The following is a 72,089-nucleotide window of genomic DNA, read 5'->3' on the forward strand; positions in this document are numbered from 1 at the left end:
GAGCCAATTGTGTGATAAACAGCAAAAGGTAATGTCTGCACTTGCTAAACTAAAACCAGGACAATTGTTTATCATTTAGTCCCAAACGTATGCCCTGTCCCTCAAAATATTTTGCAGGTTTTTAGTTCAGTTACATTGGAAAATGATATGTCAGATAACAGACTAAGGATGATTTAAAAAAAAAATCAGCATCCTTGGTGAAAGCTTGGAATGCATGGTAAAAGATTTGATTTTCTATTCATTCTGTGAATGACTCCTGCTAGGGAAAAATTTCAGTTTTATTTTAGAAGTTTACCTATTGCCTCCCTCTGGAGTTTGTATGGGCAAGTTGTACATGGTCTGTGGAGGGAATAGAATTGATGGTCAATGTAACCTTTTCTCATTTTACAATTCGTATAACTTGCTCTTCAGTTTATACCATCTCTCTACACAGAAATATGACAGCATTTTTGTGAAAAGCCTGCTGAGATCACAGAAAATGAGGGGTAATCAGTCCACATGCAGCATGATGAAACACTAATGGGATACAAGTTCAATTTCCTGTTAAGATTTTAACAGGAACCTAGACTGAGAAGTGTAAACAATTTTACAACACCAAGTTATAGTCCAGCAATAACTTGGTGTTGTAAAATTGTTTACAATTGTCAACCCCAGTCCATCACCGGCATCTCCACATCTAGACTGAGAAGAGTCGATGTTTACTCCACCTGCCTGGTGGAAACCAGGTGAAGGAGGGGCAGTTAAAATGGAGCTGGGGACTTACCGACTTTTAATTGCAGGTGGTAAGGAAACCTGTTCCAAGTCCGAGGGGTCCTCTTTAAATATGCAGATCGGGCTCCAATTAAATCATCTGCTATTTTAACCTGAGGCCTGAACGGGGGAACAGCGGTGGCTTGTCCAGCGGGCAAAACATGCCGGCGGGAACAGCAGCCGGGGGTAAGGAGAGTTGAGTTGAGTTGAGTTTTAAAACATTTTGTACAGGTTTCCTTGTGAGCCGGGAGCAGTATGAGAGCTTCTCCAGGCTGTACAAGGAAAGCTTGGGCCCCCGCCCCTGACCGGGATTACACTCCTGGAGCTCTTATCTTGTCCCCGGCGGTGGTCTCCTGCTTCCCGGTGACTTCCTGGCCTTTTTGATAGGGACGTCGGCCAGCAGCACGTTAACGGGGCCAATCAGCTGAACATTCCTCCTCCTGGGCGAGCACGGAGAGAATGTTTCCATAGAGAATAACAAAGTTCATCGGCATTTAATCCACTATTAGAAACAAGAGAGAGTCCAACATGAACATAGTTGGGGACTCCTTTCAGTAGACTCAGGTTTGGTTTATTACTTACAGCTGCAAAAGAAAAAGGGAATTGAATTTGGGGGAAAACCCCACAAACAGTAAAGTAAGGGGGCGGGGGGGGGGGGGGGAAGTTGGAGACCTTCTTGTGGGTCTGATCCTGGGCCTGGCCAAAAGAGTCACCCACAGGTCCAGGATGCGTGGGTCGCACGGGGAGGATCGGTCTGGCTCCCTGCTTCTCTGCAACCAGGTGGTCCTGGAGAGGGAGCATGCGGTGCCAGCCGGTACCCTCCAGACCTTCCGCGACCACTGGGCAAGGCAGGGTGTTAGTTGTTTAATAGACCAGGACAAGGAGACCCTGATTTAGATTTATGTTATGCCTCTTTCAGTTTTATTGGGCCTCAGGTTAGATTATTATATTTGTTGTGCCCTCCTAAAAGGGGGCACTTGTACTGTTCTCTGTCCGGTTACCCAGTGCCAGCCCTATTGGTCCAATTAAAGTAGGCTCCTCAGGCCAGTGGGCTGGATATGGATGTTCTAATCTTTGCCATTGAGCAATTCTTCAACATCGGAGAAATGGGGTTAGGCTAAGGTCAGGACTGCAACGGATTCTAACAGTTGCGAGCACTTCAACTACACATTTAAATTTCATACTAGGCACACGAGAACCATCGCAACCCACAGCGAGGTTCTGCATCAATACTCAATCAATTAGAGAACGATGAAAAGGATATTAAGCCGGCAACATAACTTCTAATTCCTTTTGATATTTAAAGTGACAATTCCCTATTTCAACATCATGAATAAATCGGGGTACGCGTTTTGCATAAAAGATTAGAGAGCTTCCATAAAACTCAAAATCACATTCACGAATAAGAAGAAACAGAAAACCATTTAAACCCATGAAGCATCAATGTCCAACAACGGTTACTATAGTTTTGGATTGGTGCCTGTAAAAGGTGTAGGACTCAGGAGTGCTGGTCCTAAGCTCAGCAATCGGTGAAGTAATAATTGAGGCTTGTATGGTGGTATTGTGTAAGCATGTTTCTAGAATATAAACATCTCTTCTGCTGAAAATACAATTACGAGCAAATCTTTGTCATAATTTGGATCCAATACAATTCAAATGGTAGACGTGGTTATCGAAGTAAGAGACGGAGGGTTGGAATTGTCCAATCTAAAGCAGGAGCAACCAAGTGAGTCACGGGGAAACAGTCACACGTGTGTGTTGTAGAGATGGAGAATTGGGGTAATTCTAATGCACCTACACGTGGAACTTGTTGGAGGTTTGACGTCTCTGCTGTTAGATGGAAACCTTTAATTATAAAACTGTATTCAGTTCCCTCTCATAACTTGGAAAATCCTGTGGACTCTCTACGTTTTGCTTTGAAAATTCAATGTTTTACTTATGTTGCACTTTCATAAAATTGTACAGTACAGAAGGAGACTAGTCGGCCCATTGAGCCAGTGCTGACTCTGCTATCCACTTATTCCTTTTCCTCGTAGTTTTTTTTCTTTTTCAGTTATTTATGCGCTTCCCTTTTAAAAACTATTATGGATTTTGCTGACGTAGGTGTTTCTGATGAGACATTCCATTCCTCCCACCCCTCAGTAATAAAAACCATCTCCTAACCTTCCCTTTGTTCTTTTAGGGACTATCTTAAACTTAATCCCTCTGGTTATTGACCAGTGGAAGTTGTTTTTCCCTATTTACCTGATCAAAACTGTAAATAATTTTGAACATCTCGATCAATTCTCTCCTTAACTGTCTGCTCTAATAAAAATGCTCCATTTTTTTCTAATCTCGCCTCACAACTGTAACCTCTTAACCCCTGCATCATCTTAGTGGCTCTCTTCTGCACCCTCTCCATAGCCTTGATTTCCTTTACATAGAATGTGCAGCACAGAAACGAGCCATTCGGCCCAACTGGTCCATGCTGGTGCTTGTGCTCCACAAGAGCTGCCTCCTACCCCTCTTCATCTGATCCTATCAGCGTAACCTTCTATTCCTTTCTCCCTCACGTGTTTATGTAGCTTCCCCATTAATGCATCTGTGCTATTTGCCTCAACTACTCCTTGTGGAGACGAGTTCCACATTCTAACCACTCTCTGGATAAAGAAGTTTCTCCTGAATTAACTATTGGATTTATTTGTTACTATCTTATATTTATGCCCCGAGTTTTGGACTCCTGACAAGCGGAAACATCTTCTCTACATCTACCCTATCAATCCCTTTCATAATCTTAAAGACCTCTAACAGATTACCTCTCAGCCTTCTCTTTTCTGGAGCAAAGAGCCTGTTCAATCTTTCCCGATAGGTGTAACCTCTCAGTTTGGGTATCATCCTTGTAAATCTGTTTTTGCACTTTCTCCAGTGCCTCTATATCCTTTTTATAATTATGCAAACCAGAACTGTGCACAGTACTCCAAGTGTTGTCTAACCAAGGTTCTATACATATTTAGTTATGTTTAACATAACTTCTCTGCTTTTCAATTCTATCCCTCTAGAATTGAACCCCAGTGCTTGGTTTGCTTTTGTATGGCATTGTTAACCTATGTCGCTACCTTTAGTGATTTGTGTACCTGTACCCCTAGATCCATTTGGTCCTCTACCTCATTTAGATTCTTATTTTCAAAGGCGTATGAGGCCTTTTTGTTCTTCCTAGCAAAATGCACCACCTCACACTTATCTATGTTGAAATCCAGTTGCTAATTACACATTCATCCTGCAAGTTTATTAATGTCATCTTGTATTTTGTCGCAGTCCTCCTCATTATTAACTATACCCCCCAATTTGGTGTCGTTTGCAAATTTTGAAATTGTACTTCCGATTCCCAAATTCAAATCGTTAATGTAAATGGTGAACAACAGTAGTCCCAGCACCAATCCTCGTGGAACACCACTTCCCACCTTTTGCCAGTCTGAGTAACTACCCCTAACCCCTACTGTCTGATTTTTGATATGTAGTGAGCTTGCTATTCATTTTGTTGCTTTGTTCCCTGACTCCACATGCCCTGACCTTAATTGTGAGTCTTCAATGTGGTGTCTTATCGAAGGCCATTTGAAAATCCAAATATGTATCTACTGCATTACCCTTGTCTACTCCTTCTGTTACTTCTTCAAAGAATTCAATAAGGTTGGTCAAACATGACCTTCCTTTTTCAAATCCATGCTGACTACTTTTTATTATATTTTCGATTTCTAGATGTTATTCTATTACATCTTTCAATAAATATTCCATTAACTTTCCTACCACCAACGTTAAGCTAACTGGTCTCTAGTCCCCTCGACTTGTTCTATCTCCCTTTTTTAAATGTAGGAATAATAATAGCTGTCCAACAGTCCTCTTGCACTATTCTCTTTTCTAATGAATTTTTATAAACCTATCTTTTCCCTAACTTCTTTTAATATGCACGGATGCAGTCCAACCGGACCAGGGGTTTTATTAGCTTATCAATTATCTCCCAGCTTTCTATCTTAAATGTCTTTTGCTTCTTCTAATGTCCTGCCCACTTTGTTAGTCTCCCTGGTAAATACTGAGGCAAAATAAATATTCAATATTTCTGCCATTTCGCTGTCACGACCTGTGAGTTTATCTTGTGCATCCCTCAGTGGCCATATCCCTATAGTGATCTTTCTTTTGTTATTTATGTGTCTGTAGAATACTTTACTATTTCTTTTAATATTCCTTGATAATTTAATTTCATAGTTCCTCTTTGCTTTCCTAATTTTTTTTTACTTCTTTCCTAACCTCTTATCATCCTGTCCTTTATTGTCTATGTACTTAGATTATGCCTTTTTCTTTAGTTTCAATATTATCTTTATCTCTTTATTTTTTCATGGTGTTTCATTATTGGCTCTCCATAGCCTGGATTTCCTTCCTAAAGTGTAGTGCCCAAACCTGGACACACTGGCTTAACCAGTGGTTTGTATAGGTTTAGCATTGCCTCTACTTTTGTACCTATGCCCCGTTTATAAAACCTAGGATTCTATAGGTTTTTTTTTACAACTTTGCCAACTTGTCCTCACACTTTTAAATGTTTATGTATCTGAATCTGTAAGTCTCACTGCTTTTAAAGTTGTACCATTTAGTGTATATTGATTGTGCATTTGACACAAAAATATGCTTGGAGTAAATTTTTCTATGGAGTGGAGGTATCGTTGTGATCCCTGACCTCATAAAATGAATGTTATATGGACTAAGCCTTATAATGATGAGTTAGATAACCTCTATTAGAAAACTTGTTTTCCACAATTGAGAGTTAAAGGCAAGCAGTACTGAAGAACAGCAGTAAATATAGGAACACGTGAGCTGATGACAGCATGTCATGAACAAAATAAGAAAGTGTTATTTATTGTTAATAATAATTAAAATTTTAATTCATCTTTGCCTCATACTTTAACCGAAGCAAATTGTGTAGCGCAACTGAAGCCCATCAGAGCATTGCTCTCATCATAATCTTTTACACATTGCCTCCAGTTCAGAAAGGCAAAAACTTGGTATTTGCCAGGTAAACCTCAAATCATAGATCCTTTAATCAGTTCAAGAGGTGATTCATTCGCAGCCTTTCTGATAAACAATGTTCACTGGCCAGTTCTGCTTGTTTGGCTAGCCTGCCAACACTACTAAAGTATTAGCTGAGACTTTTCTGTAGGAAGACCCAAGGTTAGAGCTCTCTGCTTTTTAAAAAATTTTCTTTTTCGCTGCCTGAAAGTTCCTGATCCTGACTCTGAAGATGTGATTAGCATTATTCTGGAACACCAGCTTTAAAATAACACTGAAGAACATTTGGATGGTGTGCCACCTATGGACTAGTGTCCTGCTGTTTGAATGGCAATAGCATTGGCAGATTGTCCAGTTTGCTCACGCACTTGGGAGCTTCCCTCCAGGGCACGAACAACAAAGAGGACAACGTACGCTCAAAAAAGGGCTACTGACTTATGGTTATTGAATAATCAGAATTTTGATAGTATTATGGGACTATTAGTATTTTCTGGTTCAAATTATGTAATTGTCTACATTTTCACAGAAATTATAAATTGGTGATCTTGAGCATGATGATGTGTTGGTTTATCTTTAAGGAAATGTTTTTTAAAAATAGCAGCAGCAGTCCAGGGTCTAGAGGAAGATGGTAGGGAAGATGTTGCAGGTAGATAGATGTGTTCAAGTATTGGGGAGGGAGGCAAGAAGAAAAGAATGATTTGGGTTTAGTAAGAAAGAAAGACTTGTATTTATATAGCGACTTTCACGATCTCGGAATGTCCTAAAAGGCTTCACAGCCAATTAAGTACTTTTGAAGTGTAGTCACTTTTGGTAGTATTGGGAGGTGGTCTAGTTGTTGAAGGGTGCAGTTGAAGTGTAGGAATATTTTATAATGGAGTACTGGGAGGGAGTTGTGGAGTGTATGAGTAGTGGGAAAGGATTCTGGGGCTTGATGGGATAGTGGTCTTGCAGTGTGAAAGAATGGGAATAGTGATGTGCTATTAGAGTACTGAGAGGGGGAGCCTGGTGGATGGGAACAATGGGAGGGGAGTTGCAGATGTTGCTGCTATGTGGCATGGCCACATCTGCAGCTGTGACCAGGACCTGGGTATAAACTGTTTAAAGTGCTTACTGGTAAAAATGCAGTGACATTTTAAAGAACTTCAAGCTGATTCCCAGGTCGTGGTCAAGAATGTGGCAATAGAAGGTGTGGAATGGGTAGAAAGGCGTGGACACTTGGAGTTGGTGATGAAAGCAGTGAGAGACTGGAGGGAGTGAGGGGAAAGCTCTGGAGAGCAGTGGGGTGAAGAGTAGAGAATTAAGGCTTCAACCCCTCAATTCCCTCCCTATACCAGAAGTTTTTTTAAAGAAAGAATGAACCTCTCCATGATTTTCTTGAATCTCTTGTTCATAACTCAAACCGTGCTCGCACTATACTATGATGTTTGCATTGGAGGCTTCGCCAATATATTATAAACATGACCGGGAGCGACTGCAGGCCTGTCATAAAGCATGAAGCAAGAAAACTGTGGAGAGATGGTGTAACTAGCTTAATTTGTGTTTTTCCCTTTCTCTCTTTCACCAGCCATTTCTCCTTTCTGGTCAGGAAGTCAATCTGGCTGCCAATCCAAGATGGAAGGTTGTTGATGCTGACATCCTCCTTCCATGTGCAAGTAATCACTTTTCAAATTGTGAGACAATGATGCCAAATATGTACCCATATATTTTTCATAAGCTTAGAGGCTAGTGAGATTAAATGCTGACCTGATTTACATCTGTAATGTGTGTGCTGGATGGAACAAAACCCCACATGGCAGAGTGGAAAGAGTCGGACTAGGTTAGGCTCCTGCCCTTCCCCGCTTTCTCCTCCCCCCCCCCCCCCCCCAGGCAAAACAAAATCCAAGGCTGATGCTGTTAATACAGAATTAAGAGTATCCTGTAACCTATGTCTGTACATATTGAGTATTAACCCATTTCATTACCAGATAAATATCTAATTGCTGTTTAAAAGAATGTCAGCTGCTTCTGCCATTCATTTGTTCATGTATATCCTTTATCCCATTGAAAAGGGAAATTGCTGTTGGGGACTATATTCTGTTAAACAGTTCTATATGATTTAAACTGTTAATTTTTGCTGTAATAGGTGAGTTCTTTCAAGACTGCTCCATGACCCTCAAGGAGCTTGCAGAACTTCCATTTTATGAGACGGATATTAAGGAATTGTTTGAAGGTGAGGTTTAAAAGGACTCCACTAATGTATGATTCAGCTGAACATTCGAATGTGTTTTTTTAAATAATTATGTTCAAAGTTAAAGGGGGTGATTTTAGGAGGCAATTGCGGGGGCGGGAGGGGGGGTTCCGAAAATCATGGAAATCCCATTCGGGTTCGGAAGCCGGCTCCAACCCACCGAGTTTCCCAGCGACCCACCTGAGAGTGCGTGGACGACCTGAAAACTGAAGTCGCGCCAGCAATTAAAGCCAGCGGGATGACAGTTAAAGAGCCAAATGTACCTCACTGAGGCTTGCCCACCGATTCTGATTCACGCCTGGTGAAAGCAGGCGCGAAGGACCAGATCGGGCAACAAGATACTAAATAAGTTAAATAAAAAAACACGAAATGAACCTAACTTTGCACCCTGCTCCGATGTCCGATGTCACCCGCTCCAATGTCCCCCTCTTCAACCCCCGATCTTCCTTTCCCCCTCCTCTCTCTCTCTCCTCGATCTTTCTCTCCTCGATCTTTCTCTCTCTCTCTCTCTTTCTCTCTCCCCGATCTTCCCCTCTCTCTCTCCCCGATCTTCCCCTCTCTCTCTCCCCGATCTTCCCCTCTCTCTCTCCCCGATCTTCCCCTCTCTCTCTCTCCCCGATCTTCCCCTCTCTCTCTCTTCCCGATCCCCTCTCTCTCTCTCCCCGATCTTCCCCTCTCTCCTCTCCCCGATCTTCCCCTCTCTCTCTCTCCCCGATCTTCCCCTCTCTCTCTCTCCCCGATCTTCCCCTCTCTCTCTCTCCCCGATCTTCCCTCTCTCTCTCTCCCGATCTTCCCTCTCTCTCTCTCCCCGATCTTCCCCTCTCTCTCTCTCCCCGATCTTCCCCTCTCTCTCTCCCCGATCTTCCCCTCTCTCTCTCCCCGATCTTCCCCTCTCTCTCTCCCCGATCTCCCCCTCTCTCTCTCCCCGATCTTCCCCTCTCTCTCTCCCCGATCTTCCCCTCTCTCTCTCCCCGATCTTCCCTCTCTCTCTCCCCGATCTTCCCCTCTCTCTCTCCCCGATCTTCCCCTCTCTCTCTCCCCGATCTTCCCCTCTCTCTCTCCCCGATCTTCCCCTCTCTCTCTCCCCGATCTTCCCCTCTCTCTCTCCCCGATCTTCCCCTCTCTCTCTCCCCGATCTTCCCCTCTCTCTCTCCCCGATCTTCCCCTCTCTCTCTCCCCGATCTTCCCTCTCTCTCTCCCCGATCTTCCCCTCTCTCTCTCCCCGATCTTCCCCTCTCTCTCTCCCGATCTTCCCCTCTCTCTCTCCCGATCTTCCCTCTCTCTCTCCCCGATCTCCCTCTCTCTCTCCCCGATCTTCCCTCTCTCTCTCCCGATCTTCCCCTCTCTCTCTCCCCGATCTTCCCCTCTCGCTCTCCCGATCTTCCCCTCTCGCTCTCCCCGATCTTCCCCTCTCGCTCTCCCCGATCTTCCCCTCTCGCTCTCCCCGATCTTCCCCTCTCTCTCTCCCCGATCTTCCCCTCTCTCTCTCCCCGATCTTCCCCTCTCTCTCTCCCGATCTTCCCTCTCTCTCTCCCGATCTTCCCCTCTCTCTCTCCCCGATCTTCCCCTCTCTCTCTCCCCGATCTTCCCCTCTCTCTCTCCCCGATCTTCCCCCTCTCTCTCTCCCGATCTTCCCCTCTCTCTCTCCCCGATCTTCCCTCTCTCTCTCCCCGATCTTCCCCTCTCTCTCTCCCCGATCTTCCCTCTCTCTCTCCCGATCTTCCCCTCTCTCTCTCCCCGATCTTCCCTCTCTCTCTCCCCGATCTTCCCTCTCTCTCTCCCCGATCTACCCCTCTCTCTCTCCCGATCTTTCTCTCTCTTTGCTCTCTCTCTTCTTCCTCTCTCTCTCTTCCCCTGCTCTCTCTCTCTCTTTGCCACTTCTCTCCCTCTCTCTCTTTGCCACTTCTCTCCTCTCTCTCTTTGCCACTTCTCTCCTCTCTCTCTTTGCCACTTCCCTCTCTCTCTCTTTGCCACTTCCCTCTCTCTCTCTTTGCCACTTCCCTCTCTCTCTCTTTGCCACTTCCCTCTCTCTCTCTTTGCCACTTCTCTCTCTCTCTCTCTTTGCCACTTCTCTCTCTCTCTCTTTGCCACTTCTCTCTCTCTCTCTCTCTTTGCCACTTCTCTCTCTCTCTCTCTTTGCCACTTCTCTCTCTCTCTCTTTGCCACTTCTCTCTCTCTCTCTCTTTGCCACTTCTCTCTCTCTCTCTCTTTGCCACTTCTCTCTCTCTCTCTCTTTGCCACTTCTCTCTCTCTCTCTTTGCCACTTCCCTCTCTCTCTCTTTGCCACTTCCTCTCTCTCTCTCTTGCCACTTCCCTCTCTCTCTCTTGCCACTTCCCTCTCTCTCTCTTTGCCACTTCCCTCTCTCTCTCTTTGCCACTTCCCTCTCTCTCTCTTTGCCACTTCCCTCTCTCTCTCTTTGCCACTTCCCTCTCTCTCTCTTTGCCACTTCCCTCTCTCTCTCTTTGCCACTTCCCGCTCTCTCTCTTTGCCACTTCCCCGCTCTCTCTCTTGCCAGTTTCCGCTCGCTTCTCTTTGCCACTTCGCTCGCTCTCTCTTTGCCACTTCGCTCGCTCTCTCTTTGCCACTTCGCTCGCTCTCTTCTTTGCCACTTCGCTCGCTCTCTCTTTGCCACTTCGCTCGCTCTCTCTTTGCCACTTCGCTCGCTCTCTCTTTGCCACTTCGCTCGCTCTCTCTTTGCCACTTCGCTCGCTCTCTCTTTGCCACTTCCCGCTCGCTCTCTTTGCCACTTCCCGCTCGCTCTCTTTGCCACTTCCCGCTCGCTCTCTTTGCCACTTCTCTCTCGCTCTCTCTCCTGCCCCCGTTGACAGGCTGGCTGCCGTCAGGAGCTGCAATCAGGCTAGCTGCTGGGTGCAAAACCCGAGAGGACATTAATCATCAGCAGTCACCATGCGATCGCGTCAGAAATGGTAAGTTTTGATCATGTGGGTTTGTCAGGCGCACTTTCACCCCCTCCACCCCCCCAGCTGCCCACCCTCCACCTTTGTAAAATCGAGCCTAAGGTGTTGTGCTGGAATCTGTAAAATGCTAGTTGACTTTTATAAAACTTTGATTTCTTTCAAAAGTTATGTGCAGAGTTTATTTGAATTGTGATTTTGTTTTGATTTTACACTTAGTTTATTGGAACCCTATGGCATCCAGATTAACTCGTGATTCATCTCATCGCTGTTTATGGGATTTTGCTGGTTCAGAATAGCTGTGTAATTTGCCTACATAATTGCTACGCTTGAAAAATAATTCACTGTGTAAAGTGCTTTTGAGATATTTCAATATGATGAGGCACTAATATAAATATAAGTGGATCATTTGACTCGAGAACCTCCCCAGTAAAATGCTTACACAATCTAAATAAAATCAGAATTCAAAATAATTTTACAAATTGTTTTAGAAATGTTGCTTGTGTTTGTGTTTTCCTTTTCCATTCTGAGAGAAGGTTAAAGAACAAAAAAAATGCTTTTAGGGAACAAACAAAAAATTCCAGAAATTGCGAGTGACTGTAGAATAAGAATATTTAAGTTGGGACTGGTTTAGTTGCAGTTTTAAGATGATTTCAAAAGATTGGTATATGTCTTTTGGTTGTGGCGATTCAAGTAGGGCTTTTATCTTGCTCACTCCCATTTTGCTATAATTACCATAAAATATTTGTTTTTCTTCATATGTGGTTGGTGCAGTTAGTCAGTAATGAGCAGTCAGGTCAATGTAGGAAACTAAGTCTTGCTGCAGATTGTGATTTAAGACCGGAAGGCACATGACTTCCTTTGACAGATAATGCAGTATTGAGGGTTTTTCCAGCAGGATATTTCTGCTGAATAAAATAATCCTGTATGTTATTACAACACATTGATTTTTTTTTTTGTCCCTGATATGGCATTAAGCAGAAATGACGATAATTGGTTTCATTGTGTTTGGTGAATTAAGGGTAAACAAAATGTCGAACCATTTATAAACGTTGCTTGGAAATTTAAATTATTATTTTAGAGTGGAAGATTGGTCAGATAAAGCAATCTTCATAATTTGCTTTCATTTAGTTCATGACCAAACGAGCGCACGGAGAAGACGCAAAACTCGACGTCCAAAACGAAAATATAACCTGACCCAAGAAATGGGAGAAAAATGTCTTGCAGCTGGGGAACGAAGACGGGAGCCACCAAACTATTTTGTATCAATTCCTGTGACAAATCAGCAGGTATAACTGAGCAGTTAAAGATTTACGCTTGTGTCGAATCTGTTTTTGGAGTTTGGAATTTGTTCAGTGTTTGAAGCCACAGGTCTGTTGCGCAGTTTATACAACACTTCTGTAGCAGTCGGCAGAAACCTGGAACTGCCTTATGGTTTCTGTGGATGACCTTAATTACTTTTACTTTTTTGGACAATACAATAAATTCCTTCACTTTTCTCCCTCTAGGGTCACACATTAACTGGCAGTGAAAGTCTAGTGATATGTTCTTGGCTGAGTGCAGACTACAAGCCTGTCCTGTGGACAAACTCTTTCCCTTTGCTTTCTCCCATGCAGTGTACCCTTTTTTCTCATATCAGCAATACAGCTGAGATTAGGAATTCACGGTATGGGGGCTGTAATTAGGGTCTCACCATTCTGTTGCAGCCAAGTTCACTTATTTTAATGATTGAAAATGTAGGCCACATTTTTCACCCGATGTTGGAGCACTTCTCCAATCGAGTGGGACTTCTGTCTGTGCCACAGATGCCCCTGGTTTAAGACCGGTTCCAGAGCCCTTTTACATAAGGGAGGCAGGCTCCCTGACCTCTGCCGGGGAGTTGGGCCAGTAAGGGGTGGAGAGTTGCTGCAGCAATCTGGGGGTCTGCTGCAATGACCGAAAGTAGCCTGATTTAAAAAAAAATTCTGGCCCTTTTAAGATAAAGAAAAATTGGTTTAATTAATGGTGCCTATGCATGGCCATGACCTGAGAGTGCTTGCACAAGCCCCTCCAATTATTGTCCTGAGGCCTCCTTTGCTTCAGAGGCCTTCTCTGAACACTGGAGGCAGGGATCTAATGGGCACCTCCTCCTTTCGGTGTTCCAAGAGTGCATATGTCAAGAAACACAGTGGAATCCGTGCTCCCCTCCTTTGCAAATATTTATCATGCATCTGCCCACATATGGATGGGTGCAGCTCCCCTGTTGGGGCCAGCCAACATAAAACCCCAAGGGGATAGGGACACAGCAAAGTCCATCAAAGTTGCTTTCTGCCTCTGCCTCTGCCCACTCCAGATCCACTGAAAAATCAGGAAGGAACACATAGGCTATAAACTTTAACACTAAGAAAATAACATTGCTTTATTTTAGAAGTAAATATAAATTATTTGAGTAACTTCCACATGGCTGAGTTAACTTGGTGACTATCTAAAATTGTAAAATATCTGCCACTTTTGCTTGAATATAGTGCACTGAAGTTCACTTAACTGATGAGGATGGCATCTATTTGACAATGAAGTGTAGTTAATCTTAAACTCCTTCTGTTTCTCCAGGAACACTAAGTACAGAGAGAGCTGTCATCATTGGACAGATCCTAAGTATGCGATTCAGCACTATACCTGAGGCATTGTTTCATGCCAAAGACAAATGGTTAAAAACAGCAAGGTGTGTCCATCATGTAGGCAAGAAGTCCTGTAATCTGAGTTCTTTGTCCTGTTACTGCTGATACAGTAGCTGAGTCACTAATTTTGTTCCATTATCAACAACCAAGTCATGGGCATGCGAGGGAGGAGGAGGTGAGGATTTGCGGGGTACGAAACCCGGAAGGGAAGTAGGTGGATTGACGGACTGGCTGAGGCACTACACATCCGAGATATTGGGGGGAGGGGGGGCACGGTAGGAAGAGAAAGAGAGCGAACTCATCGGCCATGGGAGAGAGATGGGGGGGGTGGTGCAGGTCACATTGGAGAGACATCGCACATTGAAGGGGGGGGTGACATCAGAGAGACATCGGACATTGGGGGAGGGGGTGCAGATGACATCGGTTTTAAGGTATGTTTATTTATTTTTTACAATGGAAAATGTAATTTTATTTAGTCTATTTTTCATTGCTCCGGCCCTCCCCACCTGGTTTCACCAGACGTGAATCGGAAGCCATGGGAAAGCCACCCAGGTAATGTAAAATCTTTTTAAGTGTCCAATATGCAAAAAATAAACTACCTTAAGTACCTCAATGAGGTACATTTGCCCCTTTAATTATCAGCCGGACGGATTTAATTGCTGGTGGGACTTCTGGCTTCCTGATCGGCGCGCGCACCCAGATGCTTCTGGGTCGTACGCGTTTTTCGGCGGGTTGGAGCCGGGATTCCCTCCCGCTCCATAAAAATGCTATTTTGTTTGCTCCCCCCACCCCGAACCCACCCAGACTTGGCAGTTAAAATCCTGCCCCATATCTTACAAAAAAATTACAAAGTGATATTGATAGATTAGGTGAATGGGCAAAACTGTGGCAAATGGAATTCAATGTAGACAAATGTGAGGTCATCCACTTTGGATCAAAAAAGGATAGAACAGGGTACTTTCTAAATGGTAAAAAGTTAAAAACAGTGGATGTCCAAAGGGACTTAGGGGTTCAGGTACATAGATCATTGAAGTGTCATGAACAGGTGCAGAAAATAATCAATAAGGCTAATGGAATGCTGGCCTTTATATCTAGAGGACTGGAGTACAAGGGGGCAGAAGTTATGCTGCAGCTGTACAAAACCCTGGTTAGACCACACCTGGAGTACTGTGAGCAGTTCTGGGCACCGCACCTTCGGAAGGACATATTGGCCTTGGAGGGAGTGCAGCGTAGGTTTACTAGAATGATACCCGGACTTCAAGGATTAAGTTACGAGGAGAGATTACACAAATTGGGGTTCTATTCTCTAGAGTTTCGAAGGTTATGGGGTGATCTGATCGAAGTTTATAAGATATTAAGGGGAACAGATAGGGTGGATAGAGAGAAACTATTTCCGCTGGTTGGGGATTCTAGGAGTAGGGGCACAGTCTAAAAATTAGAGCCAGACCTTTCAAGAGCGAGATTAGAAAACATTTCTACACACAAAGGGTGGTAGAAGTTTGGAACTCTCCTCCGCAAAAGGCAATTGATACTAGCTCAATTGCTAAATTTAAATGTGAGATAGATAGCTTTTTTGGCAACCAAAGGTATTAAGGGATATGGGCCATAGGCAGGTATATGGAGTTAGATCACAGATCAGCCATGATCTTATCAAATGGCGGAGCAGGCACGAGGGGCTCTAGAAAAATGGGTTTACGAAAACCCTCCAGTGCCTGCAGTCATACTTGGCACAGAGGAAGATGGTTGTGGTTGCACAGTTAAATAGGCATATTGACGAAAAGTTCCTGTTGGCTTGAATTCATACTTGCGGCTCTTGTAAGGTTGCCATCTCTGGTTGGATGTATCCCTGGAGGTTTCACCACATGACCAACCACCTCCGCGCTCCCGCCATTGGTCACCCAACACATACATTCTTGCAGCGTACTGCCTTCCCAGGTCAATTGGAAAGCAAACAGACTCTTAATTACCCGATGGGATGATTGTTGGCTCTCAGTTGAACAGCCTTTTTATCCCATCTCCAATATTTGTATAACTAATAAATGTTCAAAGAAAATGAAAAAATCACGCATTTTTTTTAATGTCCCTATGATTTTTCTCCTGGGTTGCTCGTAGCAGGGTCCCAGAGATTAATCTTCAATTTCTGGAGACTCCAGGTCAATCCTGGAGGGTTGGCAACCCTAGGTTCTTGTATTGCTTGTATATGGGTATTACATCCATTGCACTATCTGTGGACAAGTACCCCAACCCCTGTGCTTGCTGACCTACATTGGTTCCCCATCCGGCAATGCCTCGATTTTAAAACTCTCATTCTTTTCAAATCCCTCCATGCCCCTCCCTATCTCTGTAACCCCCTCCAGCCCTACAACTCTCCGAGATCTCGGCGCTCCTCCAATTCTGGCCTCTTGCGCATCACCGATTTTCATCTCTCCACCATTGGCAGCTGTGCTTTCAGCTCTGGAATTTCCTCCCTAAACCTCTCCATCTCTCTCTCTCTCTTCTTTCTTTAAGATGCTCCTTTAAACCTATCTTTTTGACCAAGCTTTTAGCCACTTGTCCTAATATCTCCTTATGTGGCATGGTGTCAAATTTGTTTGCTAACGCTCCTGTGAAGTGCCTTGGGATGTTTTACTACGTTAAAGGTGCTATATAAATGCAAGTTGTTGTTTGTTTGTTGAAGTCGTGCTTCCTAACTGCTGCTTTGAGTCCACTTGATTTTCTATGGGCACTCTATAAATAGGTGTTTACCTGAAGTAATGGTGACGAAGTCTGGTAAACACAAGTAATGTTTTCTAGCAAAGGTATGGAAATGCATTAGTAATAATGTAGTAATAAACTCTGGGGAAGAGCCAACTCGAGTTCTATGTAAACGTCTGCATTTCAATAGTCGTAGAAGTGTCTGTGTAAACTAACAATCTGATGTGTAGTTCTGATGTTCACTCAACTATGCCATTTAAGACCTGTTTAAACAGAAAACTATTTGCATCACCTGAGCTTGAGATATTGTAATTACAGCAGTGGATGAGGTGGAACTACCTTGGCTGTTCTATGTGCTTTATATTACAAATGTTCCCCATGTAGCAAGAAAAAGGGGCAGACATAACATCATTTTAAACGCTGAAATATACAAAAATAAATCTCTATCAAACAGCTAATGCATAGGGTGAAGGAGGTAAGCTAAAAGTATCAATTATTCATTCAAAATTCAATTCTAAACCAGCTTTAGAAATCAAACTGGATTGTGAAGCATCATTTCTGTACTTTAAATCTCCCTTTTTAAAGTTAAGATCGCATATTTTGGTAAGTTAATTTTTAGCATACATCTCTGCATTATAGAGTACATTACACTTTGGACTATTGTTGTATACGTGAGTTGCATTTACTAATGTCTTGCTGCATTTAATCACAACTGGCATGTCTTCTGTTCATGTACAACTAACTATATCCTGGGATGGGTTGTTAACATTGCAGCTATGTATTTTTGACTACTGGATATGGAAATAGCTTGCTTCTAAATCATAGTATCATAGTTGGTACAGTACAGGAGGAAGCCATTCGGCCCATTGTGCCTGTGCTGGCTCTTTGAAAGAGCTATCCATTTAGTCCCATTCTCCTGCTCTTTCCCCACAGCCCTGTAAATTTTTTCCATTCAAGTATTTATCCAATTTCTTTTTGAAAGTTACTATTGAACATGCTTCCACCACCCTTTCAGGCAGTGCATTCCAGGTCATTACAACTCGCTGCATAAAAAAAATGCTTCCTCATGTCGCCTCTGGCTCTTTTGCCGATCAACTTAAATCTGTATCCTCTGGTTGTCGATCCTTCTGCCACTGGAAACAGTTTCTCCTTATTTACTCTGTCAAAACGGTTCATGATTTTGAACACCTCTATCAAATCTCCCCTTAACCTTCTCTGTTCTAAGGAGAACAACCCCAGCATCTTCAGTCTCTCCACATAACTGAAGTCCCTCATTCTAGTAAATCTTTTCTGTACCTTCTAAGGCCTTGACATCCTTCCTAAAGTGTGGTGCCCAGAATTGAACACAATACTCCAGCTGAGGCCTAACCAGCGTTTTATAAAGGTTTAGCATTATTGTACTGAATATTTAGATTTTTCTGCAATGAAGTAACATATTTACAGCCATGATAGATCTCAAATGACCATGCAATCACCTAATAATATTAATGCTTGTAACCTTCAGCTGAAACCTGGTGAGCAGAGTTATTTCTGTAGAGAGACTAGAGAAGCTGGGATTGTTCTCCTTTGAGCAGAGAAGGTTAAGGAGAGATTTAATAGAGGTGTTCAAAATTATGAATGTTTTTGACAGAGTAAATAAGGAGAAACTGTTTCTACTGACAGGAGGGTCGGTAACCAGAGGAGACAGATTTAACGTAATTGGCAAAAGACCCAGAGGGGAGATGAGGAGAATTTTTTTTTACACAGCGAATTGTTATGATCTGGAATGCCTGAAAGGATGGTGGAAGCAGATTCAATGGTAACTTTCAAAATGGAATTGGATAAATACTTGAAAAGGAATAAAATTGCCGAGCTATGAGGGAAGAGCAGGGGAGTGAGACTAATTGGATAGCTCTTTCAAAGAGCCGGCACAGGCACGATGGGCCGAATGACCTCCTTCTATGCTGTACAATTCTATGATTCTGGCAACATTTAGGTTTTGCCTTTTTTGATGCCTACTGATAATGTAACGGTCCTGGATAATATACTGGATTGGAGATTGCACGGGTGTCAGTAAGCAAGGGATCTTGCATGCAAGTAGTAATTATGAAGACTGATGCCTGAAGAGTCAGATTTGGTACTTGTGCATAGCAGGGTCATGAGTTCCCTGTAAATTAAATATGCAATCCATCACTTGTTCATTGTTGCAAAAAATTGCTTACGTATTTAGTTACAAATTTGCTTGGATTAATTAGGAAATGTAAGGATGCGATTCAGTCACCTCATACCCAGTATAGGCGTTCAAACATGGAAGTTTATTTAAACAGTGATTAATTGTTTAATTCAAAGGACCAGTGTAAAAGTTGTATCTAATTTCTGTATGCAAACCAGTGTGAGATGAACTTTTAATTTCTCCAGGTTAAATGCTATTTTCCCTTTTTAACACAGATCTTGGACAAAATTGAGGATGTCCAGGAGCTAGTGGTGACTAAAGAACCCAAATTGCTTCCTGCTGTGATTCCTGTAGGAAGGATGCATTTGACCATCGTTGTTGCTCACCTAAATACACCAGCTGAAGTAGAGAAGTAAGTGATATGACCTGGTGTGGTGGAGTTCATGGGCACTTAGAATTAAGAGGGGGGAAAAAACTATCAGGAGATCTGTTATATTTGGATGTTTTAGAATAATTACTAAAGGTCTAGGATACTCACTTCACTATCATTTTTTTTTACCCAACTGAACCATACAAACCCACTAAGTATAACTAGTTAAAACTGACAACTACTATGGTTTTAAAATTGCAATCTATTTTGTAATTGTATCCCTATCACTGTTACTAATTATATCATTTTTAATGTTTTTCTGATATTGGTTGCTCTGCCCCTTATGTTAATGAGGCTGACTCTCAGTTGCATGTAAACCAATGTGAGAAAAAATGTACTCTTTCCAACACTGAATTGAAAAGGAGAGGCTACCCAAAAATGCATGATATAAACTGGTATTTATCATGTCCCCTGCTTGTTAGTATTTGTAAACATTACCTCTTCTAAATGTATACAATTGTATTCTATTGATTTTGTTTTTATTCATGTGATGTGGGCGTTGTTGGCAAGGCCAGCATTTATTGCCCATTCCTAATTGCCCTTGAGAAGGTGGTGGTGAGCCACCTTCTTGAACCGCTGCAGTCCATGTGGTGAAGGTTCTCCCACAGTGCTGTTAGGTAGGGAGTTCCAGGATTTTGACCCAGTGACAATGAAGGAACGGTGATATATTTCCAAGTCAGGATGGTGTGTGACTTGGAGGGGAATATGCAGATGGTGGTGATCCCTGCACCTGCTGCCCTTGTCCTCCTTAGTGGTAGCGGTCACGGGTTTGGGAGGTGCTGTCGAAGAAGCCTTGGCGAGTTGCTGTAGTGCATCCTGTAGATGTTACACACTAGAGCCACGGTGCACCAGTGGTGGAGCGAGTGAATGTTTAAGGTGGTGGATGGGGTGCCAATCAAGCAGGCTGCTTTGTCCTGGATGGTGTTGAGCTCCTTGAGTGTTGTTGGAGCTGCACTCATCCAGGCAAGTGGAGAGTATTCTATCACACTCCTGACTTGTGCCTTGTAGATGATGGAAAAGCTTTGGGAGTCAGGAGAAGAGTCACTCGCTGCAGAATACCCAGCCTCTGACTTGCTCTTGTAGCCACAGTATTTATGTAGCTGGTCCAGTTAAGTTTCTGGTCAATGGTAACCCCCAGGATGTTGATGTTGGGGGATTCGACGATGGTAATGCCGTTGAATGTCAAGGTGAGCTGGTTAGACTCTCTCTTCTTGGAGATGATCATTGCCTGGCACTTGTCTGGCGCGAATGTTACTTGCCACTTATCAGCCCAAGCCTGGATGTTGTCGAGGACTTGCTGCATGTGGGCACGGACTGCTTCATTATCTGAGGGGTTGCGAATGGAACCGAACACTGTGCAATCATCAGCGAACACCCCCATTTCTGACCTTATGATGGAGGGAAAGTCATTAATGAAGCACCTGAAGATGGTTGGGCCTAGGACACTGCCCTGAAGAACTCCTGCAGCAATGTCCTGGGACTGAGATGATTGGCCTCCAACAACCACTACCATCTTCCTTTTATGTTAGATATGACTCCAGCCACTGGAGAGTTTTCCCCCTGATTCCCATTGACTTCAATTTTACTAGGGCTCCTTGATGCCACACTCGGGGAAAAAATGCTGCCTTGATGTCAAGGGCAGTCACTCTCACCTCACCTTGGAATTCAGCTCTTTTGTCCACGTTTGGACCAAGGCTGTAATGAGGTCTGGAGCCGAGTGGTCCTGGCGGAACCCAAATTGAGCATCAGTGAGCAGGTTATTGGTGAGTAAGTGCTGCTTGATAGCACTGTTGATTGTTAATCTTTAAGAGCCCCTTTCTTTTCCAAGAGTTTATATTTTCATTTATTTCACCCACAAATGATTTAACCTGTGCTTTGTGACATTGAAGAAGGCACCTAATAAATCTTGTCTCATTTTGATTCCTGAAAGAATATGAAGTACACAGTTCTGGCATTGAAGGATGATCATGGCTTTAGATTAAAGATTTTAAAAATGCTGTCTAGAAAAGGATACTCTTCATTTGATTGGAAACCTACTGACCAAAAATGAAGAACTACAGGTCCCAAATAAATACAAGTGGGTTGAAATTATGCTGTAAAACAATGACCAATGATTTATTAACCTGTTCACTACTAACATTGCATTAGCACAATTTCAACTCAAAAGTCTGCTATAAATGCAATTAATCTATATTTTTTAGTGATTTGAAAATCAAATTTAAGAGAGTGCCTTTGTGAACTGGGGAAGGAATTCGCTGTTTAAACTAACCCAATGATTTAGCTGGAACTTTGCTTTATGTTGCAACAGTTCAGTGTTTTGTTTTAACACAGTTCAAAGTCTTTCCATTTTGAAAGGTGACTCAATCCTTTTTAGTCTTTAACAAATTTTATCAAGTGTCAAAGTCAAGCAACACTGATGTTTTACAATGAAGACTGAAAACAATAAATATCTTTTTGTTTTAATTGGTTACTAATTCATTTAGAACGCTCAACTTACATGAAAGGTAAAGTCACTCATTTCCCCTTTATTGCTACCCTCCAATCTTCCTCCCTCATTACCAGAGCTGCTGGAAAGTTGCAGAAGGTTGCAACTAAAATTTTCTTTCAACCCTCCCTCCCCGCCTTTCTTGTGGAGATATGTATTGGAAGGAAGAATGAGGAGAGGCAATATAAATGAAATGGTACAATTTTAAATGGGGTGCAGGAACAGAGACCTGGGGGTTCACATACACAAATCTTTGAAGGTGGCAGGACAAGTTGATGCGGCTGTTAAAGTATATGGGATCCTTAGCTTTAAAAATAGAGGCATGGAATACAAAAGCAAGTAAGTTATGCTAAACCTTTATAGAACATTGGTTAGGCCTCAGCTGAAATATTGGGCCTGATTTTAGCAGGCCTGCGGGTTTCCGGCGGGTTGGGTTTCGGGTGCGTGGCCTCCGCGCCCGGTGAAATTAGTGGGTTGCCCGCGCGATCATAGCAGGCAATGCACTAATTGGAATCACTTACCTGCTCCTCCGGGGTCCGCGCTGCTTGTCTGCGCATCGGGCGGGCTGCGCATGTGCAGTACGATCGGTCATTTGGAGGCTCTCTAGTTAAAGGGGCAGTCCTCCACTGACAGATGCTGCAACCAATGGAACAAATTACAGCATGGAGCAGCCCAGGGGGAAGGCTGCTCCCAGTTTAATGATGCCTCACCCCAGGTATCATCAGATGGGGTGAGGAGGAGGGGGAGGACAGAGATCTTCCACCCGGCAGGCGGGAGGAAGCGGCCTGCCTCTGCCACCAAGAAGGCCTGGCTCGAGGTGGCAGAGGGGGTCACCTGCACCACCAACATATCGCCCAACTGCATACAGTGCAGGAGGCGCTCCAATGACCGCAGTAGGTCAGCCACAGTGAGAAGACGTAGTATTTCCCCTACACTCCGTCTGCCACAACACTGCCCCCACCCCACATCTCCTTCGGCACCGCCAACACTACTCTGTCACATCACCCCTCATACCCACTCAAACCCCATCCTCATCTTACCTGCACCTACTCACCTCGCCAGTACTCACCCCGCCACTAACACGCAACCCAATCCTCATACAATCTCATGGCTCTATCCCATACTCACCCTCTCGTGCATCTCCCTCACGGCCAGCCTCACTCAACCTGCCACCACCTGTGCTGCAGCCACAGGGCATGCATCGCATATGTGCAGTAGGCAGCGTACGGCAAACGTGTCGTGAGCATGAAGGGGATGCACAAGGGTGTCTGAGGGTTTGCCATGGGTGTTACCTATATTGAATTTCAGAGCAACAAACATCACACATTATATTGGCACCACCACTGCCATGTCTCCGCGAATCCTGTCTGTTGTGTCCAATAATGCCCGCTCCTGGGTATCACTATGAGGACCCACCACTGATGCCACCCATTGTGTTACTGCAGAGTAGGTGCAGGTGTATTTGCAGGGCTCTTCCGCGCAGACGACTGAGAGACATCGGCGGTGTACCCGGCTGCACCCTGGAAGGATGCAGAGGAGAAGTTGTGGAGGGCAGTGGTGACTTTGGCAGCGACAGGTAAGCAGATGGTGCTGGGGCCAGCCAGGAGCAGCTTGGCATGAAAGAGCCTGCAGATCTCCACGACTACATGTCGAGTGAATCTGCGCCTCCGTGTGCACTGCTGCTCGGAGAGGTCCGGGGAGCTGCGCCTCGGTCTGTGGACCCTGTGGCGAGGGTAGTGCCCTCTGCGACGCGTCTCTCTCTGCGGTAGCCCTCCCTCCTGCTGTACAGGTGGATGTGTCACAGCACTCTGTTGTGGAGCTCCACGTGTCAGAGGTGGATGGCGAGGCTGGTGATGCTGTTCGCCCTCCGAGGGGGTCATGACTGCAGCTACGGCGGCCCCCATCCGCAATATGTACATCTGAGGGGGTCCGCAAGGTAGGCACATGTCTCCGGACCCCGGGGTGAGTGTGCAGGGTGGTGACTTTGACCGTCCGGAGGGGGGTGGTGGAGGCCACACTTTGTCCCAAGTGACAGAGCGGCCTCCTGCAATGGGTGAGGGTCCCCCCCACCTGTCAAATGGACCTTTGCAGCTGCCACAGGCTGACGGCTGCAACACGTCCAGTTCAACTAGGACGGTTTCCCCCAGTGTGTGAAACAGTCCCATGTTTCCCCAAAATCACACACAGTCCCTTAATCAGGTCAGTTAATGACCTGAACAAGCGAAATAAATAACCTCAAGTGGCATCCCGCTGGCTTTAATTGCCTGCGGGATTCCCACCAGCGGGGGCCACGCACGCACCCCCGCACGTCATCGGGGAACCCGGAAGTGGGCGGGATCGTGGCGCGATCCGGTCACGTGACTGGATATCGGGATTTTCGGGGCCCCCCCGCTGGAAACCCACAGGAAACCCGACGGTAAAATCGAGCCCATTGTGTCCAATTCTGTGCACCACACTTTAGAAAGGATGCCAAGGCCTTGGAGTGGGTGATGGGGGATTTACTAGAATGGTACTGGGGTGAGGGACTTCAGTCATTTGGAAACTAGAGGTGCTGGGATTGTTTTCCTTAAAGCAGAGAAAGTTAAGGGGAGATTTAAGATAACTGACAAAAGAACCAAAGCAGCAAGTTATGATCTGGAATGCACTAACTGAAAGGATGGTGGAAGCAGATTCAATAGTAACTTTCGAAAGGGAATTGGATATACATTGCATGAGTATGAGGAAACAGCAGGGGAGTGGGACGAATTGGCTAGCTCCTTCAAAGAGCTGGCACAGGCATGATGGGCTGAATGGCCTCCTTCTGTGCTGTAAGAGTCTATGATTCTATGATGTTCTCTTCTAAATCTGATGAATTATTTGAAAAGTCTACTTTTCCAGTAGCCTTTGTTAAGGCAGAGTGTTTGTAGATGGGCATGGTCCCTTTGTTTTTTTACTCAAATTTCCTACCTTCCCTCCCCTCCACCCCATTTTATAATTGCTTTATATGGTTTCCCCCATACCTCCCCTTCAGAGACATGCTTCTTTTTCTTCCTATCCATCCAATTCAGAGGTACTTCTCCCCTTTCCCCATTAACAGATCCACTCTTTCTGCCTCTTATCTCCCCAATTAACAGAAGCATTCTCTTCCTCCTCATCCCATCCCAATTCACAGAATTGTTGTTCTTCCTCTTTCTTCTCTCCTTTCACCCCCCTCCTAGCTATGAAGGTAATATATTTTTCCCTCTGATTTGCTCCTCCCTGCCACTTGTGCATCTTAACTGATGCTGCTTTACTCAGTGTGGTGAGGATGGGATCTAGTGTTGTTACATACTGTGAGCAGGAACTCTAAATGCCATGATTAGTTTGTAGCATCAGGAACTCTTGTCTGCAATAATGAGATTCGGATATGCTGCTACAAGCGGCAACATTGGATCCCCCGAGCAAAGCACTAGCAGTATCAGGCAAGTGTTGGAAATGGTTGTGAGGGCAGAATGGGGAGCAGAGGATGACTATTTTCTTGGGGTGGTGGGTGGCAAGAGAGGAAAAGCACATAGGATTTTGCAGCTGTCCTGCTCATGATCACGCAGGTACAGGCTGGATTAGATGGTTTTCTCGTCTGAATATGAACCATGGTCTACCATTTTAAAGCAGCCTTGGTATATGGTGCTGTGATAGTAGAATCCCTTGTTTTATTTAACATTACAGAATTATCTTTTTAAGGTGAAGCAGTGGATGGGGCAGAAGGGGAGGGGTGGGTGAGGTGCTTCTGTTAGTACTTTCAAATGAAGCTGTGTATGTGCATGCTTATATATTCATTCCCATTGTTGGAATCTACAAAGGACTGAAAAAAGTATTTGTATGGTTGATACTTTAGAGTGTTTAATAGAAATCAGTCACCAATCAGATAATGATCTGTGCAGTTGCTGCAAGAGTTGGAATGTCAGAGTACAGTTGACCTTTCCACGGAAGTCTTGTTCCAAATGATTGGATTAATGAATGTAGTACATAAACTATACCCTAGGCAGATATTGCCTGTTAGTGTACTGTTGATTCATGTTGTATTTGTTATCCAGTACTGCTTATTTTTAAACCTTTGTCTGGCTCTTCGTTAATGGGTCTTGGCCTTAAGGCAGTCCAATCAAATTTCTTTCCCACCCCATTCCCATACTTTATAACTAAAATGGAAGTAATTATGCTGAATAAGAGCAGCAAGGAGCAGCTAAACTTAATTTTAGTCCCTCCTGCTTATTATAGACTATTCTTGAGTGTAATTCTTAATGAACAATATTTAAATTCATTAGCAGAGTTGCATATCAGTTTATATTCTCATTTGCATGATGTATATCAGCTGTTATAGAATCACACAAATTTGGTGGCCTATAACGTTATTTCTGCCTTGATTCATTCTAATTTTGAGGTGTTTAGTAATGTATGGCCTTGATTCTTTGCCTGAACCCAACCACTGGCACAAGTATGCCCTTCAGTCACAATATTCGAGCTGAGGTTAATAGTGTGCCTGTCCTTGGGTGCACTGCAGTTGACCTGAGGATTGTATTTCCCTCGCTGGCCACTGTCTCGGATTGAACCGGACTGTCCGCAACCTATACGTCCTATTTGACCCCGGGCTAAGCTTCTGATGCCATATCCTTTCCATCACAAAGAACGCCTACTTCCACCTTATAACATCGCCTGTCTCAGCCCATCTGCTGCTGAACCCCTCGTCCATGCCTTTGTCACCTCCAGGCTCAACTATTCTCATTTAATGCACTTTGAAATATTAGGAAATATCCAACCTACTAACGCAAAAGATCAGTCCATTTAATCTGCCCTTCCAATCCTGCCGTCAGGTTCCTTGCTGTGATTCTACAATTAATAGTCCTGAATCTTATTTGCTAACGGGAATTCATTCAATCCATTTTTTAAAAAACTTTTCATGATATTCTGCTGTACCACCCTTCCTGGTAATCCGTTCTACCTACTACTTTATAAATCTGGGCAATATTTTTCTTTTGACACTAGTCCCTGAATCTTGTGCCCAACAAAAGAATTTTCCTGGATTTAATTTCGCCACACCCCTCAAGACTGCTATTTGGACAGTAGTCCTAGGATAGATTATCTTTCTTCATAACCCAGTCCTCTTGAGTCCAGGAATCTGCCACCTATCCTGGTACGAGTATGCTGGTTCAGTCAGGGGCGCAGACTTTTCTCCACCGTTCCCAAAAAAAAAGTTAGCTTAAATTCTTCATTACAATTATTCATTCTTGAGCACGAACCTGAGGAGAGAGATGGTGGGAAATTGTGATTTGAAGGTCCTGATCCTGCATGTTGCTATGGTTCTGCATTGTACATAATAAAAGATATGCAAGCTGCTAAGGCGTGTGTTGCCTTTAAATGGGACTGAAAATCAGCCATGCAGCTCAAAATTTTATAATTATTAAAGGTAGTTTAATGTTTTTAGGGATGTTCAATTTTTGTTTAGGTGGATATTTGAGAGCGGTAAGGAGCAGTTTGTGTAAACTATTGGAGACTGTGGTGAGGGAAGAAAGCACTTTTAAAAAAATAGGCTATTAAAATGTACAAATAATAAGCTTATTTTTCTAAGGTGTGCATTTATAGCATACATCTCCTCTGCAGTAGTGGAGTCAGAAATGTATCCGCAAGTGAAACTGATCATTGTTCTGTTTCTCATTTCCCAGAGCTGTGTCAGCACTACAACAGTGTAAAAGCAAAGTGGATGCCATCCTCGAGGGACAACCCCTAAATCTGCTATTCCAGGGAATCGGACAATTTAAAGGCCAGGTTCTGTTTGCAAAACTGTCAGAAGATACGAGTGAGAAAGTAACATCTACCCTGAGAGCAGTGGCTGGTCAGTACAAGATTCACAGACTAATTTAATTGTTTTTGTCTTGAACCCTATTTCATAAAGCTATTTGCATAATAACAAATTGTATAATTACGTAACATAAGTAAGAGGCTGTAAACTTGAGTACTGCACATTTCTATAAGCCTTTCATGAAAGTAGGCATGTGATTGAAGCTGAGGTTTAGATATCCCAATATTTGTATAGCTTGTGCAAGCAGAATTAGCTTCTGTAAACCACTAAAGAGGTTGTATGTATCCTTCCCTTTTGGCTCTCATTAGCAAAATAAATTGGATACTTCTTCCCTTAATCACTATTAGCTGGAAGTGATTCCCTCTTTCCAACAATACCAAAGAGCTAGTAGGACTTTTACCCACTGAATGCCTGCTCATAGCTCATGTGATTTAATTATAGGAAAAGGTGCATTGCAATCTGGATCTGAATACCAAGTATCTTCCTTGGAGCAAGAGTGCTACCACTCCAGGGACTGGAACACATAAACTAGGCTGACACATGAGTGCAGTACTGGGGGAGTGCTGCACCATCTGAAGTGCTGTCTTTCAGATGAGACATTAAACCGCGGCCCTGTCTGTCCCCTCGGACGCAAAAGATCCCACAGCACTATTTCGAAGAAGAGCAGGGAGTTCTTCCCGGTGTCCTGGCCAATATTTATCCCTCAACCAACAACACTAAATCAGATTATCTGGTCGTTATCACATTGTTATTTGTGGGAGCTTGCTGTGTGCAATTGGCTGCTGTGTTTCCTACATTACAGCAGTGACTACACTTTTAAAAAGTACTTCATTGGCTGTAAAGTGCTTTGGGACGCCCTGAGGTCATGAAAGACGCTACATAAATGCAAGTGTAATTTTTCTCTTTTTTTCCTTACTTGTATCTAATCTGCCTGTGTAATTGTAGCCAAAAGAACAAATTGCAATATTGTTTCTTTTCGGCCTTTCCCTTCCACCTCTGCTTTCTTTTCCATTTTATTGTGTAGGTTTTAACTTTTTTTTTCTTTGTCATCTTAAACTTTCACAAATTATCTTACCTCCCCCCCGCCCTCCAATTCTGTGATGCAACATTCCTGAGCCAAGAGAGCAGAAAGTCTGTACCCAGGCCTCAGTTCAGCTCCATCTTTAGCTGGTCACTATGGATGGATGAAAGTGGTATGGGCTAACTTTTTACTCCACTGGAGAAGCTGTGTAAATTTCAAATCTAGCAAGAAAAGTAAAATTTTCTCCCATTGCCCCTCCTTGCTGCGATACCGATACACAGGAAATAGACGCCTTCTGGTACCATCATGTGAACCTTGGGGGTGAAAGTGCTGGCAGGCTATTTGGTTAAGGGGGCATCGCAGCCGAATCTGATCCTATCTTTTCGCGCACGCACACGTGCATGAATGTATGCACACATGCTCACACTTCCAGATGGAGATAAGGAACAGGAGACCTGGCTTTTTTTCTTTCACCCTTTCCTTTCCACAGTCTCCCAAAGAAGGGGTGCTGAGGCTAATTTTATCTTGCTACAGCTCTGACTGAGATCAGTCCAATTAGCACAGACCAGGGATCAAACCTGGCACCTTTCTGGTCTGCATGATTCAACAACTCACTGAGCTTTTTTAAAAAAAAAATTAGAATTAAAGAAGAAAATTTGTAGTACTTTTCTATTCTCCCAAGTATACCTCCTTTTCATCTAAAACTATTATGGCCCTTTAGATTGCTGAATTACTTCAAATACAAGGAGCTCTAATGCTGGAATTCCTTTTGTGTTCAATTTTACCAACCAATGCTAATTTATATATTTGCTTTGTCTACTCCTGGTATTATCCTAGTAACTCTGTTGTACTTTTTCACGCTATTTTATTCCTTCTTAGTGAGGGGGGCAGAATTACACATGCAATTCAGATGTGGCCTAAGCATCATTTTGTACAGAACATGATTACTTTTTTGCTTTTGTATTCAATCTTAATATAAACCTCCAATATCCCATTTAGTTTCTGCAAATTCTCCTAGACTATTTATGTCCAGCTATCGTCATCTTCGGTGTTCTTAGCAATTTACTGCTCCTTCCACTTTAGTATCCTAAGTAAACTTTGATACCCACTTCCTTGTCTAAATCAAAATTGTGCATATTGTATATTAAATTTGATATCTTTTTAAAAATTCATTCATAGGATGTGGGCATCGCTGGCAAGACCAGCATTTATTGCCCATCCCTAATTGCCCTTGAGAAGGTGGTGGTGAGCCGCCGCCTTGAACCGCTGCAGTCCGTGTGGTGAAGGTTCTCCCACAGTGCTGTTAAGTAGGGAGTTCAACGATTTTGACCCAGTGACGATGAAGGAAGGGCAATATATTTCCAAGTCGGGATGCTGTGTGACATGGAGGGGAACGTGCAGGTGGTGTTCCCATGTGCCTGCTGCCCTTGTCCTTCTAGTGGTAGAGGTCGCAGGTTTGGGAGGTGCTGTCGAAGAAGCCTTGGCGAGTTGCTGCAGTACATCCTATAGATGGTACACACTGCAGCCACGGTGCACTGGTGGGGGAGGGAGTAAAAGTTTAAGGTGGTGGATGGGGTGCCAATCAAGCGGGTTGCTTTATTCTGGATGGTGTCGAGCTTCTTGAGTGTTGTTGAAGCTGCACCAGAGAATATTCCATCACACTCCTGACTTGTGCCTTTATAGATGGTGGAAAGGCTTTGGGGAGTCAGGAAGTGAGCCACTCGCCGCAGAATACCCAGCCTCTGACCTGCTCTTGTAGCCGCAGTATTTATGTGGCTGGTCCAGTTAAGTTTCTGGTCAGTTGGTGACCCCCAGGATGTTGATGGTGGGGGATTTGGCGATGGTAATGCCGTTGAATGTCAAGGGGAGGTGATTAGACTCTCTCTTGTTAGAGATGGTCATTGCCTGGCACTTGTCTGGCTCGAATGTTACTTGCCACTTATCAGCCCAAGCTTGGATGTTTTCCAGGTCTTGTTGCATACGGGCATGGACTGCTTCATTATCTGAGGGTTGCGAATGGAACTGAACACTGTGCAATCATCAGCGACCATGCCCACTTGTGACCTTATGATGGAGGGAAGGTCATTGATGAAGCAGCTGAAGATGGTTGGGCCTAGGACACTGCCGTGAGGAACTCCTGCAGCAATGTCCTGGGATTGAGATGATTGGCCTCCAACAATCACTACCATCTTCCTTTGTGCTAGGTATGACTCTAGCCACTGGAGAGTTTTCCCCGATTCCCATTGACTTCAATTTTACTAGGGCTCCTTGATGCCACACTCTGTCAAATGCTGCCTTGATGTCAAGGGTAGTCACTCTCACCTCACCTCTGGAATTCAGCTCTTTTGTCCATGTTTGGACCAAGGCTGTAATGAGGTCTGGAGGCGAGTGGTCCTGGCAGAACTCAAACTGAGCATCGGTGAGCAAGTGCTCCTTGATAGCATTGTCGACAACACCTTCCATCACTTTGCTGATGTTTGAGAGTCGACTGATGGGGCGGTAATTGGCTGGATTGGATTTGTCCTGCTTTTTGTGGATAGGACATACCTGGGCAATTTTCCACATTGTCGGGTAGATGCTAATGTTGTAGCTGTACAGGAACAGCTTGGCTAGAGGCGTGGCTAGTTCTGGAGCACAAGTCTTCGGCACCACAGCCGGGATGTTGTCGGGGCCCATAGCCTTTGCTGTATCCAGTGCACTCAGCCGTTTCTTGATATCACGTGGAGTGAATCGAATTGGCCGAAGACTGGCTTCTGTGATGGTGGGGATATCGGGAGGAGGCCGAGATGGATCATCCACTCGGCACTTCTGGCTGAAGATGGTTGCAAACGCTTCAACCTTGTCTTTTGCAATCAGGTGCTGGACTCTGCCATCATTGAGGATGGGGATGTTCACGGGGCTGCCTCCTCCTTCCGTTAGTTATTTAATTGTCCACCACCATTCATGACTGGATGTGGCAGGACTGCAGTGTTTTGATCTGACCTGTTGGTTGTGGAATCGCTTAGCTCTGTCTATAGCATGTTGCTTCCACTGTTTAGCATGCATGTAGTTCTGTGTTGTAGCTTCACCAGGTTGGCACCTCATTTTTAGGTACACATGTGCTGCTCCTGGAATGCTCTTCTACACTCCTCATTGAACCAGGGTTGATTTCCTGGCTTGATGGTAATGGTAGAGTTAAGTATATGCCGGGCCATGAGGTTACAGACTGTGATAGAATACATTTCTGCTGCTGCTGATGGCCCACAGCACCTCGTGGATGCCCAGTTTTGAGCTGCTAGGTCTGTTCTGAATCTATCCCATTTAGCACTGTGGTAGTGCCACACAACACGATGGACGGTGTCCTCGGTGTGAAGACGGGACTTCGTCTCCATAAGGACAGTGCGGTCATCACTCCTACCAATACTGTCATGGACAGATGCATCTACGACAGGTAGATTGGTGAGGACGAGGTCAAGTAGGTTTTTCCCTTGTGTTGGTTCTCTCACCACCTGCTGCAGGCCCAGTCTGGCAGCTATGTACTTCAGGACTCGATCAGTTGTGGTGCTACCAAGCCACTCTTGGTGATGGACATTGAAGTCCCCCACCCAGAGTACATTTGTGCCCTTGATACCCTCGGTGCTTCCTCCAAGTGATGCTTAACATGGAGGAGGACTGATTCAACAGCTGAGGGAGGGCGGTAGGTGGTAATCAGCAGGAGGTTTCCTTGCCCATGTTTGACCTGATGCCATGAGATTTCATGGGGTCCGGAGTCAATGTTGAGGACTCCCAGGACTACTCCCTCCTGACTGTATATCACTGTGCTGCCACCTCTGGTGGATCTGTCCTGCCCATGGGACAGGACATACCCAGGGATGGTGATGGAGGAGACTGGGACGTTGGCTGAAAGGTATGATTCTGTAAGTATGGCTATGTCAGGCTGTTGCTTGACTAGTCTGTGGGACAGCTCTCCCAATCTTGGCACAAGTCCCCAGATATTAGTGAGGAGGACTTTGCAAGGTCGACTGGGCTTGGTTTGCCTTTGTCGTGCCCGGTGCCTAGTGGTCCGATGCCAGGTGGTCTGTCTGGTTTTATTCTTATTATGACTTTCTGTAACTGGATTGTACAACTGAGCGGCTTGCTGAAATGAGGGCAGTTAAGAAGCAACCACATTGTTGTGGGTCTGGAGTCACATATAGGCCAGACCGGGTAAGGACGGCAGGTTTCCTTTCCTAAAGGACATTAGTGAACCAGATGAGTTTTTAACGACAATCCGGTAATTTCATGGTCACAATTACTGATACAGCAAAGGCTATGGGCCCCGACAACATCCTGGCCGTAGTGCTGAAGCCTTGTGCTCCAGAACTAGCCGCACCTCTAGCCAAACTGTTCCAGTATAGCTACAACACTGGCATCTACCCGACAAAGTGGAAAATTGCCCAGGTATGTCCTGTCCACAAAAGCAGGACAAATCCAATCCGGCCAATCTGCCCCATCAGTCTACTCTCAATCATCAGCAAAGTGATGGAAGGTGGTGCTATCAAGGGGCACTTGCTCACCAATAACCTGCTCACCGATGCTCAGTTTGGGTCCTGCCAGGACCACTCGGCTCCAGACCTCATTACAGCCTTGGTCTAAACATGGGCAAAAGAGCTGAATTCCAGAGGTGAGGTGAGAGTGACTGCCCTTGACATCAAGGCTGCATTTGACCGAGTGTAGCATCAAGGAACCCTAGTAAAATTGAAGCCAATGGGAATCGGGGAAAACTCTCCAGTGGTAGTTGGAGGCCAATCATCTCAGCCCCAGGATATTGCTGCAGGAGTTCCTCAGGGCAGTGTCCTAGGCCCCACCATCTTCAGCTGCTTCATCAATGACCTTCCCTCCATCATAAGGTTCGCTGATGATTGCACAGTGTTCAGTTCCATTCGCAACCCCTCAGATAATGAAGCAGTCCATGCCCGAATGCAGCAAAACTTGGACAACATCCAGGCTTGGGCTGATAAGTGGTAAGTAGCATTCGTGCCAGACAAGTGCCAGGCAATGACCATCTCCAACAAGAGAGAGTCTAACCACCTCCCCTTGACATTTAACATCCTGGGGGTCACCATTGACCAGAAACTTAACTGGAGCAGCCACATAAATACTGTGGCAACAAGAGTCGGTCAGAGGCTGGGTATTTTACGGCGAGTGACTCCCCAAAGCCTTTCCACCATCTATAAGGCACAAGTCAGGAGTGTGATGGAATATTCTCCACTTGCCTGGATGAGTGCAGCTCCAACAACATTCGAGAAGCTTGACACCATCCAGGACAAAGCAGACCACTTCATTGACACTACTTTTTATTCCAGATTTTATTTAATTAACTGAATTTAAATTCCCCAGCTGACGTGGCAGGATTTGAAGTCATGTCTCCAGATGATTAGTCCAGGCCTCTGGATTACTAGTCCAGTAACATAACCACTATGCTACCGTACCCTATGTGAGAGACCTGTTTCATTGAGAATTTTCATCATAACTTTTCCCCTATGGGCAAACCCATTACACTACTTGTAGTACCAGTTACATCTTGCATGTCATACACGCAACTAACTTGGCATCCCACACATCAGGAACAATTGTACTGGTAGGTTTTAAATAGTACTTCTTTCTCTCTAAAATGAAAAGCTACTGTAAAATATTGAAATAATAGATAATTGTCTGCATCTGCAGACACGAGCCTTTGAAACATTCTCCAAACTCTAATTCATTGAGCTCTGTTGGCTCTCAGCAGTTTGACAAGCCGCTGCCGGGTGCAGCTGTCTCACGTATTGAATTACACATCCAGTCCCAGCAAATGTCTTTCTGACAACCAAAACACTGCTCTCTATCTGCCTTTTGACAGAATCTGTTGAGACATCATTTCGAGAGTTGGGTGTGAATATTGAAGACAGCAACGAGTTCAAGCCCCATGCAACCTTTCTGAAGCTCTCCAAAGCACCTATGCTTCGCCGCAAGGTAATAAATAGTTTTATGGTTTCCTGCACTAATTTACGTATAGGTAATTTTCCAAACTTCAGACACAAGACTTTGGCCTCGATATTTGTGGGCAGGTGGGGAGGGAGCAGGGAACGTGGTTGCAGGACCTCATTACCATTTTTTAATTCTTAGTTTCCAGATTGATAGGCTGGCCGGCTGCCAGGCGGGAAAGCCTGTGGTAGAAGGCTGCAGCAGGGGACCGTTGGGAGTGGTCCCTGGCAATCAGGAAAGATTGAGGGGCAGAAGGTGGGGGTCGGACCAGCAATTGGGAGGGAGGGATCATGGAGCAGAAAGGGGGGTTGGACTGGCAATCGAGAGAGGTCTGTGGTGGGGGTGAGCGGGGGGTGGTGGTGGTGGCAGGTCGCAGCTTGAAACTGTGGGGGGGGTTGGCCGATTTGCGGCAGCATGGAGAGGCTGTGATCGGCTGAAGATTTGCTTGAGGGGCTGGGGGGAGCACTCCTGCTCCTCCTGGTTCACGAACAGTGCTATAAAAAGCACTTACCTGCTTGATGTGGCTGCTCCCGTCTCCATTTAGCTGCCGGGTTTCCTGAGCCCTGAAAAACCCACCCAGCCAGTGTTTAGTTTATATCAGGCTCCCAACTGCACTGTGGGAGCTTGATTTAAATAGTATGAGAGCGGGACACAGTCACGCCACACCATAAAAATGGCAGCAGGCGGGTATGCGGCGGGTTGGGGGTCACGCTTTGTGATTTTTAGTTATTAACCACCAACCGCACCCCCCCCCCCCGGCCATGTAGGGGGGTTAATATCGATCCCTTTGTGTCCGATATGAACCTTAAATCATAAGTTGTACTTGCTTGCTCATCCCTCTGGTGAAATTAGATAGTGACCAACCACTGGTCCTTGGTATTAGTGTATATGGGCAAGCCCAATAATTAAAGAAAGTCTAAGATGTGTGTGTCCTTTTTTTAATTCAATTTCACATTTACTTCCTGCTATACAGAACTCTTATTGATACCTGCTTTACTCAATCTCACTGTTGTGTGATAAATGTCCTATATTTTGTAACTAATATCCTCATTCCACTCTGCACATAACCTTTCATCTGCTGTGGAAAGAATATGTGTAGGGTGAAGGAGAACCTGCTTTAGTGCAACATTTGCAGTAGCATTAGAAAATACCCTAGGAGCAAGTTGTCCAAGTGTTCTCTTAGCTACAGGTCAAAGATGCCCTGATGAAACTTGTAGATACTATGAGAAAAAAGAAGGTATTCATAATGTTTCACAAAAAAAAGCTAGACTGGGCAGGATGGATGCAATGGAAGAGATTTTATTATAATTCTACGGTTTGCTGTTGGGGGTCTCTGAATCAACACCAGTGTGACATTTTCCTTGAAGTAGATTCCTCTTGAAGCTGTGCTGATGCATCGTTTGATTTGTTGAGATTATCTGCATTTAACCGATTGGAACCGGACGGAATCATATCTTGTAATATAACAGTGCCAGAGATGTGCAAAGATCTAGTTTTAGTGTTTCTGCCTTTTAACATTAAACTTTTACTTTGCTACAGATCATCTGACTCAATTTAAAAGTTTAAATCTAATTATTATTTCCTGTGAAGTAGTTTTAAATAGTTTTAGAAATTGTAGCAAAGTGTTAGTCCATTTTTTTTTCAAATTTTGACTTGCATGTTTTGTCTTTTTTTATTTAAACACTACCATCTAGTGGCGAATCTGTAAACCACAATTAAGATATCTGTATTAGCCGCCTTGTTTCTAAGTGCCCAGTCCAATATATTTTTAGTATTTGCACCTCAGTAGTTGGGAAGTTCTCCACTAGAATGCTTTTGCCTGTAGCTGATATTGCATCATATGAAAGGTGTCTCATGGTCACTGTAGTCTCCTGGAATTTATTTTGATCGCCTTTTGGAGGGTCAGAGAGGAATTTCTCTTTTTCTCCACCCCCCCCCTCCCCCCTTTAATTGGCCTAGGGACTTATTTGAAAAAATACATTGCTTCTCCCAGGAGAATGTGTGGTTGCTGGTGGGTAGGGGAGGGGTGGTGTTGGGGATTATGATGCTCAATTGCACCACGACTATGGGACAGGGTCGATGGACCAGCTGGTCTTTTCCAGTTCATCATTTTGTACGTTCGTATATCCCCATTACCTTATTCTCTGCTATTTGCTACAGCAAATTTTGAAAAACTACCCAGAGTCTTCCCGCAATCTTTATTTGATTACCATATAAATCAAAAATGTGTGCATGAAATTTGGGCACATGTCCCACAATATCTTCCTACATTTGTGCTTCTCTGCAGAAATTGCTCTTATTTTTGGTGTGCTAATGTTTGACATTCAGTATTTCAATATTACAGTGTTGGCAAATCTTTCAGAAGATTTATTTATAGTCTATAACATTTGACTAGACAGATTTAATTGGGACTGGAGCCTTTTTCTGCTGAAGTATGCAATTTTGTTCAAAAACAATTTAATATCCATTGTGGTCAGAGTTTCAAAAGATAAATCTCAACAACCAGTTCAACTTCTTATCCCCTACATTTTTAAAATAGAAGTTTATCCGGCTGTACATAAATGCAATATCTTGTACAACTTGTGGTAAATGGCACCCGAAAAATAAACCTAAAGCAGGGGATGGGAAAACTGAGAAGAGCAGATTAAATGTGTCTCAACCAAGTTATCAAAGAAAACTTTGTCATTCTCTGTCTTTAAACAGAAAAACTTAGCTGTCAAGGTGTCTCTGGTCACTCTCAGTTTTCCATTGTGTTTTACATCAGGTAGGAAAAGGAAAGATTTTTTATATTATTCGTTCATGGGATGTGGGCGTCGCTGGCGAGGCCAGCATTTATTGCCCATCCCTAATTGCCCTTGAGAAGGTGGTGGTGAGCCGCCTTCTTGAACCGCTGCAGTCCGTGTGGTGAAGGTTCTCCCACAGTGCTGTTAGGGAGTTCTAGGATTTTGACCCAGCGACAATGAAGAAACGGCGATATATTTCCAAGTCGGGATGGTGTGACTTGGAGGGGAACGTGCAGATGGTGGTGTTCCCATGTGCCTGCTGCTCTTGTCCTTCTAGGTGGTAGAGGTCGCGGGTTTGGGAGGTGCTGTCGAAGAAGCCTTGGCGAGTTGCTGCAGTGCATCCTGTGGACGGTACACACTGCAACCACTGTGCGTCGGTGGTGAAGGGAGTGAATGTTTAGGGTGGTGGATGAGGTGCCAATCAAGCGGGCTGCTTTGTCCTGGATGGTTTCGAGCTTCTTGAGTGTTTTTGGAGCTGCACTCATCCAGGCAAGTGGAGAGTATTCCATCACACTCCTGATTTGTGCCTTGTAAATGGTGGAAAGGCTTTGGGGAGTCAGGAAGTGAGTCACTTGCTGCAGAATACCCAGCCTCTGACCTGCTCTTGTAGCCACAGTATTTATGTGGCTGGTCCAGTTAAGTTTCTGATCAATGGTGACCCCCAGGATGGTGGGGGATTCGGCAATGGTAATGCCGTTGAATGTCAAGGGGAGGTGGTTAGACTCTCTCTTGTTGGAGATGGTCATTGCCTGGCACTTGTCTGGCGTGAATATTACTTGCCACTTATCAGCACAAGCCTGGATGTTGTCCAGGTCTCGCTGCATGCAGGCACGGACTGCTTCATTATCTGAGGGGTTGCGAATGGAATTGAACACTGTGCAATCATCAGTGAACATCCCCATTTCTGACCTTATGATGGAAGGTAGGTCATTGATGAAGCAGCTGAAGATGGTTGGGCTTAGGACACTGCCCTGAGGAACTCCTGCAACAATGTCCTGGGGCTGAGATGATTGGCTTCCAACAACCACTACCATCTTCCTTTGTGCTAGGTATGACTCCAGCCACTGGAGAGTTTTCCCTCTGATTCCCATTGACTTCAATTTTACAAGGGCTCCTTGGTGCCACGCTCGGTCAAATGCTGCCTTGATGTCAAGGGCAGTCACTCTCACCTCACCTCTGGAATTCAGCTCTTTTGCCCATGTTTGGACCAAGGCTGTAATGAGGTCTGGTGCCGAGTGGTCCTGGCAGAACCCAAACTGAGCATCGGTGAACAGGTTATTGGTGAGTAAGTGCTGCTTGATAGCACTGTTGACGACACCTTCCATCACTTTGCTGATGATTGAGAGTACACTGATGGGGCGGTAATTGGCCGGATTGGATTTGTGCTGCTTTTTGTCGACAGGATATACCTGGGCAATTTTCCACATTGTCGGGTAGATGCTAGTGTTGTTGCTTTACTGGCACAGTTTGGCTAGAGGCGCGGCTAGTTCTGGAGCACAAGTCTTCAGCACTACAGCGGGGATGTTGTCGGGGTCCATAGCCTTTGCTGCATCCAGTGCACTCAGCTGTTTCTTGATATCACTTGGAGATGGACTAATCTAAATTAAATATCCTACAAAGCTTATGTGATAGAGGAAGAAGGAAGACAGGAAGCTATAATCACCTTTTCACATTTCTGGCTGTATTCATCTACATCATATCCTTGTAGCAGATATTTATATGTGAGCTTACTTCGACGAGCAATTCAAAGTTCCCGTTACTGTTCAAGTCTGGCCCAAAGGTCTCCTTGAGCAGATAAGTATACTTTCCCTGTGAACTAAAATGAAACGCTTATGTGCAAAGTAATCTGGGGTAGTAGTCTGCCAGGGGACCAATGAACCCTTTTCTCTGAGGCACGCACTGGACATAGTATGAATTATCCCTTCACCTTCTTAATCCCGCTGCCTGAAGGCGGTTCTTGCAGACTGTATATCTTGGGCTACGAACTGTGAATCTGGTTTGCTAACTAAAATTAGCATAATCAAAAGTTAAAATGTCTCCAGTTCTGGCCATTCTCTGTAGTGTTAGACTTTTACTTTGGACCAATGTTCGTGACATTAAGTTTATGTGTGAAGTTCGATATTCACTGAGTGTTTCATTAGCCCCAGCTCATTAACTGTCTGGCAAAGCAGAGATTGACTGAAGAAACCTTGCTACCAGGCTCCCAATTATAACCTCTCTTTTCTCTGAAGTCTGAACTGGAACAAAGGAATATAACACAAAGGTAAATTTCCCAATTATGCAACACTGTCAATCAAAGAGGTGTCTAAAAGCCCAGAAACTGCCTGACTGGATTTCTTGGCATGATAGCCTGCTTCAGTGAGTGCCAGCTCCCAGATGAAAGACCAGTCGGTCGTGATCTTTTTTTGTCCAATCCAATTTGTCTGGATCAGGCAGCCCTCTTCAGAGTGATATTAACACAAGATGTCTTTCTTTGTGCAGAGAAAAGCACAGCCTTCCGAATGTAAAGGGGGGGGGGGGGGCATTTTAAACTTGTCACAACACTACCAATCTACAAATTCCCATAAATATGAAAAATATTTTTTGTTTTAAATAACAGAACTCTGATTTTTCAGTCCCTACTTGCACTTTCTTAAACTAATCCAGATAGGATGTGGCAAGTGAATGCATTATCAGAACGAGGTGATGAATGAAGGGCATTCATTTCTTCCAGAACCAAGATGGAATTTGTAATCTAATGTTTAAGAACAAGAATGTTCAAGCTGTGGCCCGAGGCTTATGCCTGCACCTTTGGCTGAGAAAAAGTGTGGCAGGGAGACCTGAACCCGAGCCTGATCAGTATTGAGAAGATAAAAATATTTACCCTAAAATGCAATATATCAGTTGTACTTTATGAAGGTTTTTAATACTGGTGAAACTACTTATGCATTTGGAAAGAACAATGCTTTGCTGACTGGGGAGTACAAGTCACAAGATTTTCTGGTAATAAAGACTGTTCATCTTAACACGAGGGCTCCCAATTTAAATATTTTTGAAATCTTTCTCTTTGCCAAAAAAACAGCCTGCATAACTTGATTTTTCACCTAACTATCCTTCTCCGCACCAGTTAAAGTGGAATGCTGCCCAATTAATCTCCAATTCCTAACATTACTGCATCAGACTAACATGTTTACTGATTTTATTGGTAGAATTGGGAAGAAGCTGTTGCTTTTTGCAATGCCTTCTGGGATGATCGCTGTCTTGCACTCCATAGCTCCATCTCAAAAATTTCCACAGATTTGCTTCCCCATTTAACAAACAGGACAGGTAATGGTTTGACATTTTAAGACAAACAGATTCTCTTTAAAATTAGTATGGTCTTTTGCCTGTTCAAGGAGAGTGTTTCTGTTAAAGGAAATTGGGGGAAAGAGGAATGGAAATTGGGGACCAAGACTAAAAGTGCCAGTAGAAATACCAATGTTTAATGTGCAAAACAAATTTAAAACTTGTGCTAAAACATATGGGTTGGCACTGAATATTAATGCACTGAATTGATGCAGCTAACAGTTATATTGCCCTCCGGTCATCATCTGAACAATGTGGAGTAAGGAGATTCTGCGGCTGGCACCTCTCAGCAGAGGAAAATTAAAATCAGGAGAGTTGTGCTTAAGAAGCCTGTGGTGTATCCTGATGGCTAGGTCTAAGCATATCAGAGGCAGCTGGGAGCAGGCAATGTGTCTATCCTTCAACCACAGGCCAGGAAAATGAAAGAGATTAAAATGACAAGAAAAAAAGAGAAATTTACCAAAACATACTCTCCTATGAAATAAACACTATTATGTTGTGGTAGAGACATGGGTTTACTGTTCTGATTCTTCATGCACTGAGACCGCTGTAGAATCAGCTGAAATTTTTGGTTCACAACAGATGTAGCTGATGTGCTACTAATATAGTGTCTTTGTGCCAGGCACCTCCCTTCAGATTTCCTTCCAAAACCTCAGACCATGATTAATGTGAAATCTGTAAATTTACATAGTATAATAACCTGACTTTTCACATTTACCTGTTACGTTAAATTATATATTTATAAATTCAACAACAACTTGCATTAAAACTACACCTTTTAATGTAGAAAAATGTCTCAAGTCACTTCACATGAGTGTAATCAAACAAAAAGGATCTCGAGCCAAGGAAGGTGCTATTAGGAGGGGTTGGTCAAGGAGGTGGAACTTAAGGATGGAGGTGGAGGGGTTTAGGGAGGGAATAACAGAGCATTGGGCCTAGGCGGCTGGAGGCATAGCCGCCAATGGTGGTGCAAAGGGAGAGGAATACACAAGAGAACAGTCAGAGGAACACAAGAATTTAGGAGGAGGGGTTGTAAGGCTGGAGGAGGCTACAGAAATAGAGAAAGGTGAAACCATGAAGGGATTTAAACATTCAAGATGAGAATTTTAAATTTCAGGCATTGGGAGACCAGGGGCTAATGTAGGTCAGCGAAGATGGGGATGAAGGATGAGCAAGACTTGATGTGGATAGAATATGGCAGCAGAGTTTTGGATGAAGTTTACAAGAGGATGAGAGGCCTGACAATAAAGTATAGGAATCGTCGAAGACTGGAGGTGACATTTATAGAATCTTACAGCACAGGAGGCGGCTATTCCCCCATCGTGCCTGTGCCGGTTCTTTGAAAGAGCTGTCCAATTAGTCCCACTCCTCTGCTCTTTCCCCATTGTTCTACAGATTTTTCCTTTCAAGTATTTATCCAATTCCCTTTTGAAAGTTACTATTGAATCTGCCTCCAACACCATTTCTGGCATGGATGAGGGTTTCTGCAGCAGAGGGGCTAAGTCAGGATGGAGACTGGCGATGTTAGAGGTGGAAGTAGGCAGACTTTGTGATGGAGAGGATATGAGGTCAGAATCTCAGCTCAGGGTCGAAATAGGATGCTGAGATTGCGAACTGTCTGAGACAGTGGCCGGGGAGGGGGATGTATTTGATGACAAGGGTACGGAGTTTTTGGCGGGGGCCAAGGACAATGGGTTGATCTTTCCAGTGTTGTACAGAAGGAAATTGTAGCTCATCCAAGACTAGATAGCTGATGAGCAACCCGTTAGCAGAGGCAGTGGAGAGGTCAAGAGAGATGGGTGTCGTGACCCCACGTCTGAGGGTACCGTCGCCAAGGGGCAGCTATTTGTTGCAGAAGAGGAGAGGTCCAACAATAGATCCTTGGGGCACTCCAGATATAATAGTGCCGGGACGGGAAGAGAAGCCATTGCTGGAGATACTCTGGCTACCATCAGATAGGTAAGAATGATATCAAGTAGGGGCAATCCCATTCAGCTGGACAATGGAGGCGAGGTGGTGGAGCAGGATGATATGCTTGACCATCTCAAAGGCTGAAGAGAGGATGAGGCGGGATAATGCACTATGGCCACAGTCACAGTGGATGTCACTTGTCACTTTGGTCAGGGCTGTTTAGTGCTGTGGCAGGAACGGGAAGCAGATGGGAGAGATTCAAACAAGGGGCCCGATATTGGCAGTGGGGGGGTCGACTGGGCGCGTGGGTAATGCGCCCTGTGAATTTGGGGTGCTCCGCACGCGATCGCAGCCTAATTGATGGTACTTACACGTACTTCTGGGTTTCCTGTTCCAGACCTGCGCAGCGGGCGCACTGCGCACCCGCATCACAGGCTGTCAGCAGGAGGAGCCCTATTTAAAGGGGCAGTCCTCCAATGCTCCTCCTGCAGCAAAGAACCAATTTTGGAGCGTGGAGCAGGCCAGAGGCAAGGCTGCTCCAAGGTTCTCTGACTCCTCACTCCAGGTGCTGCTCGATGGGGGGAGGAGGACGAGGGAAATTCTGTTCCCATCTGATGGGAAGAGGTGGCCTCCCTCTGCCACCAAGAAGGCCTGGTTGGAGGTGGCCGAGGAGGTCAGCAGCAGTGGCAATGTGTGCCGAATCTGGGTCCAGTGCAGGAAGCGCTTTAATGACCTAACCAAGTCAGCCAAAGTGAATATACTTTCGCATTCTCCCACACTCCATCTTCCACATCACCTCCACCACCACACAACTCTTTCTGCACTGCCACCACAATGCTCTCGCATCACTCCTCACATCCACTCAACTATCATCCTCACCTTGCCTGCACTTATTCACCGCCCCAGTTTCCATTCGAACACTACCACGCAACCCAATCCTCATACAATCTCATGGCTATGTCTCTCACACACCCTCCTATGCATCTCCCTCACGTTCACCCCCACCCACACCAATGCATGCAGCGGGTCACCATGCAACCATCACTCAACCACGCCTCTCTGTGTTTTGCCTTGATAGGAGAAGAGATGCCAGAATGCCTGGGAGAGGGCAAGGACCGGAGGGGGCCCGCCACACCAGGTGATCTTAATGGACGCAGAGCAGCAGGCATTGAAAGTAAGCCTGACGCCAAGACTGGGAGTGCACAAGCGGCTGGTGACCGAAATCTAACACTCAGAACTCATGATAATGAATGATCTTAGCATCACTTGGCATCTGCAGCACCTCAACATCTGTCCACATGCTTAATATTGCTTTCTGTTCTCTTGCAGGGCCATCTGCAAGCGCCGTGACTGCGGAGGGCGATTCCTCAGAGGACCTGACAGCCTCTGGGGGTGCATCGTCACATCTGAGCCAGCCATCCACCAGCGCAGATACACACACTTCGGTGGGTCTCTGTCCTCCCTTAGTTGGGCTTGCACATGGTGAGTCACCACGCACGTGAGCACGAGCAGACCCTGGTGGCAGGGGCAGCTGCGGAGAGTCCGCGTCGTGGGAGCACTCTTCTCCAGGCTCTGCTCAGCTGGACCCAGATGCTGAACCTTGGAGGCCAGCCATGAAAAGTAGAGTCATCGAGGGCCAGCAGCCCATTGCCGAGGTACTGGAACAGTTGCCATGCGCACTCTCCACAATCGCGCAGGGCATGGAGGAGTCCAACTCCTGCATGAGTGGAATACTGTCACAGGGACGTGAAGGCATCTCTGAGATAGTGTCGCAGGTAGGTGCAGGAATGTCTGCGATGGAGGAAAGGCTAGCCTCCAACGAGCTTCAAGCGCAGCTCAAAAATGAGTTCATTCAGGCCCTGACAATGACCGTTCAGATTCAGGGTGAGCAACATTCAGCCACCTTAAACAGGCTGACAGATACCTTACAACTGGCCTTCCAAAGCTTCATACAAGTCCTCCAAACTGTTGTCCAGCAGGGTGGAAGGAGTGATGTGGGTCTGGGCCAGGAGAGGGATGATGGTGAATGGGGACATGGAAGTGGGGATGCCACTCAAAGCGCTTCCATGTCTCACCCGTTGCCTCCCTCTCAACCAGTACCCGCAATGCTGCCCCCTCTCCAGGTGGCCGAGTCTGCCCCTGCACAGGTGCAGGTGGAGCAGTCTTTCGAGGGGCCCTCACGGGCACCGAAACCCAGAGGGCGTCCACGCAAAGCACCTTATCGATCAGGGCATGGACAAGAGCAACCTGCCACTATCTCTGCTGAAGCCACAGGGGTAGCACCACATAGGGGTTCCCATAAACGTAAGGCGAAGGTTTTGTGAGCACAAAGGGGATGCACAAGGGTGTAAGACAAAATGTCATATTTTTGATTTACTTTCGTTTGTTTTGCAAAAATACATAAAAATTTGTTATCACCACTGCTGCCACATCTTTCCAAATCTTGTCTGGCTTGTGCAATAATTCCCTTTCCTGAGGATCACCATGAAGACCCACACCTGATGCCACCCATTGTGTCACTGCAGAGTGGGTGCAGGTGTATTTGCAGGGCTCTTTTGTGCAGACGACTGAGAGATGCCGGCGATGTCCCCGGTGGCACCCTGTGTCAGAGTGACAGAGTGGCCTCCTGCAATGAGTGAGGGTCTCCCGCCCCCGCCACCTGTCAAATGGACCTTTGCAGCTCCTACTGGCTGGTGGCTGCAACACGTCCATTTCAACTGGGAGTGTTTTCCCCCAGTACGGGAAACACGCTTAATTTGGATGAAAATCCCACCCCTCCTATAAAATCCTCCAATTCAGGTCTCCTAACGACCTGAAGTATCAAAATAATTGGTTTAATTGGGATCCCGCCAGCTTTAATTGCCGGTGGGAGTCCCGCATGCAGTGGCTGTGCGCGCATCTAAGCACGTCATTGGGGAACCTGGAAGTGGGCGGGTTGGAGCCGGGCTCCGGACCCGCCCCAGGAATCCCCAATTTTCGGAGCCCCCCCCCCCCCCTCGCCACGAACGCACCCGCTCGGCCATCCTAAAATCGACCCCAAGGAGTTTCAGGAAAGATGTGCACAATTTGGGAGGCAACAACACGTCCTGGACTCTGGAGCGGGAATGGAGGTGAAGCAGTAGTTCAAGTTTGATGTACAACATAAATCAGTATTTTAATAGAGAAATAGATATGTATTCAGTTTTTTCTTGTGACCATAAGGTTAACAGTCATGTGATCAATCCTGTTTCATTTAACTTATGAATTCCTTTTATTTTTTTTTAAACTTGCCATAAGCTTTCTATTCTGTTCAGAATCGGAAGTTTGTCATTGGTGGCTTGAACCTCATGTACGGCTATTGCAGTTTCTGTCCTATGTAGAAAACCTGCATTCATTTTACAACTGTATGCATTTTAGGAAGTACAGTAGTTCAATCCAAAGCACAAACATTTTCTTGTAATATTTTTTAACTAGCCCATTTGAGATGCTATCGTGCACAGCAATTAGAATGGTATTGATGACCAGTGTATTTTACAATGGAAAACTTCGCATTCAGCAATGTATATAGGAGCCACTGATTTACTTGTCGAGTTATTTATAATGGTCAAATGCATTTGTAGGATGCATTTTTAAAAAAAAACTAGATCTTCCATGCTATTGCTCAAAATAGATGATATACCCTCTGTCTTGCTTGTCTGTTCCCTTAGGTTATGCTCAAGTGGTAGGAGATTTTTATCAGTATTTGGAAGATTCCCTTACCATCCCAGCTTTTCTGTTTAAAAAATGTAATAATTCCATCAAACACTGCTTTCACTAGTAGACTATGTAAAGCAATAAGCTATGTATTCTGGTTCTGATATGTACTTTTTAAAAAAAGATAAAGAGAAATAAAATTCAGTAAGGTTAATGTTTTAAAATGTAATGGCAGTAGAGCATACTTAATGTTGATGATTTGATCCAAGATCACAGAATCATAGAATGGTTACAGCAGAGAAGGAGGCCATTCGGCCTATCGAGCCTGTGCTGGCTCTTTGTAACAGTAATCCATTTAGTCCCATTCCCCTGCTCTTTCCCTGTAGTCCTGTAAATTTTTTCCCTTTGAGTATTTATCCAATTCCTTTTTGAAAGCCACGATTGAATCTGCTTCCACCACACTTTCAGGCAGCATATTCCAGATCATAACTGCTCGCTGCGCAAATAAACGTTTTTCCTCATGTCACCTTTGGTTCTTTTGCCAATCACCTTAAATCTGTGCCCTCTGGTTCTCAACCCTTCCGCCAATAGGAACAGTTTCTCTTTATTTACTTTATTTTACTTATTTATTTACTTTATCTAAACCCTTCCTGGTTTTGAACACTTCTATCAAATCTCCTCTTAACCTTCTCTGCTCTAAGGAGAACAACCCCAGCTTCTCCAGTCTATCCACGTAACTGAAGTCCATCATCCCTGCAACCATTCTAGTAAATCTCTTCTGCATCCTCTCTAAGGCCTTCACATCCTTCCTAAAGTGCGGTGCCCAGAATTGGACACAATACTCCAGTTGTGGCCGAACCAGTGTTTTAGAAAGGTTCAACATAATTTCCTTGCTTTTGTACTTTTTGCCTCTTTATATAGCCCAGGATCCCATATGCTTTTTTAACCGCTTTCTCAACCTGTCCTGCCACCTTCAAAGATTTGTGCACAGAAACCCCAGGTCTCTCTGTTCCTCCACCCACTTTAGAATTGTGCCATTTAGTTTATATTGCCTCTCCTCATGCTTCCTGCCAAAATGTATCACTTCGCATTTCTCTGCGTTAAATTTCATCTGCCATGGGTCTGCCCGTTCCACCTATGTCCTCTTGAAGTCTATTACTATCCTCGTCACTGTTTACTACCCTTCCAAGTTTTGTCATCTGCAGATTGAGAAATTGTGCCCTGTACACCCAAGTCCAAGGGATTAATATATATTAAACAAAGCAGTGGTCCCAGCACTGACCCCTGAGGAACACCACTTCCTCCAGTCTGAAAAACCGTTCACCGCAACTCTCTATTTCACGTCACTTAACCAATTTCATATCTATGCTGCCACTGCCCCTTTTATTCCAGGTGCTTCAATTCTTACAAGCCTATTATGTGGCACTTTATCAAATGCCTTTTTGAAAGTCCATATACACATCAACTGCATTGCCCTCATCTACCCTCTCTGTTTCCTCATGAAGAAACTCTATCAAGTTAGTTAAACACGACTTGCCTTTAACAAATCCGTGCTGGCTTTCCTTTTATTAATCCACACTTGTCCAAGTGACTATTAATTTTGTCCCGGATTATCGTTTCTAAAAGCTTCCCCATCACCGAGGTTAAACTCACTGGCCTGTAATTGCTGGGTTTATCCTTTTTTGAACAAGGGTGTAACATTTGCAATTCTCCAGTCCTCTGGCACCACCCCCATATCTAAGGACGATTGGAAGATTATGGCCAGCACCTCTGCAATTTCCATCCTTACTTCCCTCAGCAACCTAGGATGCACCTGACCAGGTGACTTATCTACTTTAAGTACAGCCAGCCTTTCTAGTACCTTCTCCATCAATTTTTAGCCCATCCAGTATCTCAACTACCTCCTCTTTTGCTGTGATTTTGGCAGCATCTTCTTCCTTGGTAAAGACACATGCAAAGTACTCATTTAGTACCTCAGCTATGCCTTCCGCCTCCATGCTTAGATCTCCTTTTTGGTCCCTAATTGGTCCCACCCCTCTTACTACCTGCTTACCATTTTTATGCCTATAGAAGACTTTTGAATTCCTTTTTATGTTAGCTGTCAGTCTATTCTCATACACTCTTTGCCCCTCTTATTTCCTTTTTCACTTCTTCCTCTGTACTTTCTATATTCGGGCTGTTTCTCATTGTTTGACTACAGTTTTGCCTGCCAATCTTCGATTCCAATTTTCCTAGGCCAGATTGGTTCTCAACCCATTGAAACTGGCCCTCCTCCAATTCAGTATTTTTACTCTAAATTACTCCTTGTCCTTTTCCATAACTAATCTAAACCTTATGATACTATGATCACTGTTCCCTAAATGTTCCCTACTGACAATTGTTCCTCTTGACCCACTTCATTCCCCAGAACTAGATCCAGCAATGCCTCTTTCCTCGTTGAGCCGGAAACATACTGATCTACAAATCAATGGGGGATGACAAGCATTCAGGAAGCAATGTAGCCTATGAATATGGTCAAACTAGTATTTAGATTGTATTAAAAACCGATAATTTGATCAGATCATTTCTGGTACCCCTATACTGATACAGACCAATTCTAAAACAGTAGATTTATAATGAAGCTAAGGCTTTTCTAGTTATGTTGTTTTCTATTTCAGGGCTTTCGAAAAATCTGCCCAGATCTCTACAAGGAATATGAAAATGCTATCTTTGGCACGGAAATATTTACACGCATTGATCTCTGCTCAATGCACAAGAAAAAGCAGCCCTCTGGTTATTACCATTGTGAGAGCTCAATAACTGTAGGTACGTGTGATGATACCATAATTGATCAAATGAAAACATTAAGCTTATCTTTGCAGAAAGTGTCTTCAACTTCAGAAAAAGTAATAGGCAATATTTCTGCAACAAAGAATCCAGTCATTCAAGCAATGATCAGCAGTGAGATTTTAGAAGACAAAGTGAACAGCAAGGGTGAGGTTGCTAAAGTTACTGTGACAGTGCATCCAGGAAAGATGGTAAGAGTTTGAAAGATACAAGTACAGCCAGAGCAGACAAAGGAAATGAGATGATAGATGCTGATCTAAAAACTGTTGATGAAGCATTGATTACAAGTGACCGAGTAAACACCTGCCAACATCGCTTGAGACCAGATAGAATAATGGAAAAATTAATGCAAATTCAGATGTCCAGTCTGTGATGATTCCAGCTAGTGATGTAGCAACATAAGAAAAGTTAGCAGATATTTTGTTTTTTCTTAATGACACAGAAGCGAGAGATCTGCAGCTAACCGATAATCACTTGAATGGACATATGGAAATAGTTTTCTTTTTACCATCAGTCTAGTTAAATGGAGGAAAAAGTAGAAAAACTAGTAAATAATAAAGAACCTGGTCAGGCTGAGGAAATGAACACTTCCTTTTCATTAAGTGAAGAATGCTTGAAAAGTGAAAACAATCTTGATTTCTCTTTTGAGGGAGTGAGCACCACCAGGGAGAGAAATGAGGCTTTTACATGAAACCAAAATACTAGTTTCTTCATGCGTCCTCAAAAAGGGGGGATCTTTACCATTGCAGAAAGAAGTCAATATAGAAAGGAAACCAAGTAAGAATAACACAGCATGTAAAACAGTGTGGAAGCAAATATATTAGACAAAAACTCATCTCCAGAAATGAGTTGTGTAATCAGGCAGCAATCTTTGCATTAAAAGAAATAAAAAGTACAGATGCGAAGGAGGGTTTGTTGAGGAAGAAAAATTATCAGATTCATTTAAATGTGGCCAATACTGCAGGAGGGCTGACGGTGCCATCTGACTTGTCAAACCTTGACATAGCTATGAAGGTGAAGCACGATGACCTCCAGCTTTATGAGGGAATAACAGAAAATACGGCTACTCTCGTACCAAAGAACTGTCAACCAACGACCATACTACTCTTGCAAATGAATTTCCTACTGAAAAGGCACACAGTTTCGCTGAGCCTGTTCAGTATGGTGGTCGTGGAAATGTTTGTTGCATAGCAGAGAATGCTTGTTGCATAGCAGAGAATGCTTTTCATGGAGTGGATCAAAATCTCTACTTTCTGTCTGCAGATGGCAATGGGAGAAAAGACTCTAGCTTGCAACAGTTAGCAGAGGATGCTCAGACCAGTGCAGTGGCTTCCAAACCAGAAGGTAAGTGTTTATACAAGGATCTGAAGAGAATTGAGGATATAAAACTGATTCATGGCTGAGAGTTTATTCAGTGAGTAGCTGATCTCTGGCTGGAATGAAGGTAGGGTGCTACAATTCTGGGTAAGAGAAGAGAAAATCTGCCAGGGTTCCTGCATGTTATCCAGCAATCGTCCTAGAAATGTACACGTGGACTTTTAGGTGAGGACCGAATTGAGCTCAGCTGTCAGGTCTTCTAGAAACAAATAGCCCACTGATGCTCACATGAATAATATGCAATTGGGGGAGATACCTGAATATGATGAGTTTGTAGAATCATAATTCAGTAAGGAATCAATGCCTTCAGGAGGGGAGAAAACTAATAAAACAGGAAATAAACCTCTTCAAGCTGATGTAATGAGTTCAGATGTTTTTCAGTAGCTCTGGAAATTTTTTTTATTTGACATGGAACTAATAGTTTTTATATAATTGAGTTTCAGAATAAACACTGGCTGCAAATTCAATTGCACAATTTGTCTCGTTATTGCCAGATTTGCTTGTACCATGTCAAGCAACTAGTGGGGTACCGCAAGGATCGGTGCTTGGGCCTCAGCTATTTACAATCTATATTAATGACTTAGATGAAGGGACCTAATGTAATATATTCAAGTTTGCTGATGGTACAAAGCTATGTAGGAAAGTAAGCAGTGAGGAGCACACAAAGAGCCTGCAAAGGGATATAGACAGGTTAAGTGAGTGGACAAGAACGTGACAGATTGAGTATAATGTGGGGAAATGTGCGGTTATTCACTTTGGTAGGAAGAATAGAAAAACAGAATATTTTTTAAATGGTGAGAAACTATTAAGTGTTGGTGTCCAGAGAGACTTAGGTGTCCTGGTAAAAGAAACACAAAATGTTAGCATGCAAGTACAGCAGGCAGTTAGGAAGGCAAATGGCATGTAGGCCTTTATTGCAAGGGGGTTGGAGTACAAGAGTAAGGAAGTCTTACTACAATTATACAGGGCTTTGGTGAGACCTCACCTGGAGTACTGCATACAGTTTTGGTCTCCTTATCTAAGGAAGGATATATTTGCCTTAGAGGCAGTGCAATGGAGGTTTACTAGATTAATTCCTGGGATGAGTGGGTTGTCCTATGAGGAGAGGTTGAGTAGAATGGGCCTATACTGTCTGGAGTTTAGAAGAATGAGAGGTGATTTCATTGAAACACATAAGATTTTGAGGGGTCTTGACAGGGTAGATGCTGAAAGGTTGTTTCACCTGACTGGAGAGTCTAGAACTAGAGGGTATAGTCGCAGGATAAGGGGTCGACCAATTAAGACTGAGATGAGGAGGAATTTCTTTACTCAGAGGGTTGTGAATCTTTGGAATGCTCTACACCCCAGAGGGTTGTGGATGCTGAGTTGTTGAGTATATTCAAGGCTGAGATTGATTTTTGGACTCTAGGGGAATCAAGGGATATGGGGATCGGGCAAAAAAGTGGAGTTGAGGTTGAAGATCAGCCATGATCTGATTGAATGGTGGAGCAGGCTCGAGGGGCCATACGGCCTACTCCCGCTCCTATTTCTTATGTTCTTAAGTATTGCCATGCTCAACTCTCTGCAGCCAAATCCTTCTTCTAATCTAGGAATGTCCTGGAGAGAAAGGACAACCCAGGGCTCCTGTTTCTCCTTGACAAACTACCTCCTCAACACCTTTTTCTCTATCCTCTAATATCCAGTGCAAAGAACTCATGGAAATTGTTAACTCCTAAGATTGCTACCTCCCCTTTTGCAGCATCAAAGGGGAATGTTATAAATTTCAGATCTACTTTAGATATTTTGGGTTCAGTGGTGCTAGTCACTCCTACAAGCAGATCCTGTGTCTCCTGCATTCAGAAGTTTGCCTGTACTGTCCAATATTTAATTTCACAATAGCGCCTCCTGGGGGTGTAACCTTGTGATCCGATCTGAATATAGTGTTCTTCATATGTGCCCTCATATTTGCTTCTCCAGTCTTTTACATCAGCCAATATTGCAGTATGACCTACATCTGGCTTGGCTCCTGTGTATGCACAAGAGAACGTAGTCTGGTCAAATGCACAAAACAAGATTGAAGCTCTATAGCACAAGAAGGTCTTTAGAAAAAAAAATCATACTGTAAACAGAGATTGGAAGCAAAATCAATAGCAAGTGGAAAGATACGAACTGGACTCCTAGAAAGCTTTATACATCATTTCCAGGGTCTCAGTTGTAAAGTTCTCCACAAACATAACTATCTCATGATGCTTTGTAGAACACTAAATGAATAAACAAAGTAAGTATTTCTTAAATTGCCATGGTTACATAATTTTGTATTCTATGATTTAACAGAAATGCAATAGAAGGCTAATTTGAAATCAACAATTTTATATGGGTTAGGCAACAAACATTTAAAGCCATGATGATTTCAGTATGGCTAGAGGTAAACAAAAAACTGTGTTCCATACTTCAAGCTGCTGTTTGTCAATGCAGCTTTTCTTTCTCTTCAACAGGACTGACTAATGAACAACATTCTTCCAACTTCCCTTTAGGGAATCCAGGAGAGGCCAGAACCCTTGACCCTCTACCAGGGTCTCCAGAAAGATCAGCAAAGCAGGTGGAGCCAGAAAAGTCATTTGGGTCAGAAGACCTTCAAGAGGAATGTATAGCATCTGCACTCCACCTGACTGAGCTATCTGCCATAGAGCCTACAGATCTGCAAGGAAGTATGCAAAGTCCTTCAAGAAGCCCGTTGTCTCATTTTGCGCAAGCGAATCATCCCCTCACAACTGGCTTCCTGCATGTGCAAAAAGAGGGATTTGACACAGTTCATGATGATTTAGTGGATTTAAAAGGAACTATCCAGTCTAGTCTAGAGGTCACTCGGGTTACAATACAAAATAGCCTGGATCTCCTGCAGTCTGCCATCCAGACAGAACCTGAAAAAAGTTCTGCCCAGTCTGGATTGGCTGCAATGCAAACTGAGATGCAAGAGCTTAAGTGCATTGTGCAGTCTGGAATGGAGCAGTTGGAGAGGTCTGTCCAGTCTGGCTTTGCAGAACTGAACAGTAACATAGCTGGACTGAGTCAGAATATTGCTGGCCTGGTCAATGCTCTGACTCTGATTCATGCTTGTAATCCTGCAGGTGCATCCTGTCAAAATATTTGAGAATATTGTAGAGAGGATGTTGGAGGAAGGATATTCTGCTCAGTGTGAGCTTATTGCTCTTTAGCCACTGGGAATACTACCAACAGCAGTCTCTGTGATGTTCTCACAGTCCACCAGGGGGAAATTGGATACTCAAGATTCTCAGTTGTCTGAAAATCTCTAGAATACCTAGGAAAAGCCAAAATAAAAATAAAGTATGCATAATAAAATATTTAACAAACATAATCACTAGTTAACCGCCTCAAAATACAATGCAATCAAAAAAGCCTGAATTACCATAACATAAGAAAATAATGTAGTTGCAGTAGCCAAATTTTATTTAACGGGCATGATTGAAAACTCTGCCATGATCCCACAACAATATTGTGGAGGACTGAGCATGACAACTTGCATTTACAGACAACAGCAATACAGCAGCCTTTTAGACAATTCGACTATAACCAAGATGCCAAAAGTGCCTGTTAAATAAATACTAAACGTTAGAAAGAACTTGCATTTATATAGTGCCTTTCATGAACCCAGAATGTCCCAAAGCGGTTTATAGCCAATTAAGTAATTTTAAAGTGTAGTCACTTTTGTAATATAGGGAAACAAGACAGCTAATTTGCACATGGCATGGTCACACAAAACTGCAATGAGGTACATGACCAGATACTTTTTAAAAATTTAGTATTGTTGGTTGAGGGATAAATATTGGCTAGGAGATTGGACGTAACTCCTCTGCTCTTCAAATAGTGCCATGGGATCTTTTACGTCTACCTGAGAGGGCAGACGTAATGTCTCATCCAAAAGACGACACCTTGAACAGTGCAGAACTCCCTCTTACTGCACTGACGTGTCAGGCTAGATTATGTGCTCAAATTTCTATAGGGGGACTTGAATCCACAACCTTCTGACTCAGAGGCTAGAGTACTACCACTGAGCCAAGGCTGACACTTAATGCCTGCATTACAATTCTTAGACCACCATACCTTATTATATTCAGCTGGCTACTGTAGTTCTCAAACCTACTTGGAAAATGGACATATTTGGCAAGCCAACACACACAATACTAGATTAGGTATTCTACATATTGGTTGAAGATATCCTTTCCTCCTGCAGAAATGTTTTAATTTTCAGAAGAGAGACTTAATTCAACATATGTGGAATTAATATTGCCCATTACCCTGCAGAAAAAGCAGTAGGGTAAAATCACTGATCCTTCCTGGTATCCTAAGAACTATTTCTGTGATTGGCCCACCTACGCAAGCCATTGTTAATGTAATATAACAGGTAGGGATTAGTACTGCTGGAGAACTTGCCAGTAGACTGGAACTTAGCAATAAGTTCAATGATCCAGGCAAAACTTTGTTAATGAATTTCAATTTTTTCTGTCTCCAACTTCTGCAAATTGCGTGCATTAGCATGTCTATTTTTTGTTTCTGGCTGCAGGGCACAGTATGTATGTAAACTATTTGAGAGGAACAAGGGAAAGAATGCAAAGAACCTTTGCTTCTGGGAGAGGACAGAAAACAATTAATACGTTGCATGTTCTTTTATGCTTCTTAGCATTCATAGCAGCTCAATACTGGTGTAATTAATCATAGGTCTTGGCACTAGCACCAAGAAGATGAAAGTGCATCTAACATTGCTACATATCCTTTCATGTATACATTAAGCCAATAGTTTAACCATGCTTTTTCTTTTCAAAAGTATTGTGTAGGTGTTTTTTTTTGGTCTGGGTGAAGATCATATAAGGAGGGAGAAAGCTTTTGATGCTGCAAAAAGGAAATAAAAGACGCTTGAGACTTCAACTATACACTATAAAATGAAGAAAACCTACCAAATCTGGGTTAGAATTTTTAAAAATGCAGTTCAGCAAAAGATGTCTACTATTGTATGGACTACAGCCTGTAAACTTGGAAGTTATTCTGAAAGAATTGGAAATGGTTTTCTGTTGACAGGTTTTGAAGTAACTATGGTATAAAGAGTATAGACTTTATTTGTATTTAAATAATTAGGGGTTTATCAAAGTAAAATGTGAAATTAATTAACAAATCTGATCAAATGTAACCCCACAAGCTCACTGACTGCAGCCTGCTGCACCAACACTTCAGTTAATGGAAGACATTGCAGCAAAAATCCAAAAGTGGAGATAATTACTTCACTTGAGCTAAATTCCTCATAAGTACATCATAATTACTGATACTAAATGTGCATTTATTTTACAATTCAAAGTTCTCATACAGTGCTGTTGATATATGGGGCCCTATAGATCAATCAAGATGTTTTCCTGTTCCAGTAATTGTTTAATTCTGAAATAAAAATTATTTTGAGTGTAAATGCTGTAGTAGGAAGCTTTGCTTTAGATTTTAGTTTTCAAAAAATAAATTGAAATAGCACATCCATTTAAGGAGCTTTTATAAACAGGGAAACTGAGTTTAGTATTTGTATTTGAAATTGTTTTCAAGACTAGCCTTGGTTATGTAATTATCTAATTATTACCACCAAGCAGTACTTTTCCTTGATTCTGATTAAAGCTTAACATGATGACTTGCATGGAATGTGCAAGCCCTTTTTACAGACGGAACTAGAAAGAGCTTTTGGCAGAAAGAGCTTTCAATAGTTTGTACAGCCGTGATTGAAATGATTCTATTTGGGGGTGGGGGGTGGGGGTGGGGGGTGGGAAAGAGGCAGGTGGTAACGTACTGAGCTTGTCTCAATTTGCAAGATATGAATTTTATAAAGTCCAGTTATGTACACTGATCACCCAAGATACTCAAAGATAATTATACTATAATCTATTTCAACAAAATTTAGGAGCTGCTTTAATAATAGGTTTTAAAAATTCTTAGGAATTACTAGGCTGTGCTCAGTTTAACAGTAGTCCTTAATTCAAGACTTCGACATGGGCCACTGGAGAAGAAGGAAAAATAAAAGGGCAGAATGCATGCAAGAGAATGTCCAACATAATATACGTGAATTGGTTCAGAGCAAAAAGGAGCTTTCCATCTTAAAGGAACATAATACAAATATGGCTGTGTATTTAAAGGTTTTCTAGGAATACAAGACCAATCTGACATTGTATAGTGGTAACTAATTGCTATAATCAGTTTGGATTCCTATTGCACAATAGATTTTGTTCCTACATAGCAGTAGATAATTGAGGACTATATTGGTGTCGTATTGTGGATTAATATCCACCCAGGAGCTAATCCTGACTAATGGGTGTTAGGAGTAGTATAAGTGTCTACAATGAATGCATAAGTATCATTAACCATTTAATTTAATGGCTTGAAATGCAGTTAATATCATATTTTGTTTGTGCCCTGTTAATTTTTTTAAACTTGGGAGGTATTGATTTAATGAAGCAAAAAACTCAGTATTGCTGTTTTTGCTTTTGTAATCCCATGGTACATTGTCTGTGTAATTGGCATTTATGGTATTTTGGTTGTAAGGGAAATTTTCTAATCCATATTTTAATTATTCCAATTTATATTCTAGATCCTTCCCTTAAGTTTAATTAAAAAAGGACTTCTAAATTGTATTCTTGTATTTCTGATGCAAAATAGGTGATTGCTGTAGTTTGTTATACTTTTAAAGTTCATAACTATATGGCTTGCTTTTTGAGTTCTTGATGAAAATGTAGTTTATACTGCCAATACCAATGATTGCATTACAACAATGTATAGGAAGAAGTGGAATAAAATAAAAATAAAAATACACAAGTGTGTGTGTGTGCATGTGTTTTCTCCCCCCCGCCCAAGTTGAACTGGCCTGGTGAACATCCCACGATAATATTTTTAAACAGCAGTAAAACATGTAAACATCAGGCAATAAAAAAAAGAGCCTTTATAATGGGTTTGTAACAAGTTCAGGTTTGCTACAGATACTTTCTCTGGTTCAGTGGCATCAGTTGCTCTCATAAGCAGTCCAAGTATCTTACTTTTTATGCGAATTGACTCGCGTTACCCTATTATCTATTGGTATGATAGCATAAGAGCTTTCTATTTTATGATCGGGACTGGATATTTTGCATGTATATTACTTCAATCCTTCCAAAAGTGGATCAGGTTAACACTTGGTGAGGCTTGAGACGAATCATTAAGCTGCTTTATTTCACAGCGAGTGGTCATACGGAGCAACGGGCACGGTCAGATTCACTAAGTTGATTGGTACATCTTTACCTATACAAAATAAAGAACACACCATGCTTCCCCACATCAATGGGTTGTCTTCCTTATCCGAAACAAGAGTTTTTCAAACTGTTTCGACAGCATTTCTGACTTTGAGCCTAGCTAAAACCATTGCAACTCTTTGAATAGCCTCACTGCCCACATAACTTTCTTGTATATATAAAGATTTTTTCTTTGTCTCCCTCTTTAGTTCCTTTTTTGTTCACTTTTTTTCTCTTGCTCTTGCTAGCTCACTTTCTTCTCCATTTTTACTTCCTTTCTCATGCATTTCGCTCTCTCTTGATCTCTTGCTTTTGCACGCTCACTTTCTCTCTCCTCACTTGTTTTCACACTTGCTTTTTCTCTCGTTCTCCTGCTTTTGTGTGTTTCCACTCTCATACTCACTTTTTCTCCCTCATGCTCTTGCTCATGCGCGCTCGCTTTCGTGTGCTATCGTTCTCTCGCTTTCTCCCTCTCTCTCTCAAATGTTCTCACTCTTCACTCGCTTGTACCCTCTCTCGCTTTCACTCTTACACTCTTGCTTGCTTTCTCACTCTTGTATACTTTCTAGCATGCTCTCGCTTTCTCGAATGTCTCTCATTCTCTTGCACTCTATAATTACCCCCCCCCCCCTTCCTTTTCAGGTGGGATGTGGTGTAAGGTGTAGGAGAGAAAGGAGCCACCAACAGTTGTATTTGGGGTGGGGTAAAATCTGACCCTCCAGTGCATTACCCCTCCCCATTTGTACTTCCCCTTTTACCTCCTGGCTCCCACTGTGTTTCCTACCTCTTCCTACTTTCCCCCTCATTACTACTACTTCCTCTTTTAATGACCCATGTATCCTCCCCTCCCCGTGCTCCATTATAATTCACCTTACTCTCAAAATCTCCATCCACTGTCCCTCACTCTCACTCACTTTTCCCCAAGGAACTGAAGAGGTACAGAACCAATCCAATTATTCTAAGTATCTTTTCTAAAATCCTTTTGGCTGACATCTTGGTTTCTGTACTAAACACTTACTATTGGAAACAAGTTTTCAAACACAACAAAACAGTATTATAAAGTTTGGAAGAACTTACCTCTATAATAGTAGTTTGTGTTCAAAATTCCTGTTAACAATGTGCTCCATTGGAGGCCTGTGCTGCGTCTATGTGAGAAGCCGAAGCCTAAGCTTTGTGTTCATGTAGAGTCCTAGATCTAGCACTGATCGATGAAGAGACTCACACCTTTGGGTTACAGTTCCTAGTGAGCATGTATACATCTAATTAAAACATTTTATGATCAACATCAAACCTTTCTGTAAGGTCGGCCTCCTTCACTTTAGTGTAGTTGTACTAATGGAAAATTACTGATAATCAAAACCCATTTTTAGAGTAGTGAAAATAATTAGATGATATAAAACATCAAAAAAAGCATGAGCGCCTCAATTTTTTTGAGATCATTTACCTGAATGTATATTACTACATTCAAAGGGTTGTTTAGAGTGTGTTGGATGTGTAACAAACAATATCAAATTTAGTACCATTTGCACAGAATGTTATGTGGGAAATGGAACAACGTTACACTGGTGCAGTATGGACTACAGTTACAGAAAGGAGGTTGGGACAGAGACACCTTTACAGTGCATTATTAGGGCAGAATCCAGAGAGCTGAACCTCATTTGGGAGTACTTGATGCTGACACCAAGTACCCAAAAAGGAAAGCATTCCATTCACCACCAATAAAATCATTCACTTTGGACATAATAATTCACAGAAAAAATTAGTACAAAGCTCTGTATTATCATAGAATGCTGAGTAGCTTCTGAGGACTGATGCTGATGTTTGTGATCCAATCAACTTTGATTTCAAATGCACTGGATCATTTAAAGAGCATTGCCCTTTATAATTGCTGCTGGGTTTGAGTCACTTGGAGTGGTGCTGAGATACAAAAGAAATGTCATGGCTAAGTGTGATGCTAAGGTGTAAAGAGCACAAAGGTCCAATGTTCAGTCTGCTGAAATAACTGATCTTGCCTGGGCTACCAGTGGGGCATTACAATTGGCCTCTATTCCTGGACCAGGGAGGAGAAATATGACCAGGATTCACTCTCCAGATTCCTATGCAGTGACCCCTGCTGGAAAGTGAGTGCATTACAGAGGTCAGGTGAAGACAAGATCAGGCTTGGCTGTCATCATCATAGAATCATACTACAAAGGAGGCCATTCGGCCCATTATGTCTGTGCTGCCCTACGGTCAAATAGCCTACTGACACTCACCATCTAGCTTGTGAAGTACGGCCACTTGGGAAAGGTACCAAAGGGCTATAGGGTATGTGGAGAAGGAAAAGAAGTCTGAAGATGCCCACATCAGTTGTTGGAGGATCCTACAACAAAGATTTGAACCCACCTGTGGAGTCTGCTTCTGATAACTGAAAAAATCAAACCCAGAAATGTTGTTGTTGGATAATATCATATGAATACTTAGCATGTTCATCTGAAATTCCCCTCTGCGATTTTATCAGAGGTATTAACCCATTTATTGTTCAACTTTCACTGAAATAACCTAGAGAGGAATTTAAAATCAATGCATTAAATATTCATCCTCTACTATCCCATGGTGTAATATCTGGGCCATAGGATTTTGTAAATGTTCTCAGCACATTTTTCTCTCATTGCATTTTTCATGAGATTTTGTTGTTGGATGCTGTCATTTTCATGCTCATATTGTAATAAATATCCCCTGTATTTTTACAGTATGTTTGTGTTCTTGGTTGTTTGTTTTCGGATGTATCTTGAAGAGTAGAAAGATGTTTGTAATGAATTGCATGCTTGCACAGAATTTTTTGTGCATTTAGTAAGGGTCAAAGTTGAAGCTGTTAAGATAAAATTATTAATCATTAGATTCTGTGTAGATGAAGGTTGACATATTAAAACTTTGATAAATTCTACAGTGAGATTATAGATCGATAGAGGTCAAGTGATTGAGAAAATATTACATTTTTGAAATATGATAGTAGCTACGTTGGGCACCAGTACAGAAAGTGCCTCTTTAAATTGAATATCATCTGTATACAGTGGTGCCATTGCAGTGCACTATGACTTGTAGCACTGTTCTTCATTAAAGGAAAGAGCTGTGAATAAATATAAATCAGATACTGACTTCCAAAATTTTGAGTTAGTCTCACTTTTACTTCTCAATGTGTGATCAAGCTGTTACCTTGTTTGTTTGATTATCTTGTGGGGATTTGGGAATATCTATGTGTAAATCCCTTTCGGAGATTAAATGGGTAGGGTAGAATCCATGACAGGTTAGATTATACAGACATACAATAAGAGGGATGAGATACTCACCCTATCCACTAGATGGTGCATCCTTGTGCAGTGCCCTCCTCAGCACTAATAATCTCTTGGGGGAGGTGAAAATAAACTCTGCCAAATTCAGGAAATCTCTGGGAAATTCCTCTCCAATTCTATAAAGCAATCAAGCAAACTCCAGCAAACCATGGTTATCGATGACTTATCAATAGGTGAACTTAAATGAACCACACAACCATAACACATCCCAACATCCTCTCCCTCAAGACACATCTTAACGGGCTGTAGCATATTCCAACTTACCACATTCACTGGTAATCTGTTCCAAAGGGCAACAATCTCTGCAAAATGAAATAGTTCTCGGCATCTAACCTGACTGAATTGCCAATGTATTTTATATGCAGACTCACTAGCTATTGATTTCAAGGGGGTGAAATTGGCCTTCAGCAAAAGCGCAAAACAGGCGCTGTGGAAAACGGGCTGCCGATTCGCGATCACCTGTTTCACGCTTTCACAATTTTCACCCCGCAATCGGCCAACCCTCCCACGCCCCCCCACCCCGTGATCAGCCTCCCCCTACGATCTCTCCCTCCTTCCATCCTTCCTCGCTACTGTGCTCCGAGCCGTCCCCCACCAATCCCCGATCTTTTACGCTTGCCAGGGCCCAGCGGCCCCGGCTGTGCCATTAAATTCGGCAGGACCTCCGTCTTCCTGGGATTCTGGGGTTAACCGGCCGCAGACACGTGCCCCCGCTCCCTCCCATAGGCCCGTAAATAATGGGGCCTATGTTTCTCAAAATGAATAACTCTAACTCTCTAAGGCTATCTAAGTTTAGGTTTCATCCTTGTCCTCTGTAGCCTCCCCAGAGCCTCAATATTGAGTAACAAATGTGGGGACGAAAACTGGGCACGATACTCCAAGATGAACCAAAACCTTATAGTGCTTGAGCAAAGATGTTGGTAAAAGCAGAGGGTGAACCTCTAACAGAGTGAATTGCTAACAGAGTGTTGACTTTAAACTGGAAATTTAGTGAGTGTGGGAATTCACTGGTAACTAGTAAATGTGTTTTATTTTTATCAATCTGAAATTTAACTTAGATTAAAAACTTAGTTCACTAACTTTAAAAAACTGCAAGTCAGTGGCAGTTAATAGTTTACAGACAATCAGCTGTAAGTAGGTTCCTGACCAGATATTAATTACTGTGGCTGGAAGTTGACTGACAAATTGTAACTAGCGTGTGTCAGAAAGGTATATTGTACCAGGATCTTTGCAAAAGCACAGAGCTTGAGCACAGAGGTTGGTAAGGCAGAGAGCGAACCTCTAATGGAGTGAATTGCTAACAGGGTGAGGACTTCCAACTGGGAATTTGGTGAATTGGGAATTTAGTTATTGTGGGAATTAGGTGCAGAGGGAGAAGGAGGTGCTAAGCGATTTAAACCAAGGGACTATAAACTAATCTATCAATTTTTAAATAAAAAATACAATAAATTAAAAAAAGACTAAGTAATTACTAATTGTTTGAAATCAAGCTAAATCCATTTACTGAATACAATCCAGATCTCAAGTGGTTCTATTAGTCCTAGAAATAAACTACTGATTAAATAAATAAAAACTAGAGATGGCAGTACAGGCTGTGTGTCGGCACTGTAATATGTAGCAGTTTGTGGACAGCGAGACTGTACCAGATTTCCACATCTGCAGTAAATGTCTCTGGCTTGAGACACTCCAGCTCAGAGTCTTTGAGCTGGAGTGTGAGTTAGAGACACTCCGAGACATAAGGGAGGGGGAGGTAGAGAAGGAGGTTCTACAGGCACTGGTCCTTTCCAACAGGTACGAGGTACCTGATACCTATGAGGATAAGGATGAAGGCTGCAAGGAGGATGCCCAAAATGCTAACCATGGCACCATGGAGCATGAGGCAATCCAAGGGGGAGCGGGGAGGGATCAGAATAGAAAGGTTGTAATCATAGGGGAGTCTATAATGGGGGGATAGACTGCATCCTCTGCAGTCGCGACCGAGAATCCAAGAGGGTGTGTTGCCTACCTGGTGCAAGGGTAAAGGGCATTTTGGAGCAACTGGAGAGGAACTTGGAAAGGGAGGGGGAGGATCCAGTTGTCATGGTCCATGTTGGCACCAATGACATAAAGAAGAACAAGGAGGTGGTCCTGCTAAGGGAAGATCAGAAGGTAGGAACTAAGTTAAAAAGCAGGACCTCATGGGTGGTAATCTCAAGTTTACTACCCATGTGCTAATTGGCATAGGAATGAACAGATCAGAAAGGTGAATGTGCCGCTGAAGGAATGGTGTGGAAGAAGGGTTTCCATTTCATGGGACACTGGCACCAGTATTGGGATAGGAAGGAGCTCCACCTGAACCGGAATGGAACCAGAGTCCTAACAGAAACGATAAATAGGGCAGTGCATAAGGCTTTAAACTAGCAAGATGGGGGCAGGGATCTGGTAACAATAACTTAAAGATAAAAGAAGCAGGAGATGAGTGTAAAGGTCAGACCAGAGTAAAGAATAAAGATAACATAAACGGTCAAGGAACAAATACAGTTAAAAAACAGAAGGAAACATTAAAAGGACTATTAAAAATAAATTAAAAGGAACAGCTATCAAAGATGAATTAAACTGTCTGTACAGCAATGTACACAGCGTCCAAAATAAAACGGGGGAACTGGAGGCAATAATCTGTAGTGAGGAAACAGATACAGTAGGAATTAACTGAAACATGGCTACATAAAGAACAGGACTGGCAACTAAAAATTGCGGGCTAAATCATAATCAGAAAGGATAGAGAAGGAAGAAGTGGGGGTGGACTTGCTATACTAATTAGAGATAACATAATGGCAGCAGAAAAAAGGGACATAACTAACAGAGGGATAGAAACAGAATCCATATGGATTGAAATAAAAGACAGGGATCAATCACGCTAATAGGGGTATAGTACAGACCACCTAATGGTGGAAAGAAGGTGGAGGAAGAAATATGTGAAATGGGTAAAGTGCATAGAATAATAATCATGGGAGATTTTAACTATCCCCAAATAAACTGGCAAGAAGAGGTAAGTAAAAGGGTACAGGGAATGGCATTTTTAGAATCTGTTCAGGTCTCCTTTCTTACCCAGTATGTAAAAAGCCTAACTAGAGAGGAAACACTGCTGGATCTAGTAATGGGAAATGAACCAGAACAGATAAGAGAAGTAAGCATAGGGGAACATCTAGGCAATAGCGATCACAACATAATCAGGTTTAAGATAAAGATTGAGTAGGACATAAGTAAGAAAAGAACAAAGTAATAAATTGGAAAAAAGCTGATTTTCAGGGGATGAGAATGGAACCAGGGAAAATAAACTAGAAAAATTTACTGATAAACAAAGAAATAGAACAGCAATGGGAAACATTTAAAACAGTGATCAATAGACTCCAGGAGAAATATATCCCACTAAAACGCAAGAACAAACTAGCCAGTAATGATACACCATGGATGAATAAAGAAAAAAGGGCAAAATTAAAACTAAAGAAAAAGGCATACACTAAGTACATAGACAACAAAGGAGAGGATGAAAAAAGGGAATGCGAAAAGGTTAGGAAATAAATAAAAAAAAAACAATTAGGAAGGCAAAGAGAAACTAGGAAATTAAATTATCAAGAAATAAAGTATTCTACAGACACATAAACAACAAAGAAAAATCAGGATAGGGATAGGGCCACTAAGGGATGAACAAGATAAACTCACAGGTAATGACAGCGAAATGGCAGAAATATTAAATAATTACTTTGCCTCAGTATTTACCAGAGAGACTAACATGGTGGGCATGACATTAGAAGAAGAGATTTTAAAAAATGACATTTAAGATAGAAAGGGGGGAGATAATTGCTAAACTAATCAAACATGGAGAGGATAATCCCTGGTCTGCATGGATTGCATCCACACATATTAAAAGAAGTTGGGGAAGAGACAGCAGAGGCACTACTACATATTTAAAATTAATTAGAAAAGGGAATAGTGCCATAGGACTGGCAGACAGCTAATGTGATTCCTATTTTTAAAAAGGGAGATAGAACCAGTTCCAGGGAACTATAGACCAATTAGCTTAACATTGGTGGTAGGAAAGATAATGGATTCCTTATTCAAAGATGTAATAGAAAAACATCTAGAAACCGAAAATATAATAGTCAGCACGAATTGCAAAAGGGAAGGTCATGCTTGACCAACCTTATTGAATTCTTTGAAGAAATAACAGAAAGGATAGACAAGGGTAATGTAGTAGATGTAATATATTTGGATTTTCAAAAGGCTTTTGATAAAGGTACCTCATAGTAGATTCATGACTAAGGTCAGAGCATGTGGAGTCAGGGGACAAGTAGCAGAATGGATAGCAAGCTGGCTACAAAACAGAAAACAGAGAGTAGGGGTTAAAGGTAGTTACTCAGACTGGCAAAAGGTGGGAAGCGGTGCTCCACAAGGATCGGTGCTGGGATCACTGTTGTTCACCATTTACATAAACGATTTGGACTCAGGAATCGGATGTACAATTTCAAAATTTGCAGACGACACCAAATTGGGGGGGTATAGTTAACACCGAGGAGGACTGCCACAAAATACAGGAAGACATTAATAAACTTGTAGAATGGGTGTGTAATTGGCAAATGAATTTCAATATGGATAAGTGTGAGGTGGTACATTTTGGTAGGAAGAATAAGGAGGCCACATACTGCTTGGATAATAAGAATCTAAATGAGGTTGAGGAGCAGAGGGATCTGGGGGTACCGGTACACAAATCATTAAAAGTAGCGACCCTGGTTAATAAGGCAATTTTTTAAAAAAGCAAACCAGCACTGGGGTTCATTTCTAGATAGAATTGAAAAGCAGATAAATTATGTTAAATTTGTATGGAACCTTGGTTAGACCATACTTGGGAGTACTGTTCTGGTCTCCATATTATAAAAAGGATATAGAGGCACTGGAGAAGGTGCAAAAAAGATTTACTAGGATGATACTGGAACTGAGAGGTTATACCTATCAGGAGAGATTGAGCAGGCTGGAGCTCTTTTCTCTAGAGAAGAGAAGACTGAGGGGTGACCTGATAGAGGTCTTTAAGATTATGAAAGGGTTTGATAGGGTAGACGTGGAGAAGATTCTTCAACTTGTGGGGGATACCAGAACTAGAAGCCTTAAATATAAGATTAACACTAATAAATCCAATGAGGAACTTAGGAGAAACTCCTTTACCCAGAGAGTGGTAAGAATGTGGAAATCGCTACCACAAGTAGTAGTTGAGGCGAATAGCATAGATGCATTTAAGGGGATGCTAGATAAACACGAGGGAGAAAGAAATAGAAGGATATGCTGATGGGGTTAGATGAAGTAGGGAGGGAGGAGGCTCGTATGGAGCATACACACCAGCATGGACCTGTTGGGCCGAATGGCCTGTTTCTGGGCTGTACATTCTATGTAATTATAAATCCTAAGTACAGAGCCCTTAATTTTGTACTCTATTGACCCAGCAATACTTTTAAGAACCCTACAGCTACCTTACATTGCTTGGGAACTTTTAATGACTGGTCAGTGACAACACACAAATCCCTTTCCTGCACTGTTAATTTAATGCATTAAATAGACATGCCTTGATTTGCCTGGCCCCAAGTGCATAACACAGCACCTCTCCAGATTAAATACAATTTTTACCATTTATGAGCCCATTTATTTATCTACTTCAGCTTGCAATCCACTAATCTCTTTATTGCCAAAACTTACACATTTGAGTATCATCCCCAAATTTAATTGGACAATTAATGACCTCCTCCAGATCATTGATAACAACAGTAAGCAATCCAGCACAGAGCCTTGGGGACAGAAAATCATCACCAAGCCGCAATCTGAATCCTTCCCATCAATAATTATTCGATTTATACAATTCTGACCAAATAAATCTATTCTGCTATTTCCCATGTAACACCATGACATCTAATTTTTTAAATAGTCATACATGCGAAAGTTTGTCAAAGGTTTTCTGTAAATCCAAGTAAACAATATGCTCTAGATTTCTTTCATCTAATAGTTATGTTTTTTTTAAAGTGACAATTATGTTGGTGAAGCATCACCACCGTCTAAAGCTATATTAGGTATCCAGAATAATTGTCTCTAGGCCTTGTTTTTTTATTATTATGTATAATGCATTATAATATCTCCCCTACAGCTGAAGTTAATCTTACTGGCCATTGCCCTATAGTTCCCAGGCTCTGATTTATTTCCTTTTTGAACTAGCAGGACCATGTGTAATACAACTGCAGCTCCTTTACTCTCCTATGCAAGAGACTATCTACCCTATTATCAATATTCTTCACTCTAACTTCAGGCAAATACATAATGACTCTACAGTACACTTGGACCACAGAAGTGTGCTTGATAGTTTTCTCATTCCATGCTTTCTTAAATTAACCGACTGCAACAACACAAAGTGTAAAGAGGACAACACTAAGTATATGTAACAAGGCATGGAATGCAGACACTTAGGCTAGAATTGAAAAATAGAGGACAAGTCCATTGGAAACACAGAATACTGTGCTGATAAAAATGTGTGAAGGCTGCTGCACAGGAGAATGCAAATGATAAAAGATATAATTCTGGGATCTAAACGATAGGTAACAGTTTAGAGAACACTGGCAATGAGGCATAATACAAAATTCAGGAATACAGAAATAACAACAATTACTTGATTAGATCTCTATTAATAACCACAAATGCAAATTATTTCTTGTACATAACTATGAAATGACACACTGAAGACTTTTCAATATCGCATTTATGTGTGGTTTAGTGCATTATGTGCTTATACAAGGTGTCTCTATATATCCTTTACTTTATCAGAATATAGAATTCAATACAAGTTTATCTGCTTATTTTGATGGTTCAAAACTGTAAACTTACAACCCTAGGATGGCAGAATTTTCAATGTCCACAAGCTGTTTACAAATAACTGGTTATATTAAAAACTCTAACTAGTATTTAAGAGATGAACAATTGCCACCCAATGGCTGAGGCATTTACACTTGGAAGCAACTAAAGAAACTGGATGGTTAGCCCCACAACAATAATCTATGAGTCTTTGGAGCTTGACTGACATTCAGTAATCCATAACTACAGGAAAGTGATATATTCTTCTCATTCATTTGTTACAGCTTCCACTGTATTTTTTGTGTGGCTGAATCCAACTATGCATGATTACACTATTATTAATTACTATCAAATTCATCATTGTCTGTTCTTAGGGTACTGTGTGAACTGGAAATCATTAGCAACTTCTCTCTCTTTGTGTACTGTCTCTGCACACATCCCTGAGGTATATCCGCCTTTTGCTCATTGCTTGGCTTTATGCTTTCTTGGATGATGTTTTTATTAGGATTCTCTGTACAATCATCACCTGACTGATCTATGGCTTCTGGTAGCACGAGAGTAGACTCAAAGGAGTCCTCATCACCTAACTTTACGTAGCCCTTACTGTTGGTACAATCTAAATGTGCGCAGCTTGGATCTATCCCTTCACTCTGCATCATGGAGGTGGAAGGATTGTCATCAAGGTTCAGAAATTTAGAGTGAGTTGACAAAGTGTGGAGGGAAAGATTGGATCCTAATTCTCTCTGAAATGGAGCAGAAGAAACATGGGACACTTGGGGGGATGGATTTTGTGAGCTTTTGTTAGATACCAATTGGTTACCATTTAACCATGAGGTACTTGAAGTCTCTGTTTCTATGTCCTGGTTATTATCTCCAAGATGATCACTGCTTATGGTTACATCTGCTGAAATGCATTCAATAGTTCCACTCTGATCAGAGGCAACATGGTCAAATTCTTGTGGAGTTTCTTTACATTTTTCTGAAGTTTGTGTTTCATTCCTATTTTTCCCATACCTGGCATCACCCTCTTCCAGGACACAGTTGTTCAGTTTGATGACGGGCAGTGTGAATGCATTAATGGATGAAGTGACAATTGACTTAGCTCTGCAAATTTTGGGCATTTGGGTTCTATCATTCATCCTGGTTCTGTCTCTGCAAATACTGTACACAGTATCTGAGAATGTCTTCTTATCTTTGGGGATTTGTTGCTGCAGGTTTGCTACAGATTCGCAGTGCTTTTTACCAGCATTTTCTTTTGGATCCACAGACTTTATAGTATTGCCAACGGGTGTCCTCCAGGTACTTTTGGCCAACATTGCTGCACAAAAAGAATCAGGAGATTTGAGATTATCCATGCTTTTGGACTGCACGTAGTTGACAAAACCATTAAAAGGCCCACAATCCTTTGTCCTCAAATTGTGTACATCTATTACTGTAGAATAGATGTCTCGTAGATTAATTATCTTAGTTTTCTTGTCTCTATTTTCATGAAGAACTGCATTAGCACAGATAAACAAAAATATACCAATTCCCATAATAAGGGGTCCTAAAACCTTCAGCTTTTCAGAATGCAAGTAGCTTGCTAAAAAATTTGAAATAATCTCCAGTGTTGGAGTCTCTAACCTAGTGCTATTGGTGGTATTGTAAGATGGAGCCGCAATAGTCTCAAAAATGTCATTGCCCTTAGGCCAGTAGCCCATCACTGCCATTGCAATCCCTACCAACAGCACCAGGATTCCAAATGCAGCAATCAGTCCCGAGATGGAGAACAGCTTCAATTTGCCTTTGACCACCACCACATCATTCTTGCATTTCTTTTTTGCTTTCCTTCTGCGTTTATTAACACGGTTACGCGATCGAAAAGAATCTTGTCTCCTGGCTGAAATACGAAGAAGCCCTCCTGTTGCTATCATGATAAATCCACTTAACAGCTATATCTGAAACAAACAAAAGATAAAATAATTTAAGGAATGAGAACAGATATAGCAATGTATGTAATTATTATTTGGTCAGCTTATGCAGCATTTATCAACACTTCAAGAGCACTGGGCAAATTCTGGCAATATTCAGAATTTTAGTGAGATTTCTTCAGGAATTTGAAAAGACAAGATGATCTCAATTCGAATAGCAACGATGCATTTAGCAATGATCTTGTTTTTTGGGAACAGAAGCTTACGATCAATGGTCCAGCAGATAGCATTACCAGTCCATGATCTACAGCAGCAAATGGCTTTATCTGCACATTTAAAACTTCACAGCAAGTCAATGGCATTTTGAAACTTAGGTGTCAAGTGCACAAAACATCACATTTAGTGATAGGTCTGTTTTTAAAACTGAAAAATGGGAAACAAGTTTGTAGGAATTTTTTTAATAGGCACAAGAATTTAATGGCCCTAGTTACATAGTAGTCACTTCGCCAGCAGTAAGTACTGCAGTAACCAACTGGGTGAGGTGTTTGCAGGTTTTAGAAACGTTGCCCATCAGATCACAATAAGTAGCAATTACATCGATTGCAAAAGCCATAAACTAATTCTGTCTTACAACCCAAACCCCTACCAAAAAAATTACAAAAGCACTGTAAAAAATAACACATCGTTTGAGATTACACATGAAGACTTAAGCCCTGGGCGCAAAACTAGTGGAAACAAGCAGAAATTCTACCCCCAGGTTTGATGTGACAATTTTCAGCAGATATGACTTTAACCAATATTATCATATTTTATAATGCAGATTTTTATCATTATCATTATTGAGGATGTAATTTTAATCCTACCCACCTGGTGGTTTAATTAAATATTTTGAACAATTCTTATTTAGGTATCGGATTTCTTCGTTAGGAAGCATGGATACATAATGAATTGACTGAAAGCCAGTTTCCTTTATTTTACTTAAAGCACAGTATATCCTCGCCCAGTTTTTGAAGAATCGTATTGAAGCACAAACTTGAAATGTTTATTCCAAGGTACATGGTTCCTTTTGAGAAGCACCAGGTGATGCAGTGGTTTGCACATTGCTGGTTCACCTCTAAGACATGGGGTTGAATCCCCAGTATTAGGTTAAAGTTCTTAACTGGCGATAAAAATCCTACATTAAATAAGTTTGGGCAATCTTAAATGAGTTTCCATTGAGCTCGGGCCTACAGTACAAAACTGCCCCATTTCAGCACATGATTGGTGGAAATCGTTCAGCTTATTTATCCACCCTGCAACTGCCGGGAACTGACTGTTCCCAATTTTAACTTGCTCTACTGAGCAGGCAGCAAGGGCAAAGACCAAAGCGGGCAGGGTTCTTCTTTACATAAGTATGTCAGATTCCTATGACGTCATCGGAACCCGACTGCACTTTTAACTAGATGGCCTGAGCGGGAAACCGCAGTGACTTTTCTGCCAGATGAAGACAGTGGAGAGAGGAATCAGTGCCTGGTGGTGCCAAGAGGAGCAGAAGTGCTCCTCCAGGCCTCACAAGGAAAGCTTAGGCCTCCCCTGCCACGGACTCCCCACCCACCACCCGAACACGAGACCCCCATGAGACGGTCCACAAACCGATCTCACCACCTACCTAGTGTTGGCGGGCAGCCTCGGTGCGATTTTCCTCTGCTTCTTGGCGACTTCCCGTCCGAAACAGGATTTAAAGGAGGCCCAGGAGTTAAATAGCTGAGGCCTCATTTCTGAGGCAGTTGGTGAATTTCCAACTCAACTCATCATCCACCCACCCAAAACACGCCCGGAGTTAAAATAGGGGCCTGAATATATAAACAGAGGATGCCATATGTTGAAGAGGTCAATATGATTTTTACTCATGTTCACAACTCATCCATTTTACCAAGTTATGTGTTACTATATATTCTTTATTCAGTTTGACAGTCTTACTACTACTCAAAAAACTTTGCTCACTGCTATCTTTTCCTCCTTCATCTTTTTGAATTTTGCACAATTCATTTTTCTAAACTTTTCTCTTTGCTTATTTTTGCTTTTTCCATACTTTGTTTTCTCATTTCTTATTTTTTTACTTTAACTTTTCATTATTATTTACCTTTCCTTATCTGTTAATGTTATATTTTATTTTCAATTCATAAAAGTGAAAAATAAAAGAACAACTTTTTGCATTTATATGTTGCCTTTAATGTAGAAAAATGTCCAAAGGCACTTTACAGAAGTGTAATCAGAAAAAACTGCCTAAAGATTGCATCAGAAGTTTGCTGTCTCAAGCATTTAAGACTTTGTCTTTGACCTAACCCTGTAGATAATCTGTAGGTACTTAGGGAAATTAATATTGCAGCTATGGATCAGATTCATGTTTTTCTAATGAGCTCAATTAATTGTTATGGTTTCCACTAATCTAAAAATAAATTAAGTGACTTTTGATCTGGTATGTGCTTAATTGTTTTTTCCATACTCCTTAATCAAAGGGATTAAAACTTTATTGTATTTTGATGGTGCAGAGTTTAAACCTTTAATTATACTTTATCAAAATACAATAAAGTGTTAATCCTTCTGATTAAGATATGCAAAGAATCAAATTAAGTGTTTCAAACTTGCTTTATCGACCACCTCC

The 72,089-nt window shown here is 42.7% G+C and overlaps 2 protein-coding genes across 5 annotated transcripts in view; one reads left to right on the forward strand and one right to left on the reverse strand.

Annotated features, from left to right (window-relative positions):
* The first annotated feature begins 878 nt into the window (after positions 1 to 878).
* On the forward strand, positions 879 to 55,808 carry LOC137306771 (A-kinase anchor protein 7-like). 3 transcript variants are annotated; one of them, XM_067976143.1, is made up of 9 exons: positions 879 to 936; positions 7,907 to 7,993; positions 12,059 to 12,216; positions 18,706 to 18,842; positions 27,021 to 27,190; positions 34,036 to 34,148; positions 48,508 to 48,655; positions 49,940 to 50,020; positions 52,567 to 55,808. In XM_067976143.1, the coding sequence occupies exons 1-9, from the start codon at positions 912 to 914 to the stop codon at positions 53,181 to 53,183; spliced, it is 1,536 nt and encodes a 511-aa protein (XP_067832244.1). In that variant the 5' UTR covers positions 879 to 911; the 3' UTR covers positions 53,184 to 55,808. The 3 variants fall into 3 exon arrangements, with proteins under 3 accessions (XP_067832244.1, XP_067832253.1, XP_067832262.1); XM_067976152.1 differs by lacking the exons at positions 879 to 936; positions 7,907 to 7,993 and adding an exon at positions 11,877 to 11,949; XM_067976161.1 differs by lacking the exons at positions 879 to 936; positions 7,907 to 7,993 and adding an exon at positions 13,517 to 13,628 and having other exon boundaries at positions 12,128 to 12,216.
* An 11,574-nt stretch (positions 55,809 to 67,382) lies between these two features.
* The window catches only part of LOC137306788 (transmembrane protein 200A-like), a 5,187-nt gene continuing 480 nt past the window's right edge, over positions 67,383 to 72,089 (reverse strand). The window contains exon 2 of one of the 2 annotated variants that reach the window (XM_067976172.1): positions 67,383 to 69,472. In XM_067976172.1, coding sequence (XP_067832273.1) covers positions 67,874 to 69,448 — 1,575 coding nt within the window. In that variant the 5' untranslated portion in view covers positions 69,449 to 69,472 and the 3' untranslated portion in view covers positions 67,383 to 67,873. Of the gene's footprint in view, positions 69,473 to 71,205; positions 71,278 to 72,089 lie in introns of those variants that run through there. The other variant, XR_010958938.1, reaches the window with a different exon arrangement.

This window comes from Heptranchias perlo, chromosome 3 (genome assembly GCF_035084215.1).
Source record: "Heptranchias perlo isolate sHepPer1 chromosome 3, sHepPer1.hap1, whole genome shotgun sequence".
Taxonomy (NCBI): Eukaryota; Metazoa; Chordata; class Chondrichthyes; order Hexanchiformes; family Hexanchidae; genus Heptranchias; species Heptranchias perlo.

Coding starts and splice junctions, on each gene's coding strand:
- LOC137306771 (XM_067976143.1), top strand. CDS start 912: ATGCCGGCGGGAACAGCAGCCGGGG. Junction 18,843..27,020: donor ACACCAGCTGAAGTAGAGAA/GTAAGTGATATG, acceptor CTCATTTCCCAG/AGCTGTGTCAGCACTACAAC. Junction 34,149..48,507: donor CACCTATGCTTCGCCGCAAG/GTAATAAATAGT, acceptor TTTCTATTTCAG/GGCTTTCGAAAAATCTGCCC.